A 72,089-nucleotide genomic window follows, 5' to 3' on the forward strand; every position below is an offset into this window, starting at 1 on the left:
TAATATTTTGAATGAAGAAATAACAAAATGATTGTTTTAAGAAATCGAACCTGATCCCCAGTCTGACGTTCTCAAGTCCTCTCTTCACAAAGTCATAAAACTTTGTAGTGAGAAAGGAACTTAGAAGATTTACTGTAACTCAGTGTTCTTATTCAACCAACGTGGAGCTGGAGGTGCCAGAGGATAAAATACCTCAAGCTGTGCAAGGCTGGACTCTGTACAATGAGTAAGAATCTTTGGCTGCTGGATCTCGACTTCTAACCTAGTGCCTTATGGATGGTGAACAGTCAATTAATGAGTATTAAAATGAACTAAAACTAGAAGAGATTGAACAGAGTTTGAGGTCTGTGTGCACAGCTTTATGCCCTGAAATAAGCATAACTCGAAGGTCTAGGTCTCTGGAGAGAGATCCTTGAGAAAGCAGAAGTATAGCAGCTGGGGACCCATATTCTTACCCTGTACCATTGGACCTTTGGGTGGGATCAGACCCATTAACCACACAATTACCACACCCTCCATACAGGGTACCTCCCACATCTGCAGACAGTAGGCACTATTTGGTGATTCCAAAAGATATTAAGAGGGCCTGGCAGGTAAAGCCACTGCCTGCAGTGCCGGCATCCCATATGGGCACCCGTTCAAGTCCCAGCTGCTCCACTTCCAATCCAGCTCTCTGCTGTGGCCTGAGAAAGCAGTAGAAGATGGTCCAAGTCTTTGGGCTGCTGCACCCACGTGGGAGACCTGGAAGAAGCTCCTGGCTCCTGGCTTTGGGTCAGCGCAGCTCCAGCCATTGCAGCCAATTGGGGAGTGAACCAGCAAATGGAAGACCTCTCTCTCTCTCTCTCTCTCTCTCGGCCTCTCCTCTCTGTGCAACTCTGACTTTCAAATAAATAAATAAATAAATTTTTAAAAAGATATTAAGGGTCAAAAGAGAAAAAGAGCCTGTCTTTTAGGTGTGCGCACTAACCAGGCAACTGCTAGGCAAACCAAGAAATTGACTATTAACTCAATGTGTGAGGTAGTGATTGAAGGACTCAGGACCAAAAGCTCGTTCTCTCCTCAACTTCCCATTCTAAGCCAGTTATTGAAATTGTCTTGACCTTCACTTTTTTTTATTTGACAGATAGAGTTAGTCAGAGAGAGAGAGAGAAAGAGAGAGAGGTGTCTTCCTTCCGTTGGTTCACCCCCAAATGGCTGCTACAGCCGGCATGCTGCGTCAATCCAAAGCCAGGAGCCAGGTGCTTCTCCTGGTCTCCCATGCGGGTGCAGGGCCCAAGCACTTGGGCCATCCTCCACCGCGCTCCCGGGCCACAGCAGAGAGCTGGACTGGAAGAGGAGCAGCCGGGACCAGAATGGGATGCTGGCACCGCAGGCGGAGGATTAACCAAGTGAGCCACGGCGCCAGCCCCTTGACCTTCACTTGTAAAAAAAAAATCCTATAGTTAGGCATAATCAGAGCCTCATCACCAAGTTCCTGGCACATAGTTTGGCACTATAATACATAAATTATTATGCAGTGGTGAAAATTCGCAATCAAATAGTCCCTTCCACAAGGGATGGACAAGCACAATGAAATCCTAGATTGGTAGATCACAACAAAATCGTTCATGTTACTTCCTCACCTCTCTTTTAGGGAAAAGCATTACTTTTCTATTTGTTCTAAGCACATTTTGGCTTAGAACTGTTACAAGTAAAGAAAGCTCTTCAGCTAAATACCACCCTGAAACAGATTAGGAGATTTCATATCCTGCTGAACATTGGCCCAACACAAACCTACACACCACCCCGCTTGTCTCCTCAGTCATATACACAACCATCAATGACCTCAGGGCCCCAACCCTGAGCCTTGGAGCCCACCTCACAACCCCTCACTGTCCAAGGAGCCTCTGACAGTCCCATGAAGCTGATTATCCATGCTACATTTTAGTTGTATAAAACCAGGACTAAAATGTGCAAACTGTTCCAAATCTTGTATCTATCACAGGGCCATATATTTCTGAGTAGAAGATGGTTGCCTGTCTTGCAGAATTTGCACTCTTTTTTGTTTTTCTCCATGCATTCCAGGCAAAATATAGAATTCAACCATTATTTTTCAATGATCTAAATACCAAACTATAAATGTTCAAGTCCTCCATGATCTAATTTCTCTCCCTCTCACTTTTTCAAAGCCAAACTAACCACAGCATCATTTCTTTAAACTGTGTCCTGAATGGGCACTGTGGTGCAAGATGCAATGTTTTGATGAGTCACTAGGTGGCATCTAGTTGAGGCACCCAGTGAACTATCTCAGAAAGAACACTTTTTAGAGCACACCACAGTTCTCCATGTTGGCTGCCATTGTCTGGTGGGCATGTTGGAGTTAATCCATTGCCATCTGTCTTTATTTTGCTAACTTACTCAGTCGGACGCCACACAATTGAGTTCTGCAAATGTAGGCTTTCCACCACGGCAATTACCGCGTCCCTTTCTAAACAATATCACCACACGGCATTCTTTCTGCCTTGCTTAGAGCTTGAAGCATTCAGGCTCATTTTGACTTAAATTGCTTAGAGGGATTGTCATCTTCAAAGATTAAGAAAAACTGGTCTGAACGCAAAGCCATAACAAAGCACAGCTTCTCTTTCCAAACTGAGAACGTGCCAATCGACATGTTCCTATTAACCAAAAACTCATGCCACACAGCAGATACATGAGCTGTGTTGGTGCAGCTCATGCAGGCACCACTGCCTCCTCCAGGATGCAGACAGTTGCTGCTGCTAAAGATGCTGTTATTTTAATATTTCAGAGGGTACTGAGAGAGGTGTGTAGTCAGGGACACGGCTGTAACAGGAAAAGCAAAAAGAAGGGAGGAAAGAGGGAGGAGTGGAGAGTCGGCTGATATTTGGGTGCCCTATCTCCCATTGCTTTTCGAGAAGAGAGGTGAATTAATAATCCCAATGGCCTGGAAAGGGTGTTTGTCCTTCCATTATTTTTCTCGTTCATGCATTCACTGTATCTTGAAGATGTGTTATCTGGGGCAGGCTCTGTACAAGATGCTGCAGGTACAGGATGAATCAGATCACAAGAAGTCGGTGTCCTCTTGGGGCTTACAGTTTTTGGCGAGACTGTATGAAGGCTGATTGAAGGGGACATGTGGCCTGTGGCACAAATGTGCGGCGCCTTCACCTAGTTTGGGAGCTGGGAAAGAGGCTCTAGAGTGCAAGGAGGATAGTTTTTAGGGTATCACTCTTGGTGGTACTCCCTTGTGCTCAGTATTCAATTTTGCAGTAAGCAGATACTAGATTAGTGTTTGGTGATCAACCAGCAAGGATTTATTGGACACGGAGTGAAAGAGATCCAGCAGAATGAGAACCACTCTGAGAACACAGCCCAGTCCCTGAACTTTTCTCATACAAGCTCTGAATTCAGCATTGCCCTGCTGTTTACCAACCTCTGGGCTGTAGCTTGTTCATCCATTTCCATACAAACTACTTCCTTCTAATCACTTGCTTTGCTTGTCTTTACCTATCAAAAGTAAATTAAGATCTTTATCCACCTTTTATCTTTAAGTCAGTTTTGTTCAAATGTTTTATTTATTTAAGATTTATTTATTCATTTGAGAGGCAGAGTTACAAAGAGAGAGAGACAGAGACAGAGACAGAGACAGAGACAGAGACAGAGAAAGAGAAAGAGAAAGAGAAAGAGAAAGAGAAAGAGAGGAAGATCTGGTTTGTTCCCCAAATGGCTACAGCAGCTGGGACTGAGCCAGGCTGAAGCCAGAACCCTGGAACTCCATCCAGGTCTCCCACATGGGTGGCAAGGGCAGAAGCACTTAGGCCATCTTCTGCTGCTTTCCCAGGTGCATAAGGAGGGAGCTGGAACTCAAACCAGTGCTCATATGGGATGCCACTGTCCAAGAGGCGGCTGGACGTGCTCCGCCATCACACTGGCTGCTTTGTTGAAAGTTTTAAGGGACTTATTTACCAAAAGTCAATTAAACATTAACCTATTACTTTACATTACTGTTAGAGTAGTTCTTTGATTTGATTGATTTTCAAATTTCAGAAAATAAGAGGCAATTTAGGGAGCAGAAAAGAAGTCAAAAAGGAAGACAAATATTTATTTGCAGGCTCTGTTTATCACTGTGCTTTTGGGCATAACTTGTGCCTTCAGGGTTTCCACCATAAAGTAGAGACAGCACATATCCTGATGCATTGCTGTAAGATTCAAGCAAAGGCGGATCTACTCGCCTTTAGTTTTGAGGAAGCATTATCTCCCTGAATTTCATGATAGGTATGGGAGTAGATGGATATTGTAGGTGTTTAATGCAGTCCCACTACTTACCAGTGCATATGTGAATGACCCAGTCCTTTAGGACTTTATCTTGACACAATTTATATTTGTCATTAAATATTTGAGGTCTGAGTCCTTTAAGGTCCTCTCCTAGGAGAACTGTGTCACCAGGTTGCTTAAAGACCAATCCGAGCTATAAGAATCACTGCAATGACCTTTGTCTTCCTTTATTTCCATCTTAATCAAATACCTCCCCAGGCTGAGCTCTCCTTCCTGACAGTGGGATTCAAGGTTCAACAGGTGGGGCTGTCCAGGGACAGGGACTTGATCTGGGTGTGTGCGTGGAGGGGTGACTTAAGGGTAGAGCTCTGTCTTCTTCCTCCTGCCCCTCTGGGATCTGCCTGCATCATGGACCTGGCGGGCTGGAGCTGCAGAGGGCAAGTAAGGATGCCAGAGAAATAAACGCTGCCCCAGACACTGCTACCATTGCCATGGAAACCTGGGAGGAGGACACCAAAGGCCACTAGCAGCAGCCCTGGTAACGTCCTTCCATTTGTGACCTCTCTTTACCAGTGGCATAGGGGACCAAGCTAATCCTTCAGATCTATCCTTCCACCATCTATATGACGTGGACGCTCTTGCTTCTGCCCCTGCACCTTGAGCGGCCTTCTTCAGCCTCCTTGGCAGGCCTTTCGCTTACTCATTAGCCATGGTTGTAAGAAAAAAGTCCTTGTTAGAAACCCTGTGTTCGTTCTCCCCTCTTTTGGAGACATCCATCCTTTTTCCTGGCTTGAGCTACAAGTTGTCTGCAGAAGACATAGCTGGAAGGAAGTGAAGGCAAGGAGAAAACCAGTGTTTGTTGATTGGCTGATTGCTTCCTGTGCCCTTATTTTTTTATTTTTATTTTTTAACAGGCAGAGTGGACAGTGAAAGAGAGAGACAGAGAGAAAGGTCTTCCTTTACCATTGGTTCACCCTCCAATGGCCACCACAGCCGGCGCACTGTGGCCGGCGCACCCTGCTAATCCGAAGCCAGGAGCCAGGTGCTTATCCTGATCTCACATGGGGTGCAGGTCCCAAGCACTTGAGCCATCCTCCACTGCACTCCCTGGCCACAGCAGAGAGCTGGCCTGGAAGAGGGGAAACCTGGACAGAATCCGGCGCCCCAACCGGGACTAGAACCCGGTGTGCCGGTGCCGCTAGGTGGAGGATTAGCCTATTGAGCCGCGGCGCTGGCTTTCCTGTGCCCTTATGCAGTGTATGCAGTGCCTCAGTTCACCCCCATGACAGCCCTGAAGCAACAACCCTGGCTTTTTACACGTGCTCTTCCTTTTGTCTGAAACTTGCTTTTCTTCCTCTCTCCCCTCCCCTTCTAAATTTCTTCTGCTTTTCAAAACCCAAGTCAGTGACCATTTCTTTTGTGATGTGTCCTGAACTCCCCAGGCCCTATAAATCCTTTCTGTCTGAATTCCATGGCCCTAACATCATCCTTCTGTAGATCATTTACTGTGTTCTACTGCATAGCACAGTTTACAAATTTCCCTGCCCTTCTAAATTTTCTTTGAGATGCTAATGGACAGGGTGAGGGCATATCTGCCTTGCTATCCTAATACCTATTACAGTGCAGGTGCTTAAAAATATTCATTTATCACAGAATAGCTGCTCAGATGGTTCTCAAAATAATCCTGTGGGGTTGGTCAGTGTCTGATGAGGAAGAGGGTTTAGGGAAGTTAAAGAAATTGCAGAGAACACACGCATGCAGAGTTGGGACATCAGCCAGTGTAGACTGAATCTCGAATCCACATTTGACTGCGTGGTCATCCTCTGCCGCTGGTGTCCCCCACACTTGTCATTCAACAGCTAACAGAGAACAGTACTTAGTGTGGGTGTTTACACCACCCAATGCTGAATAAAGCATGGGTAAATTCATGCATAAAAGGACACAAGTGAACAAATTCAGTCTACAAGTCTTCATCTAGTCTGGCGAAAGTTCTGCTTATCCCCCCTCGCCCTCTGTCCATCAATGCTCCCCTCAGAACCTGCCTCCCCTGTGTCACACTGAGCATCTTCCAGACAAGTCCCTCGGTCCACAGCCTCCTTCTTCCCCTCCTCCTCACGGCCTTCTCACAACTTCTCAAAATTAACTCTCAAGCCCTGAGACTGATTTAGGCATCTGACTCACTGTTAAGTAAATTTAGACACCCATGGCTAACTGTCAGCGTATCACCCTCCCTTACAAGAGTTATTTCCCTCCACACATCCATCTTTTCAAACCCAACAGCTTTGTTTACTGTCCTGGCCCACAAAAGGCCTGGGTCCCCTCCAGATCTTTGCCTAAGCCATTCTTCTGTGCTTTGCACACCTGTCATGTGTCAGGAACTGAGCTGGATTCTGGGAATACAGAGATTAAAGCATCAGACTCGGAATCCCACAGATTAGTGAGAGACGGCTGAAAGAGCAATTACAGGCACTGTCATTGTAGCAGGCAATTCAGAGGAAAGGCCAGGTTGCTATGGAAGCACGTGGGATGTCCACCTCCCACGTCTCTGTTAATCTTACCCCTCAGTTCTCTCCCTGTCAGATGCAGCACACCTTTCCCAGGGGGCTTTCTATGCCTGGCCCTCCGTCAACTCCCCTTAGGCACCTGCTCCTCCCTGATGCAATCAAACTGTTCTGCATTTATTTGTGCTTGTCTATCCATCCATCTGCACACGCACATCACGCACACACACAGATCTTTCTTTGACCTTTGTGTCTTGGCCTAGTGAACAGAGGAGGATAGGATGAAACAAGACAGATGGGAAGGGAGGATGGAATGCATGCTCCTGGAAACAATAGCCCAGAGGAGAAAGATGATGTGAGTGAAAGGCATGCTTTGGTTGGACTCCACCCTAGCTATCTGCTGTGGTGGTGGGTGGCTGTGTCCTGAAGCACAGGGGTTACACGTAACTCGGGCCCAATCTGCTCAACTTCAGTAGGTCCAAACTCCCTTGCACGGGACCCTGAAAGAGCAGATCACAGAAATAGGGTGTTGTTTCCTTCCAGCTGAACTGATCACGGAGCATTAGGAAATGTGGCCTCAGAGCCCTCTGAGACAGGCAAGGGGGATCAGACTGTGTTAGAGGGACAGGGCTCCCACAAGGAAATGGAGCTGAGCAAGCAAAGTCAGCCCTCACAGTGCACAGTCTCGTCTAGATCAGAGGCTCACAAAACCTGGGGAACCCTGGCACATGATTCAGCAGCAGCTATGACGATTTGCCAGTTGACTCACAGGAAATGGGCACCACAAAAAATGATCCTAGAATAAGCTTTCTCGTTGATCCCAGAAGCTTCCTAACCATCCCAGCACACATACCCCGCCATCCTGGTCCCTGAACCTGAAACATCTTGTGGATGTGTTTCTTCACCTCTCACCCTCTCTCCCTGCTGGACCGAAAGTCTGAGTCTGTACTGTGTGATCACCGATGGATCTTCTAAGCTCAGCTTTCTGGCTCTGGGGCCCTCGGATTTCCTTTCCCTCCAGTTGTCCCAGCCACATTTCTCCACTTCCGTCCCCTGGTATTTGAAGTAGACAGTCCCTGAGCTGAGACAGTTCTCTGAGGATTGGATGCTGGGAGTAGGGCTGTGGATGTTTTTCCTAGTACCACTGCATTCTAAGGACTGGCCACTCCTGTGTAGAGTCTCCCACTGGCAGAGGCCCTCTTGCTACAGGAATTCCATTTATGTCAGGCTCAGGGGGTAATAGAGACAAGACAAAACCCCCAGAGAAGACAACATGCCACAAATCACTAAACTCAGCATAGCTTGTGGGCAGAGATGCGGAGACTTGGTGAAGGTCCAGAAATCTAAATGCTGATGTGCTTACTGAGTGTAAGCAAGCTTTGAGCTAAGTGAACAGATCCCCCGACTCCTTGACGACCAGAATACAAACATGTCTTACCTGCATTATCCACTCTCTTTGCCAAAGCCAGTGCATAATTAGCAGGGGAAAAATAATAGGTGCCAGGTGAAAGAGTCCACGTCCCTGAAACAACAACGTTTATCACTTTTTGCTTCCCGGCCAGGAGTTCACCTACTCAACCTTGTTAACATCTTACTTCTCTCACTTATCAACCGTGACTTTCGCTTACTGGTAGAAAGCTTTGCTTCTCCTTGTCAGTCAGCACTAGTTAGGGGACCGATAAGAAAATTTGGTAAGAACTTTTTTCTGGAAAGTTCTATTTATAGAGCCATACCAAGGTGGCCAAAATACTATAAATAGCTCCCAGTGTGTGTGTGTGTGTGTGCGTGTGTGTGGTAAGGGAGGGGAAGTGCCCATGTTGTCACCATCTTGGCCATGATGGGGAGACATTTTCTTCTCATGATGGGCCCTATATTTCTGCTTGTGCTCCTGGTCTGTGAGACAGGCCATATCAGTTACCCTGTATGAACCAAGTCCAGGGATTTGCCGGGTAATTTGGACAATCTCGAAGATATAGGAGACAGCAGCCTTCAAATGCTTATGCACCCCAGGGTTTTGTTCTCCCAAGACAAGTAGCAACTAAATAGTTCAGACTAGAGATAATCTTGGCCCTCCTGTCCAGAACATTCCCTTCCCTATGACTGTCCTCAGCACCTTAGCCCCAGGCCTGCGGGGTGGACCGTCAGTGTTGAAGGTCAAGGTACTGACTCCATCCAAGTAGGACACAAAGGGCCTGTTAGACTGCACTTAGTGCAAGTCATCACACCAAGCACACACTCACACACCCCTACTGTAGACCTAGAAGGTAGAGCCTTCCTGGGCACAGAGCAGGAAAGTATGGAACCGAGTGGAGTGGTTGAAAGAGAAAAATCATCAGCAGAGAGGCCTCGATTCTTCAAAACAATTTGTTTCACTTCTTACGTGAAACAAACATAAGACAAAGTGGAAGCTTCCCCTGCCCTGTGTTGGATCTTTGCAGGGTAAGTTTGGAAACTGTGTGAAGAACAGAAAGCGCTTCTGAGCACGTGGGCGTGCAGCTGGGGATGTGTGCTGACCCACACGCAGATGCTGGTGCCTCTGGGCATGCGTGTGGAAACCCATACAGTGCTGCAAACAACACAAGCACTACACGTGTTCACCCAACCATGGAACGGTTGCCAAACCCAGCTCTGATGGGAAAAGCCATTATTTTCCAAGAGTTGACAAGTAGCCTGTTCTCTTTCCAGTTCACCCTCTGGGAATCACTTAGCATAGTTGGAGTGAAGGAAGAGGGTAAACTAATGAGATAGACTAGAACAGCAATCACAGCCAACATCCCAAAGGGGACATTGTCAAGTGTGGAAAAAGTAGCACCCATCAGGAGCGATTTGGGACTGAATTCCCAGGTGCCTTCCGGGAAAACGTTCTGCTGGCTTGGGCTGAGAAACTGAATCTGAAGATAGAGAGGCTGGCTGTGGGATCTGCCTCTGACTCTGCCAAGGCTGGCCTAGCGTGTGAAGCAGGAGGATTCGCTGACAGGAATACATTTCTTGGGAATGGTAGCAGATTTATGGCAACGAATTGCGCAATAATAACTGGCCCGAACAGAACTCTTGTGCAATCACCAGAACCCTGTCCCACTACGATTAATTCACATAACAAACATTTACACCTACTTAATGGAATAGCTAATGTTTATTGAAGGCCAAGTACTGTTCTGAGAGCTCCACATCTATTAACTTAATCTGCACAAGAATGCTATGAAGTGGATGCTGGTGTTACCACTCCTACAGTACAGGAGAAGAAACTGAAACACAGTAGGCTGTAACTTTCCCAAGGCCTCTTGGGAAGAACCAGGATTTGAATACAGGGACCTTTACTTCAGATCCTACTATGGTTTTAGTCACTAAACATGTTTCCTGTAGTTACTTTTATTTAATTATTTATTTTTCATTTTATTTGAAGACAGATTGAGAGAAAAACACTCAAACACAAAGATTTTCCATCTGCTGGTTCACTGCCCAAATGCCTACAACAGCCAGGGCTGGGCCAGGCCGACAGCAGGATCCTAGAACTCAATCCAAGTCTCCCACATGGTTGGGAGGAACCCGAATACTTGCACCATCACACGCTGCTTCCCAAGATGTGCATTAGCAGGAAGCTGGATCAGAACAGATGAGCTGGGCCTCAAACCCAGACATATAATGATTTTTGTACAGAGCATTATAGTAAGCATTCAAAAGAGGCTAACAAAAATGTCATGATCCCTATCTTCAAAGGAGTTTGAAACAATATTGCCTTCTGACTTCAGCAAATTTCCCTGTTGAGAAAACACCAGCTTCTTTTGATAACTATTGGTAACTTCTTGGGGTTGGAGGCACATAGGGAGCTAAACATCTATCTCCTCTAGGACCTCAAACACTAGTGAGCCTACCACCACTAAACACATTGGTATGTGCTGGCGCACGCACACACACACTCACACACACACACTCAGGTATTCACCTTATTCATCATTCTGTGGAAGACCCTGCAGGCCAAGGCAGAAAAACAAACGTCAATGTGCATAAAAGACTCAAGCTGACGCAGACTTGGTGACATTCTTAGGAGAACATTGGGACGTTCTGAGTTGGATTAGGCATCAGGATCTCCTGTGAAGGGAGACCTTCAAGGGCTGGTGGTGGGTCTAAATCTGACAACTGCTTGTGTCTTGAGGAGTAGAGTATGTACAATATTTCTGACCAATCATCAGTCTTGACGCTGTTCATCTTACCAAGGAGATAATGTCACTAAAGACAGAGTGTGCTCCATAACCCCTCAGGCTAGCCACCCTGCAAGGCTGCTTCCTGATTCAGTGTTCCCTGATTCTTGAGCTTCACGCTTCCATCAGGTGACCTTTGTGTACAGAAAACCAGCATCTGTTGAGTCTTTTCGCCCCAGTGTCTTTCTCAAATGGTACAGTAGGTCCTCTCTGTCTGCGTGTTCTACATCTACAGATTGAACCAAACACAAATTCAAAAATACTCAGCAAGAAACTTGCATCTGTACTGAACATATACAGGATTTTTTTGGTCATTATTCTCTAAGCCATTCAGTCTAACAACTATTTACATAGCATTCACATTGTGCTGCCATAAATATAAGCAATCCAGATCTGACTTAAAGTATCTGGGAGGATGTGTGTGGGTTATGTGCAAATGCTGCACCATTCTGTATAAGGGACTTGAGACTCTTTGGATTGTGGTATCCCATCCCCCAAGTATACCAACTAAGGGTTGTATTTTGTTGTTCAGAAATAAAATAACCTAGAAGACATCCCATAATATCAGAAATGTTGTAAAGACCTGAATGTAAAGCAAAGTTCTACACATCAAAGCATATTATGGAAGAATATATGCTATATATTTATTTACTATCATGCAAGGTATACTATCATACAAGAGTTTGTGTCTCAGCCAGCGCCGTGGTGCCGGCACACCGGGTTCTGGTCCCGGTCGGGGCGCCGGATTCTGTCCCGGTTGCTCCTCTTCCAGGCCAGCTCTCTGCTGTGGCCAGGGAGGGCAGTGGAGGATGGCCCAGGTGCTTGGGCCCTGCACCCCACGGGAGACCAGGATAAGTACCTGGCTCCTGCCATCAGATCAGCGCGGTGCACCAGCCACAGCACGCTGGCCGCGGTGGCCATTGGAGGGTGAACCAACGGCAAAGGAAGACCTTTCTCTCTGTCTCTCTCTCTCTCTCACTGTCCACTCTGCCTATCAAAAAAAAAAAAAAAAAAAAGAGTTTGTGTCTCAAACACAGCAGATACTCAATAAACTTGAGCATCTTTCTCAAACTCACTATTTCATTTATTTTTTTAAGATTTATTTAACTTACTTATTTGAAAGGAAGAGTGACACAAAAAGAGGGAGAGACAGATAAACAGATCTTCCACCATCTAGCTAACTCCTCAAATGCTCACAACAGCTGGGCCTGGACCAGGCAGAAGCCAGCAGCCCAGGACTCCATCTAAGTCCCCCACATGGATGGCAGGAACACAAATACTTGGACATCATCCACTACTTTCCCAGGTGAATTAGCAGGAAGAGGGATCGGAAACAAAGTAGCCTAGCTGGGACCCAAACCAGCAGGCTGATATAGGATGTGGGCATCCCAAGTGATGCCTTAACCTGCCGTGCTTAATTCTCAAAAAAATAAATAAAGAAAGAAAGAAAGAAAGAAAGAAAAAAGAAAAGAAAAAGAAAAACAAGCAAACAAACAAAAACCCGCAGAGGAAGGGATGGTGTTTATTTTGCAGGTGAGGAAACAAAATTTAGAGTTTAAGTAATCTGTCAAGTGCCTGTGACTACAAGGTGGCCACTCTGGCTTTCTACTAAGACCTCCATGCTCTTCCTAGTATAGATACTGTAATCATCTCTAGTCACTGAGTTTTGCAGAATGTTGCATATACAAAGCCCCTTCATGCGCCATGCCATCACATCCTCAGAATTCTCCTGAGAAGGGAGGGTTACCATTTTCTTCATTTTTAGGCAGAAGCAGCAGCTCAGGGAATTCCAGCAATTCGCCCAGACTTTCCAAGGTGAGAAATAGGTGTGTGTGAATTTGAACCTGTTTTGTGATACACAAACCCTTGCTATTGGCTCCACACCACACCACATTTCAGCATGGGGCCCAAGGTTGACAAAAAGGCTAAATGCGACCTAAGGGCCAGAGTTCATGCCCCATTCATGGTTAGCAAGGATCCGAGGACTCAGGGACCCATCGGTTTTCCTGAGCTACCCTAAAATCCCATCTCAGCAACATGGAGAGACCACTTTGATAGCTGCTTTTGGTTGCAGAGTTATATCCAACAGTGTCATAGCATTTGATAGGTAATAAGCCACCTGTTTTGTGATCGAATTTTAGATGTGGCCACAGTAAAATTGAAACAGCAAGGTGACCATAAGTTTCAGGCTGGCTTAGCCTGATTCTAACAACACTCCTAGATGCTAGAATGCATTTCCACATCCTGCTGAGGCCACTTTCCTGAGCGACACTCTGCATTTTATTGCTTCACTTCACTTTCTTGAGGCTACTGTGATCTTCCAGATAGAATTTTCCTAGGATTCTTCTAAAATAGATATGTTGTATTATGAGTATCAAACTGTATAAGCCTTTTGGAAATAATTTATAAAATATAGTATAGTACAAAGTAGAAAATGAACATTAACAGATATTCTACTTACCAAGATATGGTAATATGAATATCTTGTATGTACTTCCCATATATATATAATGTATATATATACATACAAATATATAATATACATGTATTGATGGACATGTTTGTAGTTGGCCTTCTGTGCCTGTGTGGTCCACATCCATGGATTTAACCAACCACAAAGTAAAAATATTCGGAAAAAAGTGCACCTATACTAAACATGTCCAATCTCCTTTTCTTGTCATCATGCCTACCCTAGAAACAGAGTGACGACTCGTTTCATGGTGTTTACACTGTAATAGCTGTTAAAGTCATCTAGAAATGATTTCAAGTTTATGGAAGGATGTGCTTAGGTTATATACAAACCTTGTGCTATTTTATATAAGGGATTTGAGCATCCTTGGACTTTGGTAACTGTGGGGGCTCTTGGAGCCAAACCCCTGTGGACATTACGGGATGAGTGTATACACACACACACACACACACACACACACACGGGTCCCACCTCTCTGGCTCCTTTCCTCCCAGGACAGATTCCCAGGGACTGCTCTTTCAGCTTGGGTCTCATGATGAGAAGTTCTGTCTCCTGAGAAGCAGAGGCTCAGCAGGATCAGAACCTCTGTTCATTAGTTACCTATTGCTGGGTAACAAATGATGCCACAGTTTAAAGTTTTTATTGGCCACATAGACTAACTAGGATGTTGTGGATGGGACAACACAGGTTGTGAATGCCAAGAGGAAAGGATCCTTGGAGGTGAGCTTGCCCTAGTCATGAGTTCTAAGCAAAAAAACAAAAAACAAAAAAAAAAACAAAACAAAACAAAAAAACAACTCTATTCCATTATCAGAGTTCTTCAAAAAGTTCATGGAAAATGTATATTGTGAAAAACGTATAAAATGGGTTTTAAAAAATCTGCATCAAAATAAATTTAATGGGGCCAGCGCCTTGGCTCACTTGGTTAATCCTCCGCCTGTGTTGCTGGCATCCCATATGGGCACTGGGTTCTAGTCCTGGTTGCTCCTCTTCCAGTCCAGCTCTCTGCTGTGGCCCGGGAGTGCAGTGGAGGATGGCCCAAGTGCTTGGGCCCCTGCACCCACATGGGAGACCAGGAGGAAGCAGGATCAACTCAGTGCCAGCTGTGGCTGTTATTTGGGGAGTGAACCAACGGAAGGAAGACCTTTCTCTCTCTCTCTCTCTCTCTCTCTCTGTCTTTCACTGTCTATAACTCTACCTGTCAAATAAATAAAAATAAATAAATAAATCTACTTTTTAAATTTATTGTTTCCATGAACTTTTTGAAGACCCCTGATGTTTGAGTATTGCTTGTGGGCTCAAAATAACCTATCAAGGCCAACTTGGATGCTTGTATGTAATTTAACAATTTTTAGCAGTTTTTTAGAATCCTATTTAAAAAGATGAAGAGTGATTCTCCTTTCCTTTTTTTTTTTTTTTTTTTTTTTTTGACAGGCAGAGTGGACAGTGAGAGAGAGAGACAGAGAGAGAAAGGTCTTCCTTTGCCGTTGGTTCACCCTCCAATGGCCGCCGCTGCAGCCGGCGCACCGCGCTGATCCTGGCAGGAGCCAGGAGCCAGGTGCTTTTCCTGGTCTCCCATGGGGTGCAGGGCCCAAGCACCTGGGCCATCCTCCACTGCACTCCCTGGCCATAGCAGAGAGCTGGCCTGGAAGAGGGGCAACCGGGACAGAATCCGGCGCCCCAACCGGGACTAGAACCCGGTGTGCCGGCGCCGCAAGGTGGAGGATTAGCCTATTGAGCCACGGCGCCGGCTCTGATTCTCCTTTCCATTCCCTTTACATTTCTTATACTGCTGTCCCTGTTTTAAGTTTGGTTAGTCTTATTATTTTATAATTTTTCTATTGGCTACATGTATAATGGGAAATTTTGTATTTGGGTCTTGTCCCATCATCTTTAGACAGTGTTAGTTTACTATATATGATTAAGAAATGTGTGTTTTTCCATTTCTCCTAACATCGCCTCCCCCCAAACTTCTGTTGGCATTAGTGTTATTTTTAGATTTTCAGGGCTCTCTTTACCCCCTCATTTCCTTCTCTTGATGCCATGTTCATATGTTAAGAACTCAGTAAGCTCCATCTTCACAGAGCACAGGATGCAGAATTCCTGTGTGTGCAGGCTATGAGTGTACACCAAGGAAACATAAAAGCAGTGGTACTAAGGGGAACAGTGGATTTGATGCTGGAGGGCTTGCCTTTGGGGAGGAGGTCTTCCAGGAATCTAGGAAAACTGCTGACCTCAGTTCAATGTAATTCAGTTAGGTCCTAACCCAAGGCAGGCAGCATTCTCTCTCCCTCTGGGACCCAGGTCCCACAGCTGCCACAGTTCAGGGACTTGGTGTTTGCATAAGGAGAGTCTCTGATTCAAAGAGAACTGAGCAGAATAGAGCTGACAGGGCTTCCAGACAACAGAATTCCTTTGTGTCACTCAGCATCACTCTCACTACTTTCCCCGAACTGCTCTAGCTACTCAGGACATACAGTTAATTTCTCTTCCCCAGAATGTCAAGTGGAGTATCCTATTGGTTCTGACCATGGCTCCTTAGACTTTGGGATGACAAAAGTAGGCTTGCTAAATATAATACACATCAGTTAAATTTTAATTTTAGATAAACAGTAGATTTTTTTAGTATAAGTACACCCCCCAAATATTGTAAGGCATGTATTTATACTAAACAATTGCTCATGGTTTATTTGAAATTAAAAGTTAACTGAGCATCCTATATTTTTACTTGCTAAATCTTGCCACCCTAGACAGGTAGAGATGAGCTCCTTCTTATCTGTAGGAACAGAACCAGAGCCAAGAGTCTCAGATGGAAGCCCTGACTAAACCCCAAGTATTATGAAGAGCCCAAAAAGCTGACCATGCTGAGATAAGCCCTTAGGGGGATGGATCATCCACAAGGAATTCTCCCAGTGCTGACCTGAAGAGTTTCCTCTGCTGCCTCTAAATCACCCCTATTCCAGTACTTCCACACCTGTCTCACAGCCTATATACAAATAGTTGGCATTCAGTGTATTTGCACTTGTTACACTTTTGTCCACAGTGTCTGTTTCTCTACCAGATTCATATTCAATATTTACTACAGAGAATCATATTGAATGCAGTCTTGTGTCCTGTCTCCTTTTCTTCATGGCCACCTCATGAGGGAAACCCTGTCCTATCACTGTTGTTCCCATTTTCCAGATGAAGAAACTGAGCTGCAGAAAGTCCCTGTAGACTGAAGGACTCACCAAGAAAGTATTGCCTTAAGGCATCATGACTAGTAATGATAAAGAACTAAATTCCTTCCCATAGGTGATCTACTCCCTGCATGCCTGGGAGGCCTCCCTGCTTTCCCATCTCTGGCCAGGGTGCACCACTCATTCCTCCCACCAAGGGCCAGGTACCTCTCATCATCTCCACTGGAATGCTAAAGAAAGCAGAATCCATGTAAGGAAGAGGCGAGACATTACTTCCAGCAGAATTGTGACACAGAGTCTCTGGACTTTATTATGATGACTGTTTAGATCATCAATACAACTTGTCCATAGAGGAAAAGGCAGACAAACCCTACACATGCCTCAAGAAGCAAATGGGATGTGGTTTGCCAGCCCAAGAAACTCCTCAACCACTGTAATATAATTTGTGTAGGAAGATGCAGTCTGAATTCAGATCATCCACTTAGATATGCACACTGCACCTCAGAGATTGTGCCTGTCTTTTATCTGTGTGTATATGAGTACAATAGCGTACACTTTGTTTTTGTACTGTACTGGAAGTTCAAGGGGCAGAGATCATGTCTGTGGGTGGCCCATTGTTTCCTGGAAGCACCAGGGCACTGTTCTGGCCAGAATCGAGCTAAAGCCATGCTTTTTGCTGATAGAGAAAGCAAAAGAAGCCTCCTTTATTTTCAGCTGTAGCATTTCTTGCAATGCAGGAGATTTTCAATCACTTACAACCATTATTAACTACTAGCTAACTGCTGCTGTTATTTTTCTTAATGACATAAATGCCTATTAGCTTTTAATTTTCTTTGTTGAGAAAGCACTGGGACTTACTTTATATCCTCCCAATTTTCTGAAAGAATCCAAAAAAGCATGAAGGAAAGAAAACCATTCAGGTATGTATGAGCCCGGAGCCTAAACATGTCAGCTTGTTTGGGTCAAGCCTCAAGACTTAGTTTTAGCTGTGAGTTACAGAAATAACACAGGCACTGTGCCCCTTGGACAAAAGTGACATCCAGTTTCAGTGTGGTGGTTAGAGAAGAGGGGCATCTTAGTCTGAAATCCTACCCATGGAAAGCCCAAAGAGAAATTCCTCCAAAATAAAATCAAATACATATTGTTGAATTGAGTGTTATTACCAGATGACATTTCCATTCAACTTCCCTCAGCCAGTGGCCCTGGTTTCCCACTCTGGAGGATGAAATCAGCCCTTTCTCATCCCCCAGGTTCAGAAGAAAGCTCCCCTCTACAAGCTGAGATGCCATTTTTTTACTTTGGAAGAGAAACAAATCATGTCATTGTCAAGGCTGTTATTGAGAACATCATGCTCTCAGCTCTACTGGCTTGCCCTCCATGAAAAGAATCAAACAAAGCTGCTTGCCATGGATTTCATCATTCTGTTTTGCCCAGCTGGGACCTCCCCCGACTCCAACCCCAATTCTACTGCCAGTTCCAATGCCCTAGAATTTGTTCCAGGAACAAGCTAAGATTCCTGCAAAATATCGGGCTTATAACAATTCTTTTTAAGAAAAACAATTCTGATGGCTGAAAGATCTCAAGAAGATACACAGTCCAAAGCCCCAAGGAGAAGAAGGAGAGGGAAGGATCAATTTGCAACCAATGAAATGTGAGCAAACATCTAATTGCCTCTGAGGGGCAGAGGCCCCGGGGTCCCAAGTCTGCTCTGACACCTGTCACCATTCCAGAATGAACCCTAGGGAGATGGTGTGCTTGGGTAGAGGCATTAGGGTCCTACCTGTTAATGTCTTGCCTTAGACCTGTACCTAGGTCCCTTATTGATTATATTGTCAACTCCTTCACTGTTGAGGCAGAACAAAAATGCAGTAATTTCCTGTGGAGTTGGGAAAATACAAAGAATAATGTGTGTCCCTCAAACAATGTTATTTAACAGTCTGTTGAAGCAGGAGTGCGGCTTCTGTGAAGCCAGAAGCTTTTATTATATTTGTTTTGAACACACACACATATAATGCGAGTGCGCATTTGTGTGTGTGTGTGTGTGCGTGTGAATGAGAAAAAGGGAGGCAGAAAGAATATGGGGGAAGAGGAGGAATCTCCTTTTTTCTTTTTTTCTTAAGTTGTATTAATAAAGCTTTCTTTGAAAAATTCAGTTTTTCTAGAACTTACTTTCTAGAAATGCCCAAAAGAAAATAATAGAGTCCATACAGAGTAACAGAAGTTGTTTAAAAAGCAATACATTGGAGGCAGGAATAATTAGATTTTTGGAGATTTTTTTTTATTTTTAAAATATTTTATACTCTAGAAATAATGAGATTTGAATTGCTCACTCTTGAAGACTGTGATTTGAAGAAAGTGACTTTATATCCTTGAATCCTCATTTCCAACCCAAATTTCTTGGAAATTAACAGGATACTTGTGAGTATAATATAAAGTAGATTCCATAATGTGCACAGAAAAGATACTTAAGAACAGTAACAGCCAACATGCGTTTAGCTTTTATATACCAGGCCCTGGCTTCAGTGCTTCTCCTTAAAGACATCATTCATTTTATCTTCATCACCACTTGAGAGGTAGATGCTAAAATTGTCCCCATTACACAAAAATGTGAGGCTTAGAAAGTTTTGCCTGAGGGGCCATCTTTATGAGGTAGTGGGTTAAGTCTCTGCCTGCAATGCTAGCATCCATCCCATAAGGGCACCAGTTCTGGACCCAGCTACTCCACTTCCAATCCAGCTCCCTGCTAATGCACCTGAGAAGGCAGCGGAGGATGGCCCATGTGCCTGGCCCCCTGCACCTACATAGGAGACCTGGAGGAGGCTCCTGGTTCCTGGCTTTAACCTGGTCCAGCCCAGCCCCAGCCGGTACAGCCATTTGGTGAATGGAAAATCTCTCTCCTGGTCTTGCCTCCTCTTTCTCTGTCTTTCAAATAACTAACTAACTAACTAACTAAATAAATAAATAAATAAATCGAAAGAAAGCTCTGCCTGAGGACAGCAGCTGTTAAAGTGGTGGGGACAGGATTTTAAACTAGTCCTGGCCTTACCTACTGTGTCCTGTGTTGAGGCTACAAGCCACATCCAATGAGCCAGATCTGGCCCATGGGTATGTTTGCTTTGGCTCACAGTATTTATAAAAATACACTTGTATTAGTTGCCAAGACTTCGAAATTAGGAAAGATTGCATAATTCTGGTTCTTTGGCTTCCCTACAAATCTTTGGCTCTGAGCTCCCTGTCCCAGCATTTTCACACAGCATGACAGGCTGAAACTGTGCTGTGGCCATCATCTTCAGACAGTCAGGAGTTGGTGATGGTCCCCACGATTCCTTAGCTTCATACATTCACCTACCCACCAAGCCCTTGGAGACATGTAAGGGTTGACCTCTCTCCTTTCCCATCCATCTCCCTTACTACAGTCATAAAGGCAACTGGGAAGTGAACCCATAGATGAAAGACCCCCTTTCTCTCTTTCTAGCCCTCCCTTTCAAATTATAAAGTAAATTTAAGCAAAGGGAGGGAGGGGGGGAGGGAGAGAGAGAGAGAGAGAGAGAGAAGTTTTATTTTGGTGCAAAAACTCATTAAAATGTATGCATAGTTCTTTTAGCATTCCATGAACTTTTTGAGGAGTCCTCATGTGTAGGTGGTCTTGTTCATATTTTAACTTAAAAAGCTTTAATGATTCCTAACCTTCGTAATATTTTCCATGGGTTTTGTTGTTGTTGTTTGATCTAAGAACATGATAATATTTGTATGCTACACTGGGCTGCTGTGATGTGCTAGACATGGCCAGCTGTGCTGGAGGAAACAGATGTCATGGCAAACTGTGACCCTTTAGCATCACACAGAGACACTGGGTACACTTGCATGGGAGGTCCCAGAGTGCAGGAGCCAGTCCCATGTCCTCACCTGCATGCTCAATAACTTTGTTTCTAGAACCTTATCCTGCAGTCAGGATGATCTCAATGCATGATGCATTGGTCACAGTCTCATCCCCAGGCTCTCAATTAAGCTCCAGTTTGATGGCAATAATCACTCCCCCTTCAATGTTACTCAAATCGTGCCCATATTATCAGACCAGCTCATGCCCATCTCCTCCACAATGCTTGCTTTGGTGGACATCAGCCAATAGTGCTTCACCCATACTCCAAGTGATTCTTGATGGCTTAATGTACACCAGGTACTGAATCAGTGTGGGGAACCATACTTTTAAGTGACATATGAGTGCTTCTGCCATTGTGAAACTTATTCAAATAGGAACACAAACAAGGAGCAAGGGAAGAGTCCACTTTAAATTGCAGTGTGCCCAGAGGCATCATAGAACCAATACAGGGATGTATTCGGTTTTGGGGGCTGCTGTACCAAATTACCACAAAGTTGGGGGGAGGTTATAGTAACAGAAATGTATTTTACAGTTCTGGAGAATAAATCAGGACTTGAAAATGTTTCTGGGAGTAGCACATGCAACAGTCCCTCAGCAAAGTTAAGCATGCTGGATTCCTGGACTAAAGGAAGCCTGATGTGTCTGAAGAGTGAGACACAAGGTAGAAGGGGTAAGAGAGGCAAGCAGGAAGAGTAATTAGGACCAAACCTAGTAACCATGCGCAGTCATTTGGACCAATGACATGGGATGCGTTAAGAGTTTGAAGCAGTGGAAGAACATAATTAAGATTTAGAGATGGCTTTGCCTGCAGTGTGGAGAATGGTTTGTGGCAGGCTGGGATTGGAACCAAGAATATTGGTTAGGAAACAATTGCACAATTCAGTGCATTCCAAATTACAATAAATAAATTAGATAAATAATGTGGAAGGGGAGGGAGAAACGTCGATAAATTCAAGGAGTTACTGAGAAGATAGACTCAACAGGACATGTTCAGTGGGGAAGCCAAGAATGAGGCCCATGCATCTGTCTTCTGGTTGGAACAGTGTTGCTGCTGAGGTAAGAATGGGCCAGGAGGTGCTTGTAAGACCACCAGTTGGAGACTCAAAGGTGAGCATTTGAATTGAGAGGGCATGGAGGAGAGATCCAAGGCTGCAAACACAGACTGGAGAACTGCTGGCATATGGGCAGAGGACAAGACACTGAAGCAAGTGGCAGAAGACACAGAGGGCAGCAGCTACCAGCATTTAGCTATGTGTGATGTTTATCAGACAATTGGAAACTTGTTAGCACTTTTCCTAATCTCCATCACTTGTATTTTCTTTTGCTGAACAACTCAAGCACAGTATTGTTCTATTATGCTCTCCAACTATTTTATAGACTTGGGAATCAAAGCAAGAGTTCAGAACAGGGGCCCCACAGGGCTGGATATTAACTGTTCTGAGCCTGAGCTGGAAAACAGGAAGAGAAGATAATCCACATTTCTTTAATCCTTCTCCAAAACCCCGTCATCCAATGTCACCATCAACTACCATGCTAAAATTCTGTTTCTCTTAAATTATAATTAAATTCTCCCAATTAGGTAGTTTTTGTTTTGTCCAGTGTGTTTCCTTCAACTTCCCCCCTGCTCCTGTTAAATCTTATTTGGCAACACCATCCAATAAAACTTCCTGCAATAATGGAAATGTTCTGTATCTGTGTTGTACAAGAGATCTTCAAAAAGTTCATGGGAAATGCACATTGTGGGAAAACTGTGTATTTTAATTTTTTGCACCAATATGAGCTTATCTTTTAATTCCTTTTTTTCAGTTAGTTTTTCAAAGTTTCCTCTTGTAGTTTGGTAGTCACTTGCTGCAGGTGGCGATTGAGCTCTTGAATATGGCTAGTGCAGCTGAGGAACTGAATTTTTACCTTTAATTACATTGAAATACCCATATGTGGCTGGTGGCTACCACATTGAACAGCAGAGCCATATAACCTTCAGTGAACTCGGAATTCATTTCCTTGAGGAAACTTAATCCTCCCAAAATCAGACCTCCCAAAATAGAATGATCTCCACATTCTATGCTGTCTACAACCTTGTACTTCTAGAAAACTAATGGGGCTCATAATTCTGAATAATTATTTGTTAATGTTTGTCTCCCCTAATAAGTCAAACTCTGGGAGGGAAGGGGCTGCATCAGATACTCCTGTGTTTCCAGTAACTGGCACAGTGTATGACACTTAATGTTTGTTCAATAAATATTATTGAAGAAATGAATGATCGAGTGATTCAGTAAAATATCATATGAGAGTATGTACCCTGTGCATATGAGGGGTCTTTGAAAACTTCATGGAAAATACATATTATGAAAAAACTGGGTGTGAGCACTGGCATTGTGGCTTAGTGGGTAAAGCCACCACCTGCAATGCCAGCATTCCACAGGGGTACCAGCATCCCACAGGGCTGCTCTACTTCCAATCCAGCTCCCTGCTAGCATGCCTGGGAAAGCAGTAGAAGATGACCCAAAAAAGTGTTTGGACCCCTGCCACCCTTGTGGGTGACCTAGATGAAGCTGCTGGCTCCTGGCTTCAACCTGGCCCAGCCCTGGCCATTGTGGCTATCTGGGGAAAGAACCAACAGTTGGAAGATTCTCTATCTTTCTCTCTCTTGTCTCTTGCTCTCTCTCTCTTCCTCCCCATCTCCTTCTCTCTCTCTCTCCCTCCCTCCCTCTTTCTATCCCTCTCTCTTTACTCTTTCTAATAAGTAAATAAATCTGTAAAAAAAAAAAAAACAGGTTTGGATTTCAAAATAAATATTGCACAAAAATAAACTCACCTTTTCATTCCATTTTCCACAAACAGTTGGAAATACTCTCATGTTTTAAATAGTTGGCCACAATTTTAATCATCAAGTGGGTAGTTATAGGAAGTTCCTAGCTCAACTTAGTAGAAATTAAGACTTACAAGGGAGGTACACATCTGACATGCTGAGTTTGGGGTATGTGGAGTTTGAAGTGCTAACTTTATACCCTTGATCCTATGGTCAACTAAAGTCTTAAAGTCTCTTCTAGTTCATTATGGCACACAGCATCTCCTTTCTCTTGCACTATGAAGTTTGTTTCTACTTGTCATTAACACTTTTCATGTTCCCCTAGATGTTACATCAGTGCTCAGCTTCTCAAAGTTGCTCTGAATCCCAGTGTCCTGATTTCAGCTTCCAGCTTTGTATGCTTTGCAGTGTTTAACATATTTACAAAACTCTTAATCTGGTTAATTTTTAAACATTGATAATGTCAGGAACTGTGGCATGGCACCGAAGACCTCCCTCCAGACACCAAAATGTGCAAGTCGGCACCCTTTAGATATGTCTTTAAAAAATTATTTTTATCTCCTTGAACAATGGAAACACACACACACACACACAGAGAGAGAGAGAGAGAGAGAGAGAGAATCTTCCACCCACTGGTTCATTCCCCAAATGCCTGCAACAGCTGGGGTAGGGGCAGGCTGAAGTCAGAAGTCTGGAACTCCCTCCAGGTCTCCTGTGTGGTGGGCAGCAGGGCACCAAGCACTTTAACCATCATCTGCTGCCTCTTGACATGCATTAGCAGGAAGCTGGATTGGAAGCAGACCAGCCAGAACTTGAACTAGCACTCTGATATTGGATGTAGGCAACCCAGTGGTGACTTAACCTGCTGTACCACCACACCACCACACCCACCAGGGAAGTGCCTTTTATATAGTTGAGTGATGCTTGCCTTGAATGGAACTCGAGCCAAGTCAGAAGCTCAGGCCTCACTGGAATATCTGGGGACTCTTTAGCAAGCTTTGAAACTGTGCTCATCTCCAGCTGCAATTCAGCACTGTCCTTCCACTTTCTCCTAACAAAGAAGAGGAATCTAGAGGGCTTTGTAGGCCCTGTGGAACTGAACTCCTACACCATGAGCAGGCATAGGGCCAGAGCCATTTTCCCAAGTTGCATTACAAAGCATGAAGGGCAATTTCAAAAAGCCATGTGCTGAAGGCAGTCCATGACAGAGCCAAGGTAAACAGAGACCTGATGGTTAAGTCCAACTGGTTAGGCAAAGCACAGAGCCAGTGGGGAGCCAAAGGAAGGTGGGAAAACCAGAGAGAAGGGAGGTTCACTGGGGTAGTTAGGAGGGAGACCTTCTCAGTTCTTAATTCCTGCTGCCTGGAAAAGACTGTAAAGAATCTATGATGATGAGGATGAGAGTTGAGGAGGTGGTTACCTGTGGATGGATTTGATTCAGAATAGGCAAACAAGGCATTTATCTTTAACTTGAAAGCCATTTTATCAAACACTGCAAGTGTGCTGTGCACGAGTCAATGAGAAAGAGCTTTAAAGTGCATCCCATGGTCCCAGGCAGTGGATAGACATCTCCCTGTCCAGAGCAGGGTGGTCTCTGGCTGCTCTCTGGGGTGGCTGCTGCCAGTTCCCCAGTGCAGAGGGAAGAAGAGACATGAACAGCATCCACCCTTGCTGCTCCACCTCCTGAGTTCTTCCCCAACTTCCAGGAATGGCAAGCATTCCTCCTATTACTAACAGGTACCCCTACCCCTGCACTTAATGGAAAAGGCATTCCTGTGAGCAGTCTTCACTCCTCCCTGCATGCTACATCACTGATGTCTTCTTTCTGTTTTTTTCATATGCTGAAAAGCTTCTAACAGTTAGGAAATGAATGACTTCATGTTGGGTCATCCACATGTAGTCTAATTCACTGTGAGTTGCAAGCAGGAGAGTTTGGTCACTTCTCAAGGGCCTTGGAGGTGAATCCGGTGAGTCCCTGGAGAGATCAAAGCCAGGCAAAAGAGATGGCAGGTGTAGAATCAAGGAGCAGCCCGTAGGTCCAGATTTGGCTGAAACTGAGGCAAGGGAGCATATGAAGTTAGGAATAAAACCCTGCACAGGTCTGAGAATGCCTGTGGCCTGTACTGTCATTACATTGCTACATAATCCATGGGATCAGTCAGCTTGATAATCTAGGCCCAGGCTATGAGCAGCCTGTGTAGTCCCCTGGGGGCCACTGGCCAGATGTGCTCTACTCAAAGAAAAACACTGAACAGATCCCAAACCTCAGTCCCTGAGACCTTCACATGATCAGGTTCTGTGCCCTCTGGGAAGATTCTGAAAGGCCAAACTGTCCAATCATCCCAAATTCCTAGATTTTAGCAATAAGTCTTATTATCACTTACCTACAGCATGCCAGATGCTTGCACCTAAACTGTTTCACTTATTTTCTCCCAAAAATCTCTCTTCTCATGCTCATTGGCAACTGCCCTTATTCAAGTCATAATTCTGCCTTTATCTCTGATGTAACTTCCCCTGCCTCATCCACACAGAGGCCTGAGTGCACTTTCAAATGTATAAATTTGAGCAAGTCACTTCTCTTCTTAAAATTTTGTGTCCCCAGTGTCTTTGGGGGCAAGATCTACTCTCTTGAGCTCAGTATTCAGGGCCCTCTGTGACTGCCCCTGCCTCTTGGCACCTCTCTTGTACTCACCCCTGAGCAGGTACACTACCTTGCACCCCCTATGCCTTTCCTAGGGTACCCTCCTTCCCTGTGGCTGCCGGCTATTTCTGATTTGTTCTGTGTGATTGCTAGCCTGTACCTGTTTGTCCTGCTGCACTCACTATACTCCTCTGTAATTGTTTGCTTTGTTTCTACTGGGGTCAATAACTCCCTCAAGGGAGCTGGAAGTGGTTCTCAAGCAGGGGAAGTTGAGTAGGCTGAAAACATTTTTTCTCTTTTTATTATAAAATAAAACTACACATACAGTACATAAACAAATAATAATAGATCTGTGGTATTAAGCTTTCATGGATGGGGTGGAAAGATTATGGGAAAAAAATACCTAAAAAGGCTCCTTAGAGGCCAATAATGAATAAAAGGTTGAGAAATACTGACTTGGTTTGTTCATACATCTTTCTCATCAGCTGAACTGTGAGCATCTGGAAACTCCCCTGGGCTGAAGGAGTATCTGACACAGCATTTTAGAGGAAATATTGAATGTTGAAAGCTGAATACATGAACGAATCCTTCTAGTCTTCCTATGGGATGGCATTACTGTCCCGTTGGGGGAACATAGGAGACCAGGTGCTAAATTCTCACAGCCTCCACTCCAACACCATGGCAATTCCAGTTAGTAAGTTCTTGAGCAGAAACATTTTAAACTCAGGGCTTCTAGACTTCAAATCCAACAGTTTCTCACCTAACTTTGGTATAATTGATAGAATTTATACAAAAACAGCAGAATATCTTTTCCATCTTGCCTTCAACATCCAAAAATATTCTGGCTGGGCTATCTGAAGCCAATCTGAATATCCAAGAATAAGCTTGGGAAATCAAACCTGTGATCTTGCAGACTCCAGCAAAAAGGGCTCAGCCCCACGATGGGTTTTAGTGGAACAGGGGCTTTCTATACTACTCACAAAGGAAAGGAGCCAAGGCACAACCAGATGTAGCCGAAGCCACCCACTTAGCTTGTTACCCTAACAATTAAATTAAATTAAATTAATTGTTAATAAGTACTGTTAATCTAATTAAATTAAACTTTTTAAAAAATCCAGCCTTTAGCCTTTCCCTGTGTACCACGCTGAGCAGCTCAGTGCTACGTTGTCCTCAGGAAGTGGGACTGATGGAGTAAGAAAAAATGACACACAGTGATAACGCAAGATTCGACAAGATCGTCATCATGAGACTTAGGAAATTCTAAGTCAGGAGATGAGCTACAACTGGAAGGTGATGAGGACAGCGATGTTAATAAAGATGTTTTCCTTGTTGAAAACGAAGCAAAGGAATATCTATAAAATGGTTTTATGAGTCAATTTGCTGAAACAGGAGGAGTTGAGTAGCTCAAACCATTGCTTTAGCCTTTCTGGGGTCAAGATGAGGTTTGAAACCTGATTTATGAGTTAGTTCACTCAAACTTTCTTCATTTTTCCATTCCTCCACTTAGGAGCAGAAGCAAAGCAGTGGACAAAATCCCTGCTGGGTAGCATCGCATCCTCCTAGGATGTAACCTTTGGCTTTGAAGCACAAACACTTCACACACATGGAAAAAGTGCACAACAGTTAAGTAGATGTAGAGTTCAATGAATTTTCACAAAAAGAACAAACTATTGGGACCATCACCCCAATGAAGAAATAGAACAGTGTTGATTCCCAGAGCTCTCTTTCTCCTGGCATAGGCCCAGCCTCCATCTTCTCCCTCACAGGTTACCATAGACTAGTTTTGGTTCATTTTGTACTTAAAGGAAATTCAATGATACAACAGATATTCTGTATGTCTTACTTCTTTTGCTCAGTAATGTGTATGTGAGATTCATCCAGATTGTTATATATAGCAATACTTTGTTCATTCTTGTTGTTGAAGAATTTCTTTATGTGGATTTACTGCATTTATTTGCCCATTCTAGGGTTGTCTTCACATGGGGTTATAGTGTCACTACAAGTGTTTTTCCTACATGTCTTTTGACATATACATTAGTACATATAGAAGTGAAAGTGCTAGTTCATATTATATATATATATATATATATTCAGCTTTTGTAGGTTTTGCTAGATTTGAAAAGTGCATAACAACATTGTAAACCAACCATGTATAAGAGTTCCAAATCTTCACTTACCCTTGATATTCAATATGCTTTTCATTTTGGCAATTCTGATGCTTGTGTTTATGAAGCTCATGATTTAAATGTGTAGTTTCCAGGTGAGTAATTATGTTAGCGGTACCCTTTCATATGTTCACTGACTATTCAGAGTTATCTTCTTATAAACCTACCTCTCCAAGTCTGTTTACAGTCTTATTCATTTCAAGGGGATCTTTATATATTTAGATACAAGTCCTTTTTAGATATACGATTTGCAACTGTCTTATTCTAACTCATGATTTCATTTTTCAATCTCTTAATGCTGTCTCTGCTAAATGGATATTCTTGTTTTTAATGTAGCCTAATTAATCAATTTTATAGTTAGTAGGTTTTATGTGCTAATTATGAAATCTTAACCTTTCCCACTTTCTTTTTTTTATCAATTAGGTCTTATTTATTTATCTTACATTTATCCTGCCATGAATTCATAAGGAATGGGTTCCAGCAACTCAGGCTCCTTTCCATTGGTTTTGACAAAGTGGGCTTCTCTGGGTGGAGCAGGCTGATGCTTTAGTTGAACCCAGGTACCCTTCTCTTTGGCTTCATTCTTTTTCTGATCATTTTCCTTCACACGTTTCAAGAAGCTATCTCGGATCTTAGAGTGCTTAATGTGTTCAATACACACATTTATTCTCTCGGCAAGAATCTTGCCCTTCACTTGTTTGTTTACAACAATGCCAACAGCATGCTGGGTAACATTGTAGACTCTTCCAGTTTTTCCATGGTAACATTTATGGGGCATTCCTTTTTGAACAGTATCCATTCCCTTGATGTCCACAATATCACCTTTCTTGTAAATGCGCATGTATGTGGCCAAAGGAACAACTCCATGTTTTCTGAAAGGCCTGGAGAACATGTACCAGGTACCTCAGCTCTTTCCCTTTGTGTTCGTCATCTTGGCGAATTACTGGAAGATGGCGGCTCCGGCCGAAAGGCCTTTTCCCACTTTCATGAAGATATTCTTCTACATAATAGCATTTGAATCTTCCAATCCCTGAGCATGATCTATGCTTTTATTTGTTTGGATCTTTCTTCAGATTTATTGACAAATAAAAGTTGTATATACTCAACTTGTACAGCATGGTGTTTTATATTTGTGTGTGAAATGATTGCCAAATCAGGTTAATTAACATGTCCAAAACCTCACAGTTACCTGTTTTGTGTGGATGTTGGGAGTATTTAAGATCTCACTAGAGGGGCAGGCACTGTGGCGCAGCAGATTAAAGCCCTGGCCTGAAGAGCCAACATCCCATATGGGTGCTGGTTCTAGTCCCAGATGCTCCTCTTCTGATCCAGCTCTCTGCTATGGCCTGGGAAAGCAATAGAAGATGGCCCAAGTCCTTAGGCCCCTTCACCCATGCGGGAGACCTGGAAGAAGCTCCTGGCTCCTGGCTTCGGATCTGCGCAGCTCCAGCCGTTGCAGCCATATGGGGAGTGAACCAGCAGATGGAAGACCTCTCTCTTTGTCTCTACCTCTCTCTGTAACTCTGTCTTTAAAAAAAAATCTCATTAGAGCTTCTTCAGTTGATCTCAGTTAGTCTTCAGTTGTTAGCATAGAGATTTTGCAAATCTTCTGTGAGATTTACATTAAGCATTTTGCCAAATACCAAGTACCTATTGCCCAAACTGCAAGAGATATTAAAAAGAAGTCTGAAATATGTGCCCTGACTTCAAAATGTTTTAGTACAGTTGTGGGACACACAACTGCAGAAAAAAAAAGACTGAATATGAATGAAGGAGTGCTTGTGTGATGGCAAGACAATGAGAAAAGAGAGGGAAGCAACCAAAGTGGGCTGAAGTCATTGACAGGGACGTCACACAAAGGGCGTAAAATCTGAGATGGCATCTGGAGAGTAGAAGGAAGCAGTCCAAGAGGGAAAACTGAAAACAGACAAAGTTTTGAGGTTAGAACAAACACAGCATGCAAAGGGACTACGTGGACATGAGTTGGCAAAAATGTCTTCGCTCTGATTCATGAGTAGAGGTGCAGGTTGAGGCCTTGTGCTTAGAGGTACATAAACAAAAGAAGGAAGAGCTTCAAGCGCACTTTGGTGATAAAGTTTGTTATCTTCACCCTGAAGGTAACTCAGTCACTGTTTACTTGTCCTCACTTGACAGTCACTGGTGAATATATGGCTATCTTGAACAACTTCCTGACAATAGTAAGATTGTGAGATAGGAACGTTCACAATCATTTGAATCAGAGTACCTACTCTAGAAGATTCCAATACTGGAAAATGTTCTTCTAATCTGAAAACGAGCTGCCCAAATTCTTATGGAATGTGCGATCTATTAATTCCTTTCACAGTAGACATGAACTCAAGGACCAGCCAAAAGGCTTAGATCTGACACCTATATCCAACTACTTCTCAGAAAGCTGCAGTTGTAAAACCAAGGTGTGATAACCACTGAAAGCTCAAATCCAGCAGCCAAAGCTGGAGTTCCTAGAAAAACGGGCCTGGAAGCGGGCCTTCAAGTCTTAGATCACTAACCGAGGTTTTGATGCCCTATTTCCATCCTTAATAGGGCGCAGCCTTGCCAATTGCAAAGCAAAAGTCACCAATTCCTGGGGAAGCTCCAGAACACGTAGAGTCAGGCTCTCAGGTCTCCTGGGAGCTACTGGAATGAGTAAGGCCTGGAGTAGCCAAAACTGAGTCCTAATGATAAGATTCCTAATGGGACGTGAGTATGCATTTTGCCAAGATTTATTCTAATTTTGGAATTCAATTGGAAACTTCTGAACGTCATGTTCCATTTGGCTCTGGCAAAACACAGCTCTGCATTGCTTTGTGTTTATTTTATCCCTCAAGATCACAGCATGATTTACTTGTAGCTAGATTTTTGTGTTTAGTGCAAATCTCTGTTTAGAAAAACATGCTGATATTTCTTTTTCTTATGGGTCCCTGGGGGGGCGGGGGGGATGTACACAATGGGGAAAAGTTCCACTTTAAAAAAAAGTGCATACCCAATATAGAAAATTTACGCAAACAGAAGCGCCCAGAGGAGAAATATTTTATAGAGCTGGATGGTATGATGAATCCTCAAAATTGGCATAAAATAGGCGATCGGATCCAGAAAATCCTCAGGACTCTCCTACACTTAGGCAAATTAGAATCTTCTGTAGCATCTTCTTCTTGTGAAAATTTCGTACCATATTTAAACAAATATTTAGAGAGGAAATGTAACTTCCTTTGGAACTGTGTCCTCCAACCATTATACTAAGGGCACTTCTTCTGCATAGGACTTCCATCTTCATCTAATTTTTCATTTACACTCAAATGAATTTCTTGGACTTTATAGGCAGAAAACCAAATTCCCCTGTAGCTAAATTGTACTGTGGGGCCTGCACTGCGACAGATTAAGAAGAACAGCGGATGGGCCAGCATTGTGGCTAAGCAAGTTAGGCTGCCGCCTGCAACACCAGCATCGTTATGGGCACTAGTTCGAGTCTCAACTGCTCCACTTCCAATCTAGCTCCCTGCTAATGCACCTGGGAAAGCAGCAGAAGATGGCCCAAGCCCTTGGGGCCCTGCATCCACCTGGGATATCCAGATGGAACTCCTGGCTCCTGGCTTCAGTAGCAGCTGTTTGGGGAGTGAATCAATGGATGGAAGGCCCCCCCCCACATAACTCTGCCTTTCAAATAAATAAAATAAATTTTTAAAAGGAAAAAGCTAAGAAAGAACTGGGGATAAAGTTGCATTAATCTGGACCCTTTTGGGCCAGTGCCGTGGCTCTCTTGGTTAATCCTCTGCCTGCGGCACCAGCATCCCATATGGGCACTGGGTTCTAGTCCCGGTTGCTCCTCTTCCAGTCCAGCTCTCTGCTGTGGCCCGAGAAGGCAGTGGAGGATGGCTCAAGTGCTTGGGCCACTGCACCGGCATGGGAGACCAGGAGGAAGCACCTGGCTCCTGGCTTTGGATCAACACAGTTCCGACCGACCGTAGCGACCATTTGGGGAGTGAACCAATGGAAGGAAGACCTTTCTCTCTCTCTCTCTCTCTCTCTCTCTCTCTCTCTAACTCTACCTGTCAACTAAATAAAAAATAAATAAATAATCTGGACCCTTTCAGAACTTTATCCAGAAATAACAACCCTGCCAAAAGGTGATTTGTATGCTCGTATAACCAAAGACACTTCTCTAGCACTTCTGGTTGGAAAGGTGAAGGATTCTGATTGGCTCAGCTGAATCATGTGCTAAAGCCCAGACCATTCACTATAATAGGAAGTGAGTCACATGCCCACATGTCATGTGATACAGCAAAGTGGATTCATTTCTGGAAGAAAGCATAATTATGGATGGTTACTTCAGAAACATTGTAAACTGACAAATTTGAAAGAAGCAAAAATATTTAAAAATAGCTATAGTGCTACTCCATTAGGATTTTGGAGAAAGCATTATTTCCGAATGCCATTGGTTTTCCACTGTGGACATCAAGAAGGCAACACAGCATACTGACTAGAAGCATGAGCTTTGGACTCATCTTCAAATCCTGGCAGTGTCACTTATTAGCTTTGCTACTGGGGCAAGTCACTAACCCTCTTGAAAGAGCAATCTTCTCAATTGCAGAATAAGGATGATAATAGAATTTGCCTCTTGGGTTAAAGTGCTTGGTGCAGTGTCCAGAACTTAATTAAAGATCATTGAATATTTACTATAGCTTTATTACTTTCATTAGCATCATCATAGGTAATAAGTAGAACATCCAGGAATTTCAAGGATACAGAGTTCTCAGATGTTTTTAGAACAAGAAACATCTCATCATACATTCTCTCCATTGACATTCAGCCACATCCATTGCCTTAGATCTAATTCAAATTTCCCTCTTCACCCGCCATAATTTCTTTTCTTACCCGCCAAGACATGAAACACTAATGTACAGGGTAGAAAAAGCAAGATAACGGTGCCCTTGGTAGTTATTTTAGCCTTTCCAAAAGAGATTTCACAGGCAATTGAGGTCTGGGAAATTGCAGTCTTAGGAGGTGACTACACCGTGAGTGCCAAAAGACAACTCCTCAGAGAGATATCAAAACAGCTGACCAACTTCTGGAACCAACTAGCAAGGTAATGTGTCACCCCACTAGATTATGCTGCACAGAAAACAGCTGCAGGGACCTGTATGGAAAAATCAGAATCTTCATAAAGATGGCACTGCTTCCTCCTCGTTCACTCTACTACAGCTTCCTTTTCATAAAATCCATTGAAGTCTTCACAACAAGGAGTGTCTCAACAGAAACTGGTTGTTTCCCACCACACTGTTGGGGGTTCCTGTAGCCTGTAGATTGAGGACACAGCCTTTTTTTTTTCAATTAAGTAAAAGAATTTGGGATAGGAAAATGGATTCTACGTTCCTTTATAACTTTTTCTTCTATGTCTGAATGAATGGTAGCAATTACTCAGGATTCAAAGTCTTGTTATTTTTTTTTTAAGAAAATATTTCAGAATATTTTTTCTTTCTAACTCTGAAGGGTGACTAGAATAACATTTTATATTTATAGAGAACCAGTCCTTGGAAATTGCTACAAATAATGTCAATGTTTTTCCCCCCAGAATTCCTGATGGAAGCAACATATTTTCTTCACACCACTTTTATGGATTATATAGTCTGTCAGAAGCATTTTGGAGGCCAGAACCTGGGTTTTCTTTGGATTAAAAAATGTAGTATTAGATTTCTTTTCTATTAGAAAAACAACATTTCTATGGCAAAGTGGGTTTTTTTGCCTAGCACTCAAGGTAATTACCTTAAGAAAGAATTCAAGTGACTTCTGGCTTTTCAGCACAATCAAATCATTCTCTTACACACTCTTTACACCCATAACTGTGATGGGGGTGCAGTATCCTGGGGATCTCGAGTTATAGGTTGACAGTAACAGTAAGTACAGTTCTGTAATGTGAAACTGGTGTGTGTGTCCTGGCTAACAGTGCCCACCTTCCTGTGAATTGTAGTACTAAATGTTTGTAAGTCGACATCTAGTCCAACATTACCTTATTTTCAGATTGAAAAACCATCAATGCTCAGAGAAGTTGGATAATTTATCTGGAATTGTACAGCTAATTAGCAGCATTGAAGATACAAAAAGATTGCAGTTTCTGGGTGTGCTTTGTTTTCTGGTGTTTTTTTTTTTTTTTTTTTGGTGTTATTGTGATGCTGACTGTTTAGAGTCATGTAGCTGCTGTAAGAAATAAGCCCCTAAAGTTGGTGGTTTCACACAATAAACATTTACTCATCACTCCTGTTGTCAGTACAATGTGTGTCTTCCTAGTCATCAGATGATGGCTCTCATTCATGCAGTGATTCAAGGACCCAATTCATTTTGTGACTTTTTCACCCTAAGGTAGTGATTCGAACCCAGGAGTGATTTTACCCCCTGGAGAACATTTGGCAATGCCTGGTGGTATTTTTGATTGTCACTAGTAGAGAGATTGTCTTGGCATGTAGTGGGTAGGGGCCTGGAATGCTGCTGAACATCCTCCACTAAACAGGACAGCCCCCACAACAAAGAATTTTCTAGCTGCAAATGTCAGTAGAGCCTAAGAGACTCATTATCTTCTGCTTCTAGCCAGCTATACAGGGAAGAGCCTATCTGAAAATGTCTTGGCCTGGAAACATTAGTTATAGGTCCTATTTACATGCAAGAGGGACTAAGAAATGAGTGTTGGTGAACAGCTGTTTCTGTCTTTGAGGAAGCAAAAATTTTGGGTGCACAGCTGGTTATTCAGTGGCACTGGCACAATTTGAACTGTACATTTTTCTAGTTTCTCATACAATTATTGAAACATCAATGGAGCTAATAAAACTGATTATATATATAACTGATTTTATACATATATATACATATATATATTATATATATATATATATATAATATATATATATATATATAAAAGCCTTGATTCCTCCCTGGGCTCCAGATTCTTCTGTCCAGCATCCTGCTCAACACATCTTTAGGTATCAGAAACACAATACAGCCAAGCAGAACTTTTACTACATCCACAAAAATTCTAGTTCTTCCTCATCTTCTATCTCAGCAAATGACACCATCATTCTCCTCCCCACTTTTTTTACAACCTCAAACAATTACTGAGCACCTCTTCATTATCTCTGTCTTCAAGATATTTCCCTTGCAAGCACATCCATGGACCACCATCTGTAGCCTAAATTATTACAGTGACCTTCTAGTTGGCCTCTCCGCTACTTCTGATATTCCACTCCAGGGCTACTCATCAACAGAAACCAGTGCATTGTTTATAACTGTATTAGAAGATTATTTCCTCATAGCTGATGTCAGCTCACTCACCCAGGTAGCTGGACCATGCCCCAGTAAGGAACACGTGAGACCCATTTGTTCTGTCCCATTGTTCCTCTGGGGTCTGCAACCATTTCCATCACTCCACATTTCCCTGGCTCTGCTACTGCCACTGGTCTGGTGGTATTTCCATTCACCATGGTTGGTATACATAGTCTTCTAGTACATGGGATACTATCATGAAAACAGAGTTAACTTAGCTATAAAAGGATAAGCTATTTTGTCCATATCTGGCATCCTCACCACGGTGTATATGACCCACTCTTCTCTCAACTCGTCTTCCACCTTTCTCCACCTCTTTCACTTTGCTTTAGCACACTGGTATGTTCTGTGTCCCTCTAATGTGCCAACTCCCTGTCTGTGTTGGGACTCCACACTGAGTGTCCCTTTGCCTTTGGAGCAGTTGCCTGGATGCTTGCACAGTTGCCTTCCAGCCTCTCCAGTCCCTGACGTCCTTCCTACACAAGGGGGCACACTCTGGAAACTGCTGCCCTGCTCATCCCCAACCCCATTGTTATTTCACTTTTTCCATGGCACTTTTCACCTTCAGTGGCAATAGCATCTGATGTGTTTGCTCGCACACTATTGGCCCTCACTGGAATGGAATGCCCCATGAGGACAGGGGCTCTGCTGGGCTCATCCCTCGGTGTGTCTCAGTGCTAGAGGAGTGCCTTGCATATAGTACCTATCACTAGACAGGGGGAATCAGTGAATGACAGGAGACCCTTGGAGCAACAGAACCCGGGGAAATGAGAATGAGTCTTGCCCCAGCTCTACAGTGGATCTCAGAAGGTTCTCACCCATTATATTCTACTCCTCACCCGCACTCCCACACACCAAAAAAAAAAAAAAAAAAAAAAAAAAGTGCTAACCACAGAGGTCTCCTAGGAAACAAAAAAGAGAGAAATCCTCTGATTCCTCAGTGAGTTCCCTCCAGCAGCACCGGACAGGAGTCACCAAGGGTGTCACTTCTGAAACCTTTGTGTTCACATAGTCACAAGTGACGGGCTCCTCTTCTAGGAGCTACACTAAGAATTCTGGGGGCAGAATTAGAAGCCTACTTAGCAAAGTCTTTTATGTTTTTTATCCTTCCCTCTCCACTCCTTATCTAACCTCTCATTCCTTTTTTCTCCGGTAGAGCCAGCTTGCCCTCTGACCTTCACTACCAACCAAGGCTACTCTGGGCTTTGGAAAAGTATCATGATTTGGAAAGCAGGTCCACATTCTGAGTCATCCCTGGAAGGTTTCCATGGCCAGCCAGCTGGTTGCTTCCTGGAGACTTCACACCAGGTAGAGAACCATTTGGCACACATGCATAGCTTTGATGTTGCTCATTAATCTTCATTGTCACAGATTAATTTCTCCATTCCTTCAATGGACACTTATTGACTGATCACAGAACTAGCCTTTTTGCTTTTAATTTTATTTACTTATTTGCGAGGGAGAGAAACAGACAGAGCTCCCATCCACTGGCTCACTTCCCAAATATTCACAGTTGCTTGCTGGTGAGTCAAAGCCAGGAGCCAGAAATGCAGTGCAGGTCTCCCAGATGGGCAGCAGCTTGAGCCGCTGGAGCCATCAGCACTGTCCCTCAGGGTCTGCATTAGCAGGAAGTTCAAGTCAGGAGCCAGAAGCAGGAATCAAATCTCAATGCTCTGATGTGGGATGCAGCCATCTTGACCACTGGGCTAAATGCTTACTCTCTAGCCTTTCAAATAGACACCAGCTGTACCTTGAAGTTCAGGAGGTTTAAGATACAGAGCCCACGGTTACATGAGTTTTGTAAACTGCAAAATTAAAATATTTTAACTGTCTTGAGCTGAGAGTATCAGTTCCTCTCCAACTTTCCTTTCACCACACCTGCCGACACCTTGAGCTATGTTGTTTTAGAGTCACTGCAGTATTCCTGGAGCTCTGCTGAGGGCACACTGAATTGGAGACATATCTGGTTTGGGTTTAATGGAATATATTTAGTTGGTTCGCAATGTGCTCCATACATAATTAAGCTATTGACCTTTATTGTGGGATGGGGAAATTGCTTCCAGAAATTCTTTCTGCAACCCAAATTGATGCTCATATAGCACTGTGCTGTGAAGGCTCACGGAAGGAGGTCCCATGCCATTCATGTGCGGTGCACACTCTAACCCTGAAAATATACCAGAAATGACTGGTCACTGAGGTTTGAGATTACAGAGGTAGCAACTTGTCCTTGAAAATTCCTCTAATGATCAAACATGTAAAATTGCAAGTGGAAATTTCATGGCTGTCTAGTGGGAAGGGAAATTCTGTCTCTTTGGGGCACAGACATACAGTACTCTAAATGGCAAATATGTCTTGCTACGAGTCACACACTTTGCATACTAGTTATTTAATTATTCAAGGCTACTTTATCTTTCTGTATTTTTTCTTTTTCTTTAAAACTATCATCATACAAACAGGCTATCAAAGAGGCTGCCAAAAGGATATGGCTCTGTCAGATACTTAACTTATGAAAATAGTTTGCTATTTTTCTGGATTATAGTGATGGATTTGAAGCTTGTCAGTATTTTAAAACTTGTCATTTGGGGCCAGCTTTGTGGCATGGTGGGTAAAGCCACCACCTGTGACACCAGCATCCTATATGTGCAATGGTTCATGTCCTAGTTGCTCCACTTCTGATTCAATTCCCTGCTAATGGCCTGGGTAAAGCAGTGGAAGATGTCCCAAATGCTTGGGTCCCTGCTACCCATATGGGAGACATAGAAGAAGCTCTTGACTTCTGGCCTTGACCTGGCCCAGCCCTGGCTATTGCAGCTATCTGGGGAGATGGAAGATCTCTCTCTCTCTCTCTCTCTCTCTCTCTCTCTCTCTCTTTCTGTAACTCTGATTTTCAAATAAATAAATATTGAAAAAAAGTTATCACTTATTTTGATTTTTCCCCTTTATTTTGAATAATTGTTTAATTTTCTTAGATGAGGCCTCCACAATTGTTGAGCTTCAGAATACTGGGTTTGCTACTAGCTGTAGGTATGGATGGTGTGCTTCTAATTATTACAGAGCCAGGGAGAGTGATTAAATGAGTCTGCATAGAAGAAGCATAGGAAAAGGACCAAAATATGATCAGAATACATTTGACACCCCTCTCTCCCAACTCCTTGTCTCTTCTAAAAATCATCTCCAACAAATCGAACTCTTCGCAAACGATGGAAAATGATGGAGCTAAATTGTGATGGTGGGTTTTGAACTAAATCAGGGGGCTCTCCTCTTTTGTCTTTGCCATGATGCTAACAAGGAAAGTCAGTAAGCGTGGCTGGACCAGGGAGCAGTCAGTCACTCCGAGGGCTGATGACAGCAAGCTGATAGTCAGGAGATGCTCAGTGCGCTCCTGTGCGGCAGGGTTCAAGTGGATATTCTCTGTAGAACCCAGTGTGTGTGTTTCCCTTTTTCTTCCTTGCTCAGACCGTAGCGATTATTCCAGTGAGTCTCTCACTCAGTGAGCCTTTGACTAGGCGAGATCACTTTCATGAGAACTTGAACTACAAATTGAGTACCATGCTGCCCACCCTCCCCATCAGTCCTCCATAGAGTCGTTTGCCTAAAAGCTATCCAATGCAACCAACTCACCAACTGACCATTGATGGTGGTTGCCATCCCATTAAACAAGATAGGGCACAGCATGGCTTTCCTACAACTAATGCAAAGTGTAAAGGGAGTAGACCCAGAGCCGTAAGGGAAGCAGCCAGCAGATAATCATTGACTACACAGTGGATGACCTTTTCATTGAAGGTAACAGGTATGATTAAACTGCCTCTTGCAGAGAGGGTGTTGAAACTGAAATTCTTGAGACCTGACTCATGGCTTTCAGCCCTGTCTCTGGCTCCTCTGGACTTGGTGGGAAGAGCAGGTCATCTGCCTTAACCAACTCTGGGAAATCCCCGCTCCAGGCCTGCCCTGGAACATTGCAACAGCAGCCAGTGTTTTCCTTTGTCATTCAAAATTTGTTTGTGTGCCTGACAAGGAGAAGATTGCAAGTAGGTACATGAACTGGGTGGAGGGAAAGCTGTAGGGATCAAATAGCACCCTGGACCTGTGGCCAGTGCCAAGGGGAGGGACGCATGCCAGTGACTGCGGTTGTGGTCCAAAGCTGTCATTATTTTCTTCCTGCAGCCCCCGAAACACTGTTTATTTCCTGTTTCAAACTTCTGGAGGTGTACTACCCCAGGACATAATTTAAGGCAGCAACATCACAGTGTGGTGGTCTCTTTGGTTCTCATTTGGGCATTTCCAGAAGCGATACTATATTGTTTAGCAAATGCCATTTTGTCTCTGTAGAAATCTGATCCCTGCCTTGGCGTCCCCTCGCCCCTACCACTCCCTACTCCTCAGCTTCCCCTGTGAAATGAGAGTTAAAGATCATCAAGTTCATAACCATGCTTAATTCAGTCTTGATGTTTCTCTTCTATGTAAAATCCTTTGAATCCAGTGGGAGAGGAGAAAGAAGTGAAACTGGATAGTCTAAATAATTTGTAGTTAAAGCTGAGATTTATGAGGGGACTGACGGCAGAGGGCTTGGTTTTGAGTGTGTCGTTAGCCTCTGAGAGCCAAAGCTTCCCCTTGACTGGATACATATGTCTCCCATCACTTTGTTGGCAGTTGGAGACAGAGTGGTTCCCATCCTTCGGGGGTGCGGGAACACCTACAGGGGTCCCCAGAGATGGAGCCTTGGTCCTTGGAAGCAAGAGGAGGATAGGGTGTTGCTGTACAAAGTATTTAGCATGTGGTTCTTCACTATGCAAAAGAACGATTTTGTGGTGGGGGGGTGGGGGGAAGCAAGGCAGGAGGAAGGAGAGAAGAAACCACGCAAGCTCAGAAACACACCAGGGAAACGAGGCCTGGGGGCATCTAGTGTGAGCTTCAGACCCTGGCTTCTTGTCAGGCAGCTCTTTTTGCCAAAAATACAGGCTTTTGAGTAGAACTGTTTTTGGAGCACAGGTAACAAACAGAATCTTGCTAAAATTCATTTTGAGAAGCTCAAAGATCAGAGCAAGACAATACTGAAATTCTAGAACCCCTTGACATACACTTAACTCTTTGCTTTTTGAAGATATAAGATAAACTGAATTAATATAACACACTTTTCAACGTACTTGACACATACTCATAGTAGTTGCTATAGAGGCACTGTTTGATTCCATGCTTTAACCCTTAACACGTACTGTTGTAGTCATTACTATGACTCTGTCTTGACTTTGCTTTCCAAGAGCTGATGTGAATATAAAGAGTAGGTGAGGATATTGCTAGCCATACTCTAAGAAGACACAGCAGCAAGCAAAACAAGATGTGAGGCTGAGATTATACCCTTGGGGACAGCTGTATGCAGCAGTGCAATGGGAGGCCCCCTGGAACCAGGATAAGCCTGGCGGAGTGCCTGTGCATGAGAGTTGCTCTTCGTCTGGAATCCTTGCTGCAGACAGTCTGGGCGAAAGAGCCAGAGAGATGTGGGGCCCAGATCTGAACTCCACAACTGTCAATTAACTGGGCTGTGCAAGTCCCCGAGGGCCTCTGAGCCCCCATTTCCGCCTTTACAAATGGGTAGCATTAAATCACTCCCCAGGGAGGAGGAGGAGAAGACCAAGTTAGTATGGGGTGACCAGCTGACTCCCGCCTGTCACAGTATCTGGAAGAGGTCTAAGGACTGGAATTTACAATGGAACACAAAGGATTAAGAAGGAGGAGCAATATCCCCACGGGGAATGGCATATAACTAATTTACTCGCAGTTAACTACAGCACGAGTGCACGCACGTTGTAATTTACAGTTAGCATCCACATCTAATCAGAGAGTAGATGATTCTTCTTGTGTACTTTCCGATCTCTTCTGAGACCAGCTCTCAGGAAAGCTTTGTCCAGGTGAGCCTCACCTAAAGGAACACCTCTGCCCTGGCCTTTTCAGAACCCTCTTTCTTCTTCCTTCAACACGTGGCTCTTTGTGGCCCCTGGTCCTCCCCTCATCTGGACCACCAGTGTGCAGCCCACGATGGGCCACTTGGAACCGTCCCTTCCTTCTACCTGGGACAAGTCTCCTGTCGCAGGCAATTCTTTATGCATGATATTCAGAGAATCGTCACCTTTATTTCTATAACTGTAACTGGTCCAAATGACACTTTCTCTCAGTAAAATGAGACTACTCCCACGGGATTGTTTAAAAATACTATTTTAGGGACGGCACTGTGGCGTAGTAGGCTAAGCTTCCGCCTTTGCCACTGGCATCCCACATGGGCACTGATTCGTACCCCTGCTGCTCCTGTTCTGATCCAGCTCTCTGCTCTGGCCTGGGAAAGTGTTAGGAGATCTCCCAAGTGCTTGGGCCCCTATACCCAGGTAGGAGACCCAGAAGAAGCTCCTGACTCTGGCTTCAGACTGGCCCAGCTCCAACCATTGTGGCCATTGGGGAGTGAAATAGCAGATGGAAGACCTTTCTGTCTGTCTCTCCCTCTCTGTCTGTAACTCCACCTCTCAAATAAATAAAGATCTTTTTAAAAAACACTATTTTAATCCTATTATCACAACGCCTAACTCTGGTATACTAAAAAAATTGTTTAATGTTAGCTATCATCATTATCATTCTAACAGTCCTGTCATGGTATTCTTTAAACTGGCTTCCAAAAGATACCCTTCAAATTACTTTCAGCAGTTTCTATCCACATTAGGAGAAAATAGTTTTATGAATCACCCTGACTACTGGAAAGAAGACACACACACATTTCAAGTCAAGGGTTACAAATCAATCAAAACAAAGCAAAGCAAAAAACCATGATGATGCAAATGTCATTTACTTTATGCCTGCTTCCCCAGTCCTTCTTGAAACCAATCCAAGTGTAGTTTCATTGTTTAGTTAGGTAAACACTTATAGGGAGTTAATTTACCTCCAATGGGCATCTTTTTCCTAAATGTAGGAAAGAACCAATATCAGCTCATTTGGATGCGTTACTCTTCTACTTATCTTAATGACTCTTTAAATCCTAAGTTCAGACAGCACCCAGCAGCCTGGATTCACTTCACCGTGTTAAATCGATGGGCCTTCTGCAGGTGGGCATCTCAGGGCTGATTTGTAAAGAAGTACCTCTGGAATTGTGAGGATTGGGCTCACGTTCCAGAGGAGACTGCAACAATGTGAAGACAGGAGCAGTCTACTCCGCTGTAGTGTAACGGGCCTGCGTGGGGGAGAGGGGTGACTCCTGTAGATGAGAATCCAGCCCCAGGCCCTGGAGAGAGAGCCTGCGTTCACAGTCAGCAGCACTGCCCCAGAAGGCATGCACTAAGCACGGGGATGCTTTCCCGGATTTTACCACAGTCTGGTTGACACAATCCCTCGAGATGTTGCAATTAGCTTTGTTTTGATGCTATGCTTCCTGAGCAACCTTCTGATTCTTGTTTCTGTAACCCCAGACACCTTAATACCCAAAAGTGGCACCTTGGATCGTGGAAATAAATATCTCAGTTACGGGAATGGTAGTGACTATATTATATAGAAATAAATTGATTTTAAAGGTTTGTTTATTTATTTGAAAGGCAGAGTTAGAGAGGGAGAGATGAAGAAAGAGGGGGGAAATCTTCCATCTGTTGGTTCATTCCCCAAATGGCTGCAATGGCCAAGGCTGGGCCAGGCCAAAGCCAGGAGTTTCATCCAGTCTCCCACGTGGGTACAGGGGCCCAAATACTTGGGCCATTTTCTGCTGTTTTCCCAGGCTCATTACCAGGAAGCTGAGCAGCTGGGACTCAAATCAGTAATTTTATGGGATGCTGGAGAGTCACAGGTGGCTATGCCACAATGCCAACTCCATGAACTGGTTTTGTAGTATATGCAGGATCTTCAAAAAGGTCATGGAAAATGAGTATTATGACAAACACTGTGCAGGAAGTTCAAAATGTTTTGGGCCAAAATAAAATTTAAAAAAAAAAGTCTGTTCTTCTACAAACTGTTTGAAATCCCCTCATAAATCAATTAGCTGTGATTTTTAGCATGATTCAATGCCTCAAGGTCTAGTAGGCTCCAAGTAGACTTGGTTCTTTAGCAGAAAGCTGAGGACCAAACTCTAAATCAATATTTTCTCAAAATCTATTGTGCTTCAGTTTCCTCTGGTATAAAGCAGAGGGAAATAACAGTGTCTACTTTATATGGTATGAGGGTTTTTTTTTTTTATTAAAAATGTATTTAGTTATTTGAAAGATAGAGTTACAGAGAGAGAGGGAGAGACAGAAGGCTTCCATCCACTGGTTCACTCCCCAAATGGCCACAATGACTGGGGCTGGGCCAAGCCAACGCCAGGAGCCAGGATTCCCATTCTGGTGTTCCATATGGGTGGCAGGGGCTCAAGCACCCAGGCCATCTTCTGCTGTTTTCCCAGGCATACCCAGCAGGGAGCTGGATCAGAAGTAGAGCTGCTGGGACAGGAACCCATGTTCATATGGGATGCCGACCCAACCCACTGAGCCATAGCACCAGTGTTGGCATGAGGATTAACAACTTAATAGATGTTATTTATGTGTGTGTGTGTGTGTGTATTACATGATTTAACAAACAGAAAGCACTTAGAATAGTGCCTTTAGGCCCAGTGAACCACGAGGTGCTATCCACTTAAAACGAACACACTACCAGGATCAGCCAACTGACATCTCTCTTTCCGAGACTTTGTTAAATGACCCTCAAAGGACTCACCTCTCCTAGTTACTCAACCCTGAAAGCTAGACTTCAAATAAAAGCCACACTCAGGGCAGTTTCATGAGCACATGACCTGGGCAATTGCACAGTCTGTGTGTGATTTAATGTTTGACTCTTCTCATCTCAAATTCTGAATAATTTTTCAACAAGAGGCCCCACATTTTTATTTTGTTTGGGGTCCCAGAAATGATGCAATCCTAGCTACATGTGACCAAAGGACAAACCTGAATAAACTACTTTCTTTCCAAGTCATTGTATTCTAGTTCCTAACATGGAACGATAATAATGAGAAATAATGGCAATAATAATGAGAAAAGTGAGATTAGCACAGCCACAGACCCAGTCCTGCCAGTGAGCACAGTGGTGTCTCTTGGACATGCAGCTTTGATCTTAGGCAATACATTTTCTTTCAGGGGTCTTGGTCAACTCAAGGAAAGCAAGAAGAAACTCAGGATGTCCTTCTCAACCCTAAAACACCATTTTCTCCCCTCCCCCAACCCCAAAATAGTGTGCTCACCTGGTCATTCATTGTGAAATGATGTGAATTGCTCAGAGGCACAGACCAATCAGGTAGGCCTTCAGCACAGGGAGGAGCCCTGAACCACGGCCATTTTGGGGAAACTGAGAGCTCAGAATCATTCTGGATGGGACCTCACAGTCAAGACTCTTACAAGTATAGATGGATGGCTGATTCAGAAATGCAGCTGTCACCAAGAAGCCCGCCCAGGTGACAGTCACAGGAGCAACAGCTCTGGCTCCCAGATGCTTCGCCCTCAGCTGCAATGAACTGGATGGGAGTCCTGTCTAACTGTCCACAGGATCTGCCTGCTTAGGTAAGAGAATCCATGTTTGATTCCCACTAAATTAGGTCATGGGAGCTACAGGCAGGCAGTTTTAAGACTGCTATTGCACTCTGTTCTTCCTCTGAGTTTCTAAGATGAAGTAGCCCGAGGAAAAATGGATTCTACAAATATTTGGTTCCCTTGCTCTGGTATTATGAATGCACTTTGTTCATACGGTCAGTCTGACTTTGACACAGGCAGCCATGGCATCAGTTCTGTGTTCCAAGGTTCTTGTCTTCTTCTGGTTCTCCCGCCAGGGAGCCTGGTTCCATTTCCCCATGTGTCATTTCCCCATGGCATGGCTCCCTGCCACTTGGATGTGTGGCTCAGCCCCTCAAAATGCCTATGCAAAGCCCCTTGTATAGCAACCCATCTATTTGTCCTGGCTCTCTGTAATTCAGCTTCTGTGAACATTTTGGCTCACTTTGTTCTGATTTTAGAATCTAGAAATGCAGCACAAGACATTTCTAAGCTGGGAATTTGCCACCCTGTTGCAGAAGTGTGCAGCAGCAGCCCCAGAAAGATGTGTTTTCAAGGCTGCAAAGCGAACAAAGAGCTGGAAAAATGTTTGTTTATTGCCAGCTCTCCCCACGGCCACTTACATAAGAGCTTGGGCTGAGACAGGCTGTCCTGCCCAGCCCGAGGATCAAGAGTAACACTCCTTGGGACGATGACAGAAACAACGTGGGAACCACAGGGCTCTGGCCCATGACGTCCAGGAAGGAAAACCAAGGGGTGTGTGAGGATTAGCTCCTGCGTAAGGATGCGATGGTTTCCTGGGGTGTTTTTAAGTTTGTGGGTGGCAGCACAGTCTCCAAGAGGGGGAAAGGCTCTGACAGCGAGATATGGCTAAAGAATGGTTCTTCATTGTCCATTTTTAAGAGAAAACAATGTACACACCACAGTGTGTGAGCTGAAGGATAGAGTCAAAAGTTCAATATCTTCTGACCTTTCACATTGATTCTGACTTTTAAAAGCTAACATAAATAAATGCCATATCCAAATCTGGGAGTGTTTAAAAATGTCTGGGCAAAATCATGTACATTTTGTTCGACTGTTTATTACCAAAAAAAAAAAAAGAAGGAAAGAAAGAAAAGAAATATTTTAAACCCTTTCTTCAGAAAACAAATACAAAAACAAAACTGTGCCAGGAAAAAATGTGAAACCCATAGACAGATTATGTTAAAGGGTCCAAGGGGCCAGCTTGCCTCCCCCTTGGTGTTACTGCAAAGCAGATGTGATGGACAGAGCCACAGAGGCTTATAATGAAGCTTGGCAAAGCAGGCACAGGCAGTCTCAACTATTCGCAACAGCCTCCCTTGGGAGGAGACGCCAGGGCCTCTTTGTGCAGACTGTTCCAGGCATTAAGTGCATATCAAAAAAACATTTTCCATATGTTTTAACTTAACTTCCAGTTTCAGCGTGGACCCATTCATTCTCATTCCTTCCCTCACAAGCTTCGTGAGTAATTGTCCATTGACTGCTGCTTGCCAGCGTTCCTGGGTGTGCATTTTACTTACGCCAGACACACCTAACTCTTAGCGTCTGTCATCACAAACAAGGCTGCTGCTTGTTGCTTTCGAATGACAAGTTGTAACCAGCACAGCCTTATACCTAGGAGATGTACAACCAGTATTTCATCGACGTCATAACTCTCCTGCTCGTTACTTTTCTGGCTCCTCTCCTCTTCACCTACTTCTCTTTCTCCTACCTCTGCTGCCAAAGCAGTGGACTGACTGATGTATCTACTTGTCACTCTCTAAGCCCCTGATTCATGCTACACCTAGCACCAGCTCTGTAAAATGGAGAGGCACTCACTTTGGGATGGACCCCAAGATCGACTTGAGTGTATGCAAGTTTGCGGCCATGATTTATTTTAACAGAAGTAGCAGGGCCCCTTGATTTACCCAGTGGATCTGGTCTCACATATAAGAACCTTTGTGATTTCTCACTTGGCTTATTTCCCACCTTGTCCTTCTACTGATTCTTCCCCAAACCATCACAGTTGGATTCTGAAACTAATAGTTTCTGATTGTTAGTTTACCTCTCAGATTCTTAAAAACAGTACAACCAAGAATGAAAAGTCCTAAACTATTCAGACTCATGGGTGGCAAATGGAAGAAACATATCCTGAGCCAGCCCAAGTCTGAAAGGGAAATATTCTTGTTCGTGTAACCAAATCATAACAAGGATGGTGGATTGCGGGCCCTAAAGCATCCTCAGAGCTCTCTTACTCTCTATCCTTTTTGCTCCTGCCTGATGCCATTTTCCTAGACCTGTTCCTCCATGAGGTGAGGACATGGTCGCCAGCAAAGCTCATTTGCCACAGCTCATGACCTGAGGAGATAGGAGCTCCCTGCCCCTCAACCACAGTCCTGCAAGGAATGAGGCTGATTGGTCCGCTCAGTGTGCTTAAGCCTGTGAGCTGGGTGATTGGCCCTTCTGGGTCATGTCTCCCCACCTCCACCTGGTGGCCAGGGGAACAGAGTCTGTTACCAGAAATGGGGGAGGGGTGCTGGGCAGATTAAACAACCACCACTACAGCACCCAAGGAAGAAGGATCTCCTTGTAGGCCACAGAGCCAACCCTCAGTTCTTCCTCTCTGGCCTCGCAGTCTCATGAGTGATGTTTAAGTGCTTCCTGTGGTCTAGGACATCTCACACCTTCCATCTGAAGATATTACAACAGTCAATATCCTAGCATCCTGGCAGAGAAAAGATCAGAAAGAATAGTTTGCCTGATTTTTCTGCTAATACCAAGAATTAATCAGAGACAGAATTTGGGATGCACAGAAAATCATATGCTGAGAAAATTAGAGAAAATTTAGGATAACCTAGATTCTCTACACTCATCAGAGCTTCCCAAGGAAAGATGGTGATGGGTGATCAAAGGTCTTACAGGGGCATCTTGCATTAGATGTGAGGCCAAGCAAGGGACCTCTTAAGATCCTTGAGACTCTCAGAAGTCATGAGTCCACAAAACCATCCCAACCTGAAATGGGTCAATTCCTTCCTTAAACTGTCAGGACATTCCTCCTTCTCTCCACTCCTGTTAACTGCTTTTAATGGCTTTGAAAACAAGGATTTCATCTAGATGTCTCATATCAACTCAGCTCCTGCAAATTAAACTCATATCTTAAAAGTCTGGTAATTCTCAACCATTAAAAACTAGAGGGAGTATGAATTTAGCTCAACTGCTAATCCACTGCTTGGGTTTCCCACAGCCCATATTGAAGTGCTTGGATTCAAGTCTCAACTCTGCTTCCAATTCCAGCTTCTTGCTAATGTGTACCCCAGGAGGAGCAGATGTCTCAAGTACTTTTGTGTCCCTGCCACACATGTGGGAGACCTGAATTGAGTTCCTAGCTCTTGGATTTGGCCTGACCCAGGGCTGGATGTTGCAGGTAGTTAAGGAGTGAGACAGTAAATGGGAGACTTTTTCTTTCTCCTTCTTTTTTTTAAGATTTATTTATTTATTTGAAAGTCAGAGTTACACAGAGAGAAGAGAGGCAGAGACAGAGACCGAGAAAGAGAGAGAGAGAGAGAGAGAGAGTGAAAGAGAGGTCTTCCATCCACTGGTTCACTCCCTAAACAGCCTCAATGGCCGGAGCTGCACTGATCCGAAGCCAGGAGCCAGAAGCTTCTTCCAGGTCTCCCATGTGGGTGCAGGAGTCCAAGGACTTGGGCCAACTTCTACTGCTTTCCCAGGCCACAGCAGAGAGCTGGATTGGAAGTGGAGCAGCCGAGTCTTGAACCGGCGCCCAAATGGGATGTCGGCGCTTCAGGCCAGGGTGTTAACCTGCTGTGCCACAGCACCGGCCCCGCTCTTTCTTTCTTTTCTTGTCTTTTATCTTTTCCTCTCTCCTTCCTTCCTTCCTTCCTTCCTTCCTTCTTTCCTTCCATCCTTCCTTTTTCTTTCTTCTTTTTCTTTTTTCTTCTCTCTCTTCCTTTCTCTCTTCCCCTTTCAAATAAGTAAAACAAATTTTACAAAAATATAGAAACAAGAGGAGCCCTGCCTTGGTCCTCATCCTATTTTAAGCAGACTTTGTAAACCTGCTCTTCGTATATTTTAGCACTTTATCTCTTTCCTTTGTGTTATGACCAAATTTACCAGATCGTGGCTCAGAAAATAAGGCTGAAGTTGAACACGGTGGTCTATAATATCTTTAATTTTTCTGATGACAGAGAATTACAAGGGGAGAGAGAGAGAGAGAAAACACAGACATCTATCCTAGTCACTGGAACATGTGTATATGTTACTTTACAAGACAAAAAGAAAATTAAAGTTGCTACTAATGTGACTCAAAATTCAGCCATTTGCAGAGTGAACCAGAAGATGGAAGATATCTCTTTCTCTATTTCTACCAAATAAATAAATAAATCTTTAAAATTTATATATAGTACATTATCATTATCTATAGTTATCCTTCTGTGCAATACAACATCAGAACTCCTTTCTCCTATCTAATTATAACCTAGTATTTATTAGTCAATGTTTCTCCACTTCTCCCTACCCCCCTACTCTCCTCAACCTCTTTTAACCATCATTCTACTCTCAATTTCTATGACATCAACATTTTTAAACTCCATATGTGAGATCATGAAATACTTATAATTTTGTGCCTAATTTATTTCACTTAACCTAATGACCTTCAGCCCCATGCATGTTTTCACTAATGACAGGATTTCATCTTCTTTATGGCTGATAAGTATTCACTTGTGTATATGGACCACATGTTCTTTATCCAGTCATCAGTTGATGGACACATAGGGTTGTTTTCATTGATTAGCTATATTGTAAATAATGTTGCAATAATCATGGGAATGCAAATGTATATTTTTAAGGTTGATTTATTTGTTTATTTGACAGTTATACAGAGAAAGAAGAGAGAGGAGAGAGAGAGAAAGAGAGAGAGACACTGTCCATCCACCTACCTACTCCCAAATGTCCACAACATCACAGGAAAAGCCAGACTGAAACCAGGAGCCTAGAACTCCACCTGGTCTCTCAAGTGGATGCAGGGGCCCAAACACTTGGACCATCTTCTGTTGATTTCCCAGGCTCATTCACAGGAGCTAGATGAGAAGTGGAGCATCTAGGACACAAAATGGTGTCCGTGCAGGATGCTGGTGTTACAGGTGGTGGCTTTACCCACTAGGCCACAACATCAGCCCCAGAGATGTATCTTTGACATACTGATTTAAATTCTTTTGAATATATACTGAGGATTGGAATTGCTGGATCATATAGTGCTCTGTTTTTCATGTTTTTAGGAACCTCTATTTTGTTCTCCACGCTGGCTATACTAATTTACTTTTCTACTACAGCGTGTTGTAGCTCCTTTTTCTCCACACCCTCTCCAGAACTTGTCATCTTTTTGTCTTTTTGATAGCAGCCATTTTAACTGGATTGAGGTGATGGATCATTGTGGTTTTGACTTGCATTTCCCTGATGTGTACTGATTTTGAGCATTTTTAAAATATACCTGTTGTCCTTTTGTATGTATTCTACTGAGAAATAGCTACTTAGATTTACAGCTCATTTTAAAATCACATTAATTTTTGATGAGTTATTTGAATTCCTTATATATTCTGGAAATTAACCCCTTATCAGATGTATGGTTTATAAATATTTTTTCCCATTCTGTGCAGTGTCCACTCTGTCAAGTGTTTCCTTTGCTGTGCAGAAACTATAATTTGATATAATCCCAAATGACTATTTTTTCTTTACTATGCTTCTGTGATGTTATTCAAAGAATTCTTACCCATTCCAGTGTTTTGAAGCATGTCTGTCTTCTATGTTTTCTCCTGGTAGTTTCATAGGCTCATGTCTTACACTTCAGTTTTCAATCCATTTTGAGTGAATTTTTGTACATGGTGAGAGATATGGATCTAACTTCATTCTTCTGCATGTGGATATATAATTTTTCAGTAACATTTGTTGAAAACCCTGCCATTCTATAGTGTGTGTTCTTAGTACCTCTACCAATGATAAGCTTGCTGTTGATACACATGTATATTTATGTTTAGGCTTTATATTCTATTCCATTGACCTATGTGTCTGTTTTTATGCCAATAGAAAGCTGTTTTTTTTTTTTAAGATTTATCTATTTATTTGAAAGTCAGAGTTACACAGAGAGAGAAGGAGAGGTAGAGAGAGAGAGAGGTCTTCCATCCGCTGGTTCACTCCCCAGTTGGCCACAATGGCCGGAGCTGTGCTGATCCAAAGCCAGGAGCCAGGATCTTCTTCCAGGTCTCCCATGTGGGTGCAGGGCACAAGGACTTGGGCCATCTTCTACTGCTTCCCCAGGCCACAGCAGAGAGTTGGATCAGAAGTGGAGCAGCTTGGACTTGAACTGGCACCCTCATAGCATGCTGGCATTGCAAGCGGTAGGTTCACCCACTATGCCACAGAGCCGGCCCCTAGAATGCTGTTTTAGTTAATGCATCTCTGTAGTGTATTCTGAACTCAGGTAGCATAATGTCTTCTGCTTTATTCTTTTTACTCAACCTAGCATTGGATATTTGACTTTTTTGTTATCCATTTTTTTTGGTTCCTTGAAAAATGCCATTGAATTTTGATTGGGGATTGTTGAATCTGATATCACTTTAGGTAGTATGCACACTTTAGCAATTTTGATTCTTCCAATCCATGAACATGGGATGCCTTTCTATTTCCTTGTGTCAACTTCAATTTATTTTGTTAATATTTATTGTTTTCATTGTGGAAATATTTCACTTCTTTGGTTAAATTTACTACCAAATTTTTTTGTTGCTATTAGAGATAGGATTCATTTCTTGATTTATTTCTCAGAAAATTTGCTATTGACATATGGAAATACTGCTGGTTTTGTATCCCTCAACTTTGCTGAATTAATTTATTAGTTTATTAGTTTTATTTGGGGGAGTCTTTGGAGTTTCCTATATATAATATATTGCCATATGCAAGCAGTGACAATATGTCTTCTTTTCAATTCAGATGCCCTCCTATTTCTTTCTCCTGCCTGATTGCTCTAGCTAAGTAATATGTTGAATAAAAGTGGTGACAGTGAGAATCCTTATAGATAATAAATTTGTGTCATTTAAGACAATAAAATTGTGGTTATTTGTTATAGCTACAATTGGAAGTTAATATACTTCCTATTTCTTCCATGTGTATCTTGAAATATTAGATTCTTTAGCATTCTAGTTGCTGAACCATGTAGTGACAAGATAGTGTAGTGGGTAAAAAGGACAGATTTGACTCTGAGTAAATTGGCTCTGTTTGGCTCTGAGTAAATCAGTTTCTCTGGTCCTCAATTTCCATATCTGCAAAACAAGGCAGTTTTATTGAACAATAGTCAGAATCATTTTTCTATTAAGTTCAGGGATTCAACATCCCCTCTCTTTCATTAATGGTAATTAATGCTCTGCAAGCACCAGTTAACACCTGAAAAACCCAACTCACCACTGACAGCAGAGCTTTGGCAGGAAGAGAAGGTCCACAGGATGCAGCCCTCTCTGGGCTTATCTACAGCCAATGAGGGCACGGGTGGTCAGAGTGGGCACAATAGCTACTTGGTTTGCTCTAATTAGGCATAAAACATCTGGTTCCAAGTAATAAACACTGATGAAAACTGAGGTGCTGGGAAATCTAAAATCCAAGTGGCTGCTGAAATCCTAAAGGAGAAGAGATTTGTGCTGGCTTCAAAGGAGAAATGGGCCCTGGATAAGCATATTCTATGCATAAGTCACAATAAGAGAAAAGTCCAGAGTGCACTGGGAATGATGAACAGACTATACTAGTAGAAGAGAAGATTTTTTGGTGGGGCTACAGTCAAGACATATAGGAGATATTAAAACCAAATAATAGGATCTTTGGAAGATTCCAAAATAAGAACAGAAAGACAGGGAACTCCTTGAGCTCTCCTGCATCACGTGCTACATTGTATGCATGAGGCTTAGCATAGTGGAAGGCACGTAATCATTGCTCAATATTTGTTGAGTGAATGAACATCAATATATTTTGAAAAGGGTGTTTCCAAACCCAAGCTGAATTTAAGATAGGAAAGTAGGACCTCAATACGAGAATGCACTGGAAGATGCAGAGCTAGAACAACTTGATTCCAAGGAAGGGGAAGAGGAGCCACCTAAGAGTCATTAAGACTTTCCCTAGGGGAAGTCGGCATGTGGTGCAGCGGGTAAAGTTGCCACCTGCAGCACTGACATCCCATGTGGGCACTGTTTCAAGTCTTGGCTGTTCTACTTCCAATCCAGCTCCCTGCTAATGTGCCTGGGAAAGCAGTGGAAGATGGCCCAAGTGCTTGGGCCCCTGCACTCACGTGGGAGATCTGGAAGAGATTGCCGGCTCCTGGCTTTTGATTGGCCCAGCTCTAGCCATTGCTGCCATTTGGGGAGTGAACCAGAGGATGGAAGATCTCTGTCTCTCTCTTTCTGTAACTCTGCCTTTCAAATAAATTAATTAATTAAAAAAAATACTTTCTCTAGGAGCTAGGTGTTTGGCCTAGCAGTTAAGACTTCAATTAAGATACCTCCATCTCATATCAGAGTATCTGGGTTTGAACCCCAGGTCCAGTTCCTGGTTTCAGATGTCTGTTAATACAGACTCTAGAGACAACACTGATGGCTTAAGTACAGTTTCTTTTCTTTTCTTTCTTTTTTTTTTTTTTTTTTGAACAGGCAGAGTGGACAGTGAGAGACAGAGAGAAAGGTCTTCCTTTGCCGTTGGTTCACCCTCCAATGGCCGCTGCAGCCGGTGCATCGCGCTGATCCGAAGCCAGGAGCCAGGTGCTTCTCCTGGTCTCCCATGCGGGCGCAGGGCCCAAAGACTTGGGCCATCCTCCACTGCGCTCCCGGGCCACAGCAGAGAGCTGGCCTGGAAGAGGGGCAACCGGGACAGAATTGGGCGCCCCGACCGGGACTAGAATCTGGTGTGCCGGCGCCGCAGGCAGAGGATTAGCCTATTGAACCGCGGCGCTGGCCACTTAAGTACAGTTTCTGCAACCATGGTGGAGGCCTGGATTGACTTCTTGGCTGTTGGCTTTCACTACTGCAGCCATGTGGAGAGTGAACCAGTGGATAGGAGTTTGCTCTCTCTATCTGTTCTGGCTGCTGTCTGTATCTATCTGTTTTGTACATGTATGTATGTATGTATATATGTGTGTGTATATATATATATTTAAATAAGTTTAAACAACAACAAAAAAGACTTTTCCTAAACTGTTCCAGCTGGGAGGATGTCATTTTCATTCATGCAAATCTCCAAGGAAGGAGGCCCACCTCAAGAATAACACTACAATAACCCAGACAGGTCGGCATACTTTGAGTAAAATCCTCAGGCAGCGGTTTAAGCATCACTAACCCCCATTATATTTTCAGTGGAAATGACCACAATTACTCTCCCTGTAATCAAACCTGGTTCTTAGTTTACCCCCTGCCTCCCTTAGACTCAACAACTCTAATTCCCCTAACTGCTTTCAGAGGTCCATTTCACCAACTCTGCTAGTTATTTCTATTTTTCTCCTCTGATTCCTTTCCAACTCCGCTGTCTCTTAAGTCACTTACCTGAGGCTGACGATGAGATTTGCTTCAGTCACACTCATCTGATGGGTCTGCTTTTCCTCTAAGTCGTTGGCAAAGGGCACAGCTCAGCTCCAGGAGGGAGTCCTGGCCTTGTGGGAACATCTCAGTTATGCTGCCCATCTTGCTAATTAAAGACTCAGACTGTCCTTGCCTGGAGGACCCTTTGCCCCCACAGAAATCAATGAGAAGCCCATCTCCACATAGGGTCTGGTGTCACCTCCTGGGGGAAGTCACCATCCTCTGCCTCTTTTTCCTGTTCTCTAAGCCTCCCTATGTTTGCCTCAGCCAAAGTCCCTGCTGGCAGCCACAGCGCGTAATTGATGGCCTTAAGGGATATCAAAGTGCTGTTGAGAAAAACCACAACTCAACAGCCACGCAGGTGCTTCCTGCAGCAGGGAGCAGGGGGGAAGTGTCTTTAGAAAGCCCTAAGTAGAGCTGAGTAGGGATGTCAACTTGACAAATGACTCGTGAGAAATGGCCCCGTTGTTCTCTGGTGTGTGATTCATCCAAGGCTGCGCTGGGGTGGGAGGCAGGGCACAGCCAGGAGTCCCACAGATGGTCACTTGGGGCCGCCCTTCAGCCTGGCTCTCAGCTCTCAGACGAGATAAGAAAGCAGTTGTGTTGATTCTTGCGAGCTAGGTCACTTTGACCTTGTTTTCTGGTGGTTTTGTTGAGTGAAATCTGTGCTAATTTGGTTTGCGCTGCATTCACTGAAGGGTGGGAACTGGAAGGCGGAGGCAGGGAAATCTCTAAGTATCCAAAGGCCTCTTTCTCTTTAGCATTACCTTCTGGTGCTTCTTGCAAACTGTAGTGAAGACCATGGACTTCTAGGCTGACGCCGCGGCTCAATGGGCTAATCCTCTGCCTGCGGCGCCAGCACTCCGGGTTCTAGTCCCAGTCGGGGCGCCGGATTCTGTCCCAGTTGCCCCTCTTCCAGGCCAGCTCTCTGCTGTGGCCCGGGAGTGCAGTGGAGGGTGGCCCAAGTCCTTGGGCCCTGCACCCACATGGGAGACCAGGATAAGTACCTGGCTCCTGGCTTCGGATCAGCACAGTGCACTGACCGTGTGCCGGTCGCAGCGCACCAGCTGCAGCGGCCATTGCGGGGTGAAACAACGGCAAAGGAAGACCTTTCTCTCTGTCTCTCTCTCTCTCTCACAGTCCACTCTGCCTGTCAAAAAAAAAAAAAAGACCATGGACTCCTGAGAGCAGAGAGACCCCTCTCATCTCCCAATTCCCAACTCTTCAAAGAATTGGTTTTATTCATTTCTTTTAAATGTATTTATTTATGTATTTAAGAGTCAGAGACAGAGAGTTCCCATCCACTGGTTCACTCCTCAGACGCCTGCAAGAGGGAGTGGGCTAAAGCTGGGGGCCAGGAATGCAACCTAGGTCTCCCAAGTGGGTGGCAAGAAACAAATTACTTGAGCTATCACTACTGCCTCTCAGGCTCTGCATTAGCAGGAACCTGGCATCAGGAGCCAGAACCAGGAACTGAGTTGAAAGCCAAAGTGACTTGTGGGCGCCCTAAACAACGTTTTAACTGATAAGTCCATTGGCCTTCCCAGAACTGGCTTATTTGAATCCTTGCCAAATGTTGAATGAATACGTGAAATGATCCTAAGACCAAGACTCATGACAGCTAGTTTCTAGTCTTCGTCACTGTGACCTTGATAGGTGCTCAAGGCCTTGATGCCTCTGTCTATTAAAATAGGAAAGCAAGCTTTCAGATCCTACACTCAGAGCACGAGATTCAGAGGGACTGCAAAGGCTTGTTGGGGTTTGCACCTAGATCAGCAGAGATAGAGGAGAGGGGATCAGAAATGAGGGATCAGAAATGGTTTTGTGCATCAGCAGCAGGGATAAGTAAGAGTTTGTTTAAAACCCAAGTAAACAGTGTATAATATGATCTCAATTAGTAAGTAGGCCTGCAGAAGCTTTCCAATAACACTAGCTGTGTTTGTCAATAGTGAATGGCTGGCTGTCATGCAGGCTTGGGTCTCCATGTGTCACAAACATAGTACAGTTAGCCTCCTTGAGTGCATTGAGTCTTCTTCATCCGGGTGTTCCAGCCACCAAACTATGACAAGTACATCAATTCTTTGGCTTATGGTGACTTTTGGCAGGCAACAGCATAACAAATGCATTGTCAGGAAATAATTGTCCAACCAGCAGAAGCTATTTTGAATGTGTGAATCCTGTGCAGGTGTCTCTGCGTGGGGTAGGGAGAGTGGGTTGTGATGAAGTCCTGGGAGTGTGTTAAGGAGACCAGTCAATGTGTCCATACACAGAGCCCATTTCTCAAAGCAGATATCATCTGATTAACTTTCCCATGCTGGTGGATGTGCTCTGTGTTGTAAACGCCCTTGGTCTCCATCAATGGCAGCTTTGTTAGTATGGACAGAAAGCAAGACAAATTTGTTATGGATGCCTGACTGTGCTCCCTCCGCTGAGCTGAAATGGTTGCAAACCTGAGACTGAAGGGTTGTGTGAAATTGTTTATTTTATGAAAAGGCATTTTAGCCATGGGAATTAATGGTCAGAAAAGTTTTAACAATCCCAGTTTTCCCTCTAGCAATCATTTTAGGTTCTTACATACAGATTACTGATGCCGCTGACTCCCACGGCTCTTAGTGCTGGAAACGTCAGCCAGTTAGGATTCCCACTTGCCCTTCGTGTTCGTCTGCCTTTGTGTAAAGCATCTAGTGACCCTTGTACCTTGGCTTGGCTTATGCAGGGCTCATGCTAGAGGCTTTGTTTCTTTTTTTATGATCAGTATTACCATCTCTTCTCTATTATTTTCTATTTATTTTTAGAAAGCTTTCATTTAATAAATATAAATTTCATAGGTACAGCTTTTGGAATATAGTGGTTCTTCCTCCCATACCTGCCCTCCTACCACCACTCCCGTCCCACCTCCTACTACCTCTCCTGTCCCATTCTTCATTAAGATTCATTTTTTATTATCTTTATATACAGAAAATCAACTCTATACTAAGTAAAGATGTCAACAGTTTGCACCCACACAGACACACAAAGTATTAAGTACTGTTTGAAGACAAGTTTTACCATTAATTCTCATTGTACAACTCACTAAGGACAGAGGTCCTACATGGGGAGCAAGTGCACAGTGATTTCTGTTGTTGATTTAACAATTGACACTCTTATTTATGACGTCAGTGATCACCCGAGGCTCTTGTCACAAGCTGCCATGGCTATTGAAGCCTTTTGGGTGTGCAAACTCCGTCATTATTTAGACTGGGATATAACAAAGTGGAAGTTCTCTCCTCCCTTCAGAGAAAGGTAAGGGGCTTTGTCATCTGTGAATCCTTGTCAGAGGCCGACATCCTCCAGGGGATGATCAGACCCTCCCACTGCAGACTTGAGGCAAATCAAAAGGAAAAGAGATCCTTTTACCCTAAGAGAGCAACAGCTGCTTATCCCTGCTTGTGCACACACCACACCCGCACACACCATTTGGGTTCAAGGTGAATAACTATTTGACATTTACCTTTTCTAAAACAAAGATTTAGAAACCACAAAGACCCGGTTTTGATTCCTGACTCTATTACTTATTAGCTTGTGGGTCTCAGTAAATTAACTAACCTTTCTGAGTCTTGGTTTTCTTGCTCATAAAAATGAGAAAAGCGTAAGGGCCAAAGCATAGTATTGTTGAAGTATTCACAGAAATAACACATATAAAGCACTCAACTCAATGCCTGGAATATTCTCCGTGCCCAAGAAAGGAACAAAAATCATAATGACAGCAATAATAATTTTTCTCTTTCCTGAAAAGGAGTTTCTTCCCCTTAGCACTCTCTAGAATCAGAGGTGGTTCCGTGTAGGTTTTCCATAGGGTTCACTATGAGGCAGAGGTACAATGTAAGATATAGGCTATCAGGATATTTTGTTAGAAGAATTTCTGGAAGAGAGACCATCTGCAGTGGTTTGAGTGTGAGGGGACCTGACAGCTTGCCTTCTCATTTTCAAGACTAACACATGGAACCCAAAGACCCTGAACACTTGACTATGGCTCCAAATACTTACTCTTAGGGTCAATACCTAAGACTCATTATGATGAATGTTGGTCTTGGGATCTGTTCACTTTATCTTTTGGACATTTGGCAAGCATTTAAATAAGCCTGCTCTTTAAGGATCTGGGAATAAGAAAAGAAGCCCATGTGTATTCTTTGTTGCTAGGATTGCAAGAAGCACTGGGAGTACAGCAAAGGGAGAGAGGCCAATGGTGCCTAGAAAGAGATTCTCCCCCAGTTCCCATCCTCCACTGAATGCAGCACAAACCAAATCAACACAGATCCAGGAGATGCAAAGCTGCCTGCGGTGTGCGCAGAAAGCCTAAGTCAAGGGGTCCACACTGAGAGCTCGACTCAGGCCTGCTTCCCTCTGAGTTCTGCCTATCCTTCTGATTAAAACTCAAGTGATTTTTGCTCTGGTAGGTAGAACAAGTTTTAATTAGCAAGGTACCTATTGTCTCATCCTCTTAAAACACCCTCTCATGCATATGCACATGAGGTGTAGCAAGGGGGCAAGCTTCAACATCCGTTACTATGTGCTCATAGCGTAAAATCAATTTACTAAAACAAACACCACCTTTCCCACCATTTCAGTGGTGTGAATTTTCCAGCCAGGTGCTTCTGGAAATATTGATGTCGTGCTCAACATGTCATTTGCAGTTTGGGAGTCCCCTTCCTCCACCCAAAAGTAAGCTGGATGGGCACAGGGCCTGTGATAGGCTTGCTCACCACTGTACCCCTCAGTGCCTAGAACAATGTCGAAACATAGCCAATCAGTACTTATTGAAAGAATAAATGGACCAAGTATGAACAACAGAGACAAAAAACAATCTAGTATTACAGTCTGAGCAAGTCATTTACCTTCTCTGTACCCAGTTTCCTTATCTTGAAAATGATGCAAAATCATTGCATGAGTGTTAGCTTGACGATGGCAATATCTTTAAAATGGTGCTAGTCAATGTTAGCTATTTTGGAGTCTCATAACAATTACACTCTTTCTACATCCTCAGAGAGGGCTGGCAGATATTCAGAAATTGAACAGATACACCTAAAGTTATTTCACTCAGATGATCATATTAGAAAAGCCCAGACTTTTTGGCTGTAGTTGTTGTTTGCTTGTTGAATGGTTTGATTCCCTTCAGTAAGAGGTCAGATGTAGGTAAGGGGCTTGGTTTTATTCCCACTATTTTATATGAAGTGCAATTTTGATATTCAAACTCGCCTGTGATACCAACAGAGCTGTATTGTACTTGGACAATTTTCCAGGTTGGTCCTCTTCCTACAGTGGGCTATGCAACCTCCTAGGAAGCCTGAGGAATCCCTGGTAGTAAGCCTCTTCACAGGAAAAGAATACATTTCTGGATGGTGAGCTGGCCAAGCCAACCTCCTCAGACTGGGAATCCTACCATCTCTAACATTCAAGCCAGGTCACGGATAAGGCCCGCCCCCCACCCAAAGACTTTAGCTCAATTAAAAACAAAGTGTGACACTCTGATCCCAATTTAAAAAACACAGCAACAACTATCAAAATATGTGAATATCTTGTATCCAAAATGTGGAAATAATTCACCAAGTCATGAAATATGGGGTAAGGGCATGTGGCATCATATTTACCAAAAAGAGAAATCAAGAATTAGTTAAAAACCAGAAATGGCTCCTGGATCAAGTTTGGATAAAAAAGCACACCCACCTGAATTTCTTGATTAAAAGGCAATACATTGAGAAAACAGTGATTATCCACATCCTACTGTTGAATATTGGTCTAGCCTAGGGCATTGCATTAGTAGCAACAAATATTTGCACAGAGAGCAGAAGAAATAGCATGGATTCTGCAGTATGAAAGACTTAAATTCAAATTCCAAAAGTGTGGTCCCTAACAACTAGTGTAGGCGATCTGAACAGCAAATTCTTCCTCTGGAAAATGGGGATAAGGATAGCAACCCAACCATGTGGTTATGAAAATTGTGGATAATATCTGTAGAGGCCGGCGCCGTGGTGCAGCGGGTTAACGCCCTGGCCTGAAGCGCCGGTACCCCATATGGGTGCCGGTTCTAGTCCCAGTTGTTCCTCGTCCAATCCAGCTCTCTGTTATGGCCTGGGAAAGCAGTGGAAGATGACCCAAGTCCTTGGGCCCCTGCACCTGCGTAGGAGACCTGGAGGAGGCTCCTGGCTCCTGGCTTCAGATTGGCACAGCTCTGGCCATTGCAGTCAACTGGGGATTGAACCATTGGATGGAAGACCTCTCTCTCTCTCTCTCTCTCTCTCTGCCTCTCCTTCTCTCTCTGTGTAACTCTGACTTTCAAATAAAATAAATAAATCTTTAAAAAAAAATAGAATAAAATGATAATATCTGTAAGCTTCCAGCAGCAGTTTCCTAGTCCATAAATGGCGCTTCATAACAGATCATGACAAAGATGGTGCTGAGATGGTAATGGTCATGGTGATGGTCATCTTCCCTATTCAAAAAACACATTGTCTCAGTGAGTAGCTAGCACTGCAGGTAAGAGGCCCACGTCCCACACTGAAGTACCCGGGTTTAATTCCCAGTTCCTGACCCCAGCTTCCTGCTGATGCAGATCTGGGAAGGCAGCAGCAATGGCTCAGGTTCCTTCCACCCACTCTAGGCGACATGGTTGAGTCTTCAGCTCCCTGCTCCAGCCCCATCTCAGTCCTAGCCTCAGCAGGCATTTGGGAAGTAGACTGGCTAATGAGAGCTCTCTTTCTTTGCGTATCCTTCTCTTAAATAAAAAAATAGAAATTTTAAGAACTACCTTCTCAGTGTGACTGAGCACTGTTTCCCTTAGAATGTTATTACTTGTGGAAGCTTGAGGTATCAAGATTTCACATTCTATCAGATCAATTTTTTCAAGGGACCCATCTGTAGAAATTAAATTTGTTACATTCATTTAACCACAACTTTTAGTGATCCAAACTGAACATTCCCATATAAAATAGGGTTTTTCTTTCCCACACACACACACACACACACACACACAGGCTTACCCCAGCAATTCACTTCTCATTTTGCTTTGGGACAGAGCCAATTCGTAAAAGGTTTCAGCGTGTGTTTATTGCCTCTTTGTTCTCAAGAATTTTCTGGGGCCTCCTGGCAGCTCTTTGGTCTGCAGCGAGCAGCAAAACCCTCCAGGATTGCAAGGCCCAGACAAATCCCAGGCTCTGACCATTGCCCAGGGCTGACATGGAACAGCTGGACGTCTCTTGCCTCCCACACCAAACTCCTGCCCAGAACTCTGAGCACACAAAGCACAGGAGCATTTGGCCCCCTGGGGCTTGTTTTCACTGCAGTTGTTTGGGAGTCAGCTGTGCTGCTTCTTACCAGGCCCCTCCACATGACTCTATCCCTTGACATTTGCCTGACCTAAGGATGGGCTGTGTGTGTGTGCGCGTGCACACGTGCAGCCCATCACACCTGGTCTGCAAGAGTGATACCACTGGTTGTAGACACTGCGGATCCCCTTGTTCTGGGAGGCCCCTGCTGCTTTTCCAAATAGGTTACCTGAACATACATTACTGGAGGCACCCGTCCGAACCATTTAGCCATCTTAAATATTTAGCCTAGGCTGGGCCACCCCTACCCAACCTTCTGTATACTCTGCTGTTACCATACCACCAAAACAATGCTATGTCAAACATATTAAAAGACAACACAATTCAGTGGTCAAGAGCACTACCTTTGGCCCTCAATGGACCAAGTTCCAACACTGGCTTTGTCTTTTGGGGCAGTTCTTTGACCTTGAACCAAGTATATAATCTCTCTTTGTCTCAGTTTCTCACATGTGAAGTGTGGATATTAATACCTATCAACACTTCATGGCACTGTTGTGCAGATCCAATGTGATGGAGAGAGGGAAGGGTGTGGGAAACGTTGAGTGTCAAGAAGTGGTAGAATCTGGACATCAAATTGTGGCTGGCTCAGCTCTCCCTGTGTACACTCAGCAGCTTAAGGGAGCTCCCTCAAGAGGTTTAAGCAGAAGGAGAGTGACTTAAGAAGGGTTTCTGTGGGCACTGTTATGTGGTGTGAGAATGGAGGGATTGAGTAATCAAATTATAAAACAAACATTTTAAGTGCCCGGCATGGTTGAGGCACAAGTCTATAGAAACAGAAAGGCCTGGGTCATGGTCCTTAAGCTGCACATCAGGATATGGTGGAGTGCAGATGATGAACCAGATATTGGCAATGCTGGGGGTGATGGGCTCTATGGGGCTCTGGCAGAGAGATCATAATGTGACTTAGGCACTGGTGAAGGTTTCCCAGACAGGGTGAAGGGTTTTGAAGAGTGAGTAGGGGCTGACCCAGAAGAGAAACTGAGGAAGGGAATTCCAGACAAAGTGACTAGGCAAAGGCAAGCAAACAGGAAAGAAAATGTCATGTTTGGAGAGTTGTAAACAATTCAATGTGGTTGGACCACAATGGGGAGAAATTTGTCTGGAAAGATAGGGGTGTAAGAACATCCATTCTATTGCTATAATGATTTGGCTAAAGCTGTCTCAAACCCCAGTGAGATGATCAGCCTGGCCACGTCACCCACCCTCATAGGCCTCCAACCCCAACCACTGAGGCGGGAGAATAGCACTGGGCACAAGGTCTAGTCTTAATGTCAAGTAGATGCTTCTCAGCTGTTATTTAGACAAATGTCTTTTTTAAACTTTTTATTAATATAAAAATGTATTTCATGTAGACAAATGACTTCTTAAAGCTCAGTTTCTTCATCTATAAGATGGAATTGGTGTGGTGGGAATGGTCTTCCTTTTAAAAGAAGAGTGTCATGCAAATCTGTTTTTCATCATTGACTGGTAGCAATTATTTGGATGCATTATTTGAATAAAGTGTTCCTTCAGCATACCCTTCAAGAAGATCACACAAAGCAAGTAACTCTCAAGAAATCAACTTGACTTTTCACACTTGGTAATGAACATATTGAAGGAATTGTTTTGCAATTTCCTCCTGACCCAACTTGATTTCTCTTTCTCACCATCTGCTACCTGCAGGATGAGGAGCTATCAAACCTAAACTATTGCTTCTGCCTTGGAGAGGGGATCTCACATTACAGCTCAGAACGAAGAAATATTAACACATATGAAAGTACTTAAGTTCCTCCCAGCTATTCTCCTCAGCCTTCTCCCCACTAAAAGGAAAAAAAAAATACAACTGAAAACTATTAGGCACTCAAGTGAAGAGCGACAGATCTATTGAGCAATCTGACCCATCGGCCAGAGCAGTCTGACACACGTGGCTTCTTGGCCATTGTTGTCCTAGAAAGACGTTTTCTCTAGTCTATCCGCAGTGAAATGATCTTAGCACTCAGTGTGATCACCGCACCCTCCCAAATCATAGCCAGACCTCCTGAGGCCTTCGCCGGGCAGCGTTTCCTCCACTCTGCCTGAAAATTGCCCTTCAGAGAGTTTTCAAGGCTTTGAACAAGCTGCATATAGACACTGAAATTCTTCACAGAAGGAAACCGAGCCATCATCTGTATATGAGCATGTTTAAGACTCAGAGGATGTCCTTGGGGGATGGGGGGGGGGGGGACATGCACTGTCCTTATTTATGGCCTGAAATCCTGGAGCTTCTTTCTCCAAGGCAACCTCAGGAATGCAGCACACACAGTCTGCAAAGAATCCTGCTAAGTGTGTGTGGTGGTAGAGAGAGATAAGTTAGGCTGCAGGCAAATATTTACATCTACTAGTACCTGGATACATACAAGCAGTGTTCAAAAAGTTTGGAAACGTGTACTGTCTTCTAATTCTGTTTATCCACATGCTTTTTGTATGTAACTGTAGTATATAAGGGTACTTCAAAAAGTTCATGGAAAAAAAAGAATTAAAAGATAAGTTGATTTTGAAGCAAAGAGTCTTGAACAAATCTATGCATAATGTCCATTTTCTTTGAATCCTATGAAGACTCCACATGTGTGTGGATTTCAAAAAATGTTTGTGCCAAAATAAACTTATCTTTTAATTCTATTTTCCATGAACTCTTTAAAGTGACCTCGTATTTATAGCAAAATCCAACTGACCCCACAGGAGGTGACTGGAGTCCCACCCTAAAACTCTTCCCTCCAGCAATATACAATAAGAAAAAATTTCACATGAGAAAGTGAAAGGCCTAGGAATAAAATGCCTTTTGAAACCCAAATTAATCCAAAGAGGTTGTTTTACTTCCTATTCCTCAAACTTTCTCACACAGTTGAGTGGTTGTTTCCTGACTCAAGACTGTCTGCCCTACTCTCATTTAACAAATTTACTAAAATCTACCCAGCCCTGGGAACCCAGCATCATAAAAACAATGGCACAATCTTTGTAAAGCAGACTCAGCCTGCCCAGAAGGGGAAAATGCAAGGGAAAGAAATAATTCCAACTAAACTACTATAAGAACAATAGTGTGTCCAGTGTGTTTTCTTCCACTGAATGTTCTCTGGCTTTGATGTCAGTGGGGCTGGCCCTAGACTCACATCTTGTATAATGTGCACCCTTGGAGTGTGGGGATGTTGGTGGAAAGAAAAGCAAGACCCTGGGATCCATGTCTAGGTCAGTGGAGGAAAACCAGGGGCATCTCCCACGGGCTGTGATGTGGTTGTCCGGTGGAACGAATGTATCCAGAATGGAGCTGTGAGCAAGATCTGACGGTGAGAACACAAACTGTCATAGGAGAAGACCTCCTAGACACAGCCTTGGGAGTGCCCAGAAATGGAGACTTGAACCAGTTTCACCTGGTTCTTAACAAGTAGTTAACACCCTAGGTGACATTTAGGTGTTAGTGATTTTTAGGAAAATTTTTGTATTTCATCCAAGTGCTTTCAGTAACTGTGACCTCACTTGGTGTTTCCCTAAGCCCTGAGTTGCTCTCAGACAAAACCCATTGCTGTTACTCTACCACGGTCCCAGGGAATGCAGGCAGAGCCTTCAGGTGGAAGAGCGTCCCAGCAGGCTGGTAAGAACTCAAGCCTTTCTCCTCTGGCTGCTGTCCTGCTTCTCTGCCCTACCTGCTGCAACATGTGGGCTGTGCCGGACCTGTGCCAGGGCCCGCCTCCCTTCCTCCCACTCCCTGAAATTCAGGGTGTGACCCGCAGCAGGCACTGTTGACAGACTCCCTAAGTCAGCTCTCCTTCCTTCTGCCTGTTGTTTCCCACCACAGAGGACAGAGCTGGGTGGCCCACTTCCCCTCGCAACTAAGCAAGGGCAGATCACCCCATTGGGGCCCATCGAGGGTAAGCAGAAGACACCTGCGTGCAGCTCCTAGCACACATTCTGGTCTCTTGAGAACGAGAGATGGTCTTGACTGGTGCAACCCTGCCATTCCCCATCTTCCTGCCTCGAATGTGCATGGTGCACTGCCACCTTACCACCAAGGAGGGATGCAAGATTGGGTCTTGTGCCCTTAACCACCATTGTACTGCCTCCTTTTAATCCCTGTTTTGACCCACAGATGACAACCAGCAGAAAGATATCAAATGGCTAGGCAGTGAAGAAGAGTGAAGAGCTCATTGGGTCCGGCACCTGAACATAGATGTGAGCTCCCGTGCCTGCTCTGTACTGGCTCCGTGGCCTTCCATCAGTGAGCCAGCCTCTCTGAGTCTCACCTTCTTCACTTGTGCTCAACAGCCAGGGAAACCTCCAACGTCTCTCTGAATATTCAGATTCCATTGTTAGGATTCTGGAATATGGCCATACTCTAGCACTCCTAGTAAAGTCACCAAATTCCATATTCAGCCCAGCTGTATCTAACAGCAACCGAGATCCTGTGGGTACAGCAGCTGGTGACACAAAGTGGCTGCACAACACCTTCCTGATGCAATGTGAATGCAGGAGTCCCCCCATCTTCCATCTTCTGGAAGGTTAAGGGAAGCTCCCTCGATCGCTGGAAAGATCTTCTAGTGTGGGGGATTGACATTCCAAAGACGGTCAGGTTCCTACTCCCACCACAAGTCATTGCTGAGCCCTGGTTTTTCTATAAAATTGGGATAACATTTTTTTTTTTTTTAATTTTTGACAGGCAGAGTGGACAGTGAGAGAGAGAGACAGAGAGAAAGGTCCTTCCTTTTGCCTTTGGTTCACCCTCCAATGGCCGCCGCAGCCAGCGCGCTGCGGCCGGCGCACTGCACTGATCTGATGGCAGAAGCCAGGTACTTATCCTGGTCTCCCATGGGGTGCAGGGCCCAAGCACTTGGGCCATCCTCCACTGCACTCCCGGGCCACAGCAGAGAGCTGGCCTGGAAGAGGGGCAACCAGGACAGAATCCGGCCCCCGACTGGGACTAGAACCCGGTGTGCCGGCACCGCAAGGCGGGGGATTAGCCTAGTGAGCTGCGGCGCAGGCCGGGATAACATTTTATGTCCCCTTTCTCCTGATTCCATCGGAGGCTTTTGTGTAACATGGAATCAGGTATGAGAGAATCCCTTCTACAATGGTTAATTCATTTTTAATCAGGGTCAGCAAACAATTGTCTCTCTGCCTGCTCTTTAAAACCATCCACATGCTAGTCCTCATATGTGATGAGGTGGTCCCAGGCCAGTCAGCCCTCAAACTAAATTTTCTGGCTCATTTTTGGGGGTTCTCATCCTTCACCTAATGGGAGAACAAGTCCTTTTTGTAATACTCAGCTTTGTATATTATGGGCAAGATCCACAGTCGGCAAAACAGTAACAGAAGGGCAAGGGAATGATGCAGAGTAGTTTGTCTTCTTGGAGCACGGTTGTCACACACCTGTACACCCCCATCCTGTGTCCCATTTCACAGGTTCTGGTGAATTCCCATTAAAATATAAAAATGCTGGCCGGCGCCGCGGCTCACTAGGCTAATCCTCGGCCTTGCGGCGCCGGCACACCAGGTTCTAGTCCCAGTCGGGGCACCACATTCTGTCCATGTTGCCCCTCTTCTAGGCTAGCTCTCTGCTGTGGCCAGGGAGTGCAGTGGAGGATGGCCCAAGTGCTTGGGCCCTGCACCCCATGGGAGACCAGGAGAAGCACCTGGCTCCTGCCTTCGGATCAGCGCAGTGCGCCGGCCGCAGCGCGCCGGCCGCAGCGGCCATTGGAGGGTGAACCAACGGCAAAAGGAAGACCTTTCTCTCTGTCTCTCTCTCTCACTGTCTACTCTGCCTGTCAAATATATATATATATATATATATATTTAAATGCTGTTGTGTCCTTAGAAAAGAGCTTAGCAGCTGGCTTGCAATTCATCTGCTTCTTTCCGTGGAATGGGTATCAGTGCAGGTGTTCAGATCTGGATTCGTGGTTCCTTAAGAAATATCACATCCAAAACTCAAACTGAAGTTGCTTTACCTTGGGAGAGCCAGCAGAGCGGGGAGTCCGTTTTCCAGCCTATTCCTTCCCTCTCTCCGGCTTCCGGGATCCTGCACCAAAGGATGCTTAGGCCCTGAGACCCATGGGGCCCTTCACGTTTTGGCCCCGCTGCCTGCATCCATCCAGCTGGAACCGTTTGACACAGCTTGTGCTATTCGGAAGCCAAAGGAGAGGTGGGCATTTCCATCCAGGAAATACTGCCTGTCTCATGTATTTCCACTAGAAAAGCTGCACTCCAGGGAAACTATCAGAACCATTGTACACTGCTCTTCTCCTTCTCCTCCTTCTTCTCCTCCCCCAACTCTTCTCCTCCCCCCCCCACTTCTCCCCCTCCTCCTCCTCCTTCTAATATGAGAGGCAGAGAGGTCTCTCATCTGCTGGTTCATTCCCCAAATTCCTGAGAGCTGGGAACTCAATCCAAGTCTCCCACTTGGGTGGCAGGAAACCAACTCCTTGCATCATCACCTGCTGCCTCCCGGGGTGTGCATTAGCAGGAGGCCAGCACTGGGAGCAGATGGGGACTGGAACTTGAGTGCCATGAAGTGGGATGCAGGGGACCCACGCGATCATGGCACCAGACACCCAGCCCTCGTGCTACTGCTCTCTAAGAGTGATCTTGCTGATGCCTCCCCACCCGGAAGATCGTTCCTGTGGTGTCCAGCTGCAAAGCCCATGCAGAGAAGGGCACAGATGACAGCAGCAAGTTCTGGGAGTGGGGAGCAGGGGCGGGGCTGTGGCTCAGTAGCTGGGGATCCCCCTTCCCAAATTAATGAGGAGACAGTGTGCGCATCATCCTTGGTCGGCCAACCCTACGGCCATTTCCGGTGCCCTTCTCCCGTTCACGCAGAATTGCAGTTTTAATGAGGAAAGTAACCACGGCTGTCTCACTCACTACTAGGGACACAATGTTTGTGCCCTCCCCAAAGTGTGTACACTGAAACTTTAAACTCTAAAGCTGGAAGTTTTGGGAAGTGATTAGATCCTGTGATCAAAGTCCTCCTCGGTAGGATTCGTGTCCTAGAGGTGCCTGGCATTTCCAGCTGCGAGGATACAGGGAGAAAGTGCCATCTGTGAAGGAGACAATGGACACCCTCTAGTCACTCAGCCTGCCGAGCTTGCCCTTCTCAGCCTCCTGTCCCGGCAAGAACTTCCTGTTGATTGATTCCCCAGTGTGAAGTACTTTGTGATAGCATCCTGAACAGACTCAGAGAGAAATATGAGAGGGGCCGGCATTGTGGAGTAGTGGGTATAGCTGCCACCTGTGACGCTGGCATCCCATATGGGCACTGGTTCTTGTCCTGGCTGCTCCACTGCCAGCCCAGCTCCCTATTAATGAGCCTGGGAAAGCAGTGGAGGGTGGCCCAAGTGCTTGGGCCCCTGCACGCATGTGGGAGACCCAGAAGAAGCTTCTGGGTCCTGGCTTCAGCCTAGCCCAACATTGTCCATTGCAGCCATTTGGGGAGTGAACCAGCAGATGGAAGACCTCTCTCTCTCTGTCTCTTCCCCAACCCATTCCATTAACTCAATCTTTCAAATAAATAAATCTTTAAAAAATAATAACAACAATTAAAAAAAGAAATGAGAAAAATTCCTTGAGAGCTTCAAGGAAGATTTATATTTCTGAAAAAAAAAAAATCTAGACTCTACTTAAATGATATTTTGCCTTTTCTCCTTCCCATAAGCTTAGGATGCTTGTGCAATGACTGGAACTGTGGCAGCCACCTTAAGACCATGAAGCATGAGAAGCAGTAGCCATCAACAAAGGGTATCAATGAAGGGTGGATAAAGCCTGGAAAGATAACCCAGTCATTGAATAAACTGGGACTACTAATCTCCAGACTTTCTCTTAAGCAAAAAACAAATACAATTACAAGTTCACTTAGTCATCATCCTTATTCTTAAGTGAAACAGGAGATAACCTTGAAGGGAAGAAGCCACAGTTCAGCCTGTCTAGATCTCCTTGTCAGAAAAAAAAAGCTCTTGTATCTGCAGTCTCATGACACAGCCCGTACCTCACTTGGCCTGGCGTTCCCAAGGATGGTTGCCGACATAGCTCTCTTCTTCCCCTTTGCCATCACCATCACCCCTCCCCCAGGCCGCTGGGGGCAAGCTATCTGAAGGAAGCAAGTTTGTCAGAATCGTTTTTATACTCACCCCCTCCCCGCCTGCTGTAGATGACTCATTACACTATTTCTGTCCTGAACTGTCATGCCCATTACAAAGCCACACATGTGCGCACACACACGCAGGTGCACACATCCATACATAGAACTGTAGGTGTTTATTGAACCCGAAACACCAGCCAGTGGGCCATGGTAATTGAATCCTCATTCAAGGTCTAAATAGGCCAGAAGGAAGAGAGGGAGAGGAAGGGAACACAGAAAGACTGAGTGCAAGCAGCTGAGAAGCAGAGAAGGGAGGAAGAGAGAGAGAGAGAGCAAAACCAACCAGCAGGGCGCTCGAGGGCTTGACACGCGTGAGATTTATGTGCTAATATAGCAAGCAGCCTGCCATAATTAGTTTCTGTACAAACCGCATCTCCTAGCTCAGATTCAATTAAATCATACGGTGTTTATCTGAGAGCTTTCTTGTTCCGTGATGGGAGGGCTGGCAGGGCCCCAACTCAGCCATCCCACCTGTCCTTTGCCTGGCACAGTTTATGTGTCAGTCACATTGTTTTGGGGTGCTGGGGCAGTTCAGGGATGAATGGGCGAGTGTTTGTGCTAACAGATACAGAGAGATGGCACATAGGCAGCTAGGGCCTGAATGATGTCGTTTTTTCCTGGTTTGAAAGGAAAGCACGTTCTAGAAACAGCTACCAGGGCAATAGTTAAGCCAGTGTTAGACACGAACACTGGTTGTTTTAAAATCTCCCTGTGTCAAAGATGATTCTGTTGGATCATTTGTGTGGGTCGTCTAAAATCTCCACTCACCAAGCAGGCCAAACTAGAGTGACCGTTTATTATTAAAGCAATTTGTGAGACGATGCTGAAGATTCGTTAGAGAAGAGCCTAACACACAGGGCATCTTATTTAGGAGATTCTGCAATCTGGGGTTTCCTGGTCACGGTCCAGGAGGGTTTTGGTCTGAACACACGTTGATCGCCGCTCTGCGTTGCCTTTGGAATGAATGAACAGGCCTTCCGAAAGCCCGCAGTGTAAGAGCCGTGAGGGCGGGAGGAGGGGAGCCTGGTCAGAATAAAACACAGAGATTTCTGCACACGAGCGTGCTCAGCTGCAAAGCCAATTTCCTCCTCCTGACGCTGAAATCAATATTAAATTAAATCTGTGCGCTCCCTCTCCCTGGGTAACTTTCCAACCCTTCTTAGCCAGTGGCAAGCCCTCCTCCCTTGTCAAGTCCACTTGGATGGCTCATTTTGTCTGCTGGTTGGTGTTCACAGTGTTGCTCTGCCTCCAGAGTACATATGCCCCCAGGAGAGGGGACAGCTTACACATCAGGTGCCCCCCGTTCTGAAGGAAGTAGCAAGAAAATCGTCTTTGAAAGCGAAGATCTGCAGGGAAAACGAGAATGATCCTTTTTAACTTAAACCATGCATCTCCCACTAACTAGCTGTGCCACCTGGGGCCGATCCGTTAAAGGAACACTGGCCATGGGCAGTGTTTGGTCTGAAAGAGGACTCTGAACACGAGAGGGGGCTTCTGTCTTGTTGCTCTTGTGCTAGTGGGTGATGCTTTGCCATTATTTTTCTCATTCACTGATTCCTCTGGCTTAAGTCTTTTGTTATTGAGGTTGCACTTGGGAAGATGGCATGAAACAAGAATTTTTAAAATCCTCCAAGACTTGATAAATGCAATTCTTTTCTAGTACATTCTCCCCCCCCCCCCTTTATAAATCACTGAAGTTCTTTTCTGCTAACCAGTGGCTCTTGCTGTTCCATGATTTTCCTTAAAGCCCAGCTTCTCTTCTTTTCTGGCCTAGTTTTCGTTCTTTACCCAAAAGCATGAAAATATCTCAGGTTTAAGAAGATTTGCAGAAGCAAACAGGAAGCCCACTAAAAAAGATGACATCAGGGCCGGCGCTGTGGCTCACTAGATTAATCCTCCACCTTCGGTGCCAGCATCCCATATGGGCACTGGGTTCTAGTCCCGGTTGCTCCTCTTCCAGTCCAGCTCTCTGCTGTGGCCCGGGAAG

At 44.3% G+C, this 72,089-nt stretch overlaps 1 protein-coding gene across 4 annotated transcripts; it reads right to left on the bottom strand.

The window, feature by feature from the left end:
• Positions 1-8,213: 8,213 nt before the first annotated feature.
• Positions 8,214-54,991, bottom strand: LOC100340237 (large ribosomal subunit protein eL21). Of its 4 annotated transcripts, none has more exons than XR_016212903.1 (2): positions 54,566-54,991; positions 8,214-8,295 (listed from the first exon to the last, which is right to left on the bottom strand). XR_016212903.1 is itself a non-coding variant. In XM_089303662.1 (2 exons), exon 2 carries the CDS (start codon positions 29,006-29,008, stop codon positions 28,562-28,564), a length of 447 nt encoding a protein of 148 aa, XP_089159788.1. In that variant the 5' UTR covers positions 29,009-29,643; positions 54,566-54,985; the 3' UTR covers positions 24,505-28,561. The 4 variants fall into 4 exon arrangements, 1 of the variants encoding a protein (XP_089159788.1); XM_089303662.1 differs by lacking the exon at positions 8,214-8,295 and adding an exon at positions 24,505-29,643 and having other exon boundaries at positions 54,566-54,985; XR_016212901.1 differs by lacking the exon at positions 8,214-8,295 and adding an exon at positions 48,438-48,962.
• Positions 54,992-72,089: the final 17,098 nt, after the last annotated feature.

Source organism: Oryctolagus cuniculus, chromosome 9 (genome assembly GCF_051225735.1).
Source record: "Oryctolagus cuniculus isolate XC-2025 breed Fujian yellow rabbit chromosome 9, ASM5122573v1, whole genome shotgun sequence".
Taxonomy (NCBI): domain Eukaryota; kingdom Metazoa; phylum Chordata; class Mammalia; order Lagomorpha; family Leporidae; genus Oryctolagus; species Oryctolagus cuniculus.

Excerpts from the sequence above, each read along its gene's own strand:
- LOC100340237 (XM_089303662.1), bottom strand. The coding sequence starts at position 29,008 with ATGTTCTCCAGGCCTTTCAGAAAACATGGAGTTGTTCCTTTGGCCACA.